This window comes from Sminthopsis crassicaudata, chromosome 1 (genome assembly GCF_048593235.1).
Source record: "Sminthopsis crassicaudata isolate SCR6 chromosome 1, ASM4859323v1, whole genome shotgun sequence".
Classification (NCBI taxonomy): Eukaryota; Metazoa; Chordata; class Mammalia; order Dasyuromorphia; family Dasyuridae; genus Sminthopsis; species Sminthopsis crassicaudata.
Genome location: NC_133617.1, coordinates 57,866,295 through 57,935,997, shown reverse-complemented (window position 1 = coordinate 57,935,997; position 69,703 = coordinate 57,866,295). Strand labels below are relative to the sequence as shown.

The window sequence follows — 69,703 nt, the reverse complement described above, 5'->3', positions numbered from 1 at the left end:
TCGTAGAAGGAGCCATTGAAGGAAGTGGTATTTCTGGCTTGTAGGACGGAAGCCTAGCAAAGCCAGCATGTGAATACTCAAGTATATTGAAGAGTTTTCACCTGGTAGATGACAATGAGACTTATTCTCCTTATCCCCAGAGAGCAACACCAGAAGCATTGAGGAAGATGTAGCAGAGGGGAAGATTTAGGCTTGTAGGGGAACTGAGCACTTCTCTAGTCCAGGACGCACTAAGAAATCCAGGAAGAAGGGCAGCCATGAAGCTGCTGTATGTACTAGTGCAAGGTCCAGGATCATTCATCTCTGAATTCAATTTTAGAACTCAGATTAAGTTCAACAACAGATAGACTACAAAGAAAAATGAAATGGGCAAGGAATTAGATGGAATAATTTTTTCTTTGATATCTTTTTTTAAAATGATAAAGCAGAGCCAGAAATTTCTCAACTCTCTTGCACATTTTTTTCTCTTCATTCACACTATATTCCATTAAATTTAGCCTATTTGCTCTCAGACTTGACCATTCCTCTCCCTCTTCTGGGCCTTTGTCATAGACTGTTAACTCTTACCTAGCATAAATACCTTCTTCCCCTCTGCTTCTTAGAATCCCTAGTTTCCTTTAAGGCTCCACCTCCTAGATCAGATCTTTGCTATATCTCTTGAGTTTTAATTCTGATGAATTCTTTCTCAAATTACTTTCTTCTTTTATATCAAACCTCTCAAGTAAAAAATAAAGTCTGAGAAATTGCTAACTTTTTTTAGTGAATCCCTGGGGTCTTGAATATCACATTATAGGACCTTGATAAATGCTGATAGGTATAAACTGAATTGGAACATAAGGCAGTGATCAAAACATCCACTGCCTCTTGTACTAGCCTTGCCACCAATCAGGTGTGCAATCTTGGAGAAACACAATATGGCAGAAAACATCAGGGCCTTGCATGTTAGCACATTCTACCTCAAGTGCTATGAAGTTATATGACTTTGAACAACTCACCTTACTTCCTTGGGCCTTAGTATCCCCATTTTTAAAGTGTCCTCTGTTCTACAATCCTTCTAAACTCTGGCAATCTAGTTAAATGTTCTAGGACTCTCCTAGCTTCAATATTCTAGATTCTAAGGTTCCCCCTCACCCCCAGCTCTGACATTCTTTCTTCTAAAATCTCAGGGATCTGACATTTGAAAGTCTCTCACAATTTTGACATTCTCTGGTCAAAGGATATAAACAGACAATTTTCAGACAAAGAAATTGTAAGTATTTGTAGTCACATGAAAAGATGCTTCAAATCACTATTGATCAGAGAAATATAAATTAAGACAACTCTGAGACACCACTACACACCTGCCAGATTGGAAAGATAATGTTGAATATTGGAGGGGATGTGGGAAACCTGGGATACTGATACATTGTTGGTAGAGCTGTGAACGGATCCAACCATTCTGGAGAGCAATTTAGAACTATGCTCAAAAAATTATCAAACTTTGCATATCCTTTGATCCAGCAGTGTTACTACTGGGCTTATATCCCAAAAAGATTTTAAAGAAAGGAAAGGGACCTGTATGTGCAAGAATGTTTGTGGCAGCCCTCTTTTTTAAAATGATAAAGCAGAGCCAGAAATTTCTCAACTCTCTTGCACATTTTTTTTTCTTCATTCACACTATATTCCATTTAATTTAGCCTATTTGCTCTCAGACTTGACCATTCCTCTCCCTCTTCCGGGCCTTTATCATAGACTGTTAACCCTTGCCTAGAAGGAAGAAAGAAAGAAAGAAAGAAAGAAAGAAAGAAAGAAAGAAAGAAAGAAAGAAAGAAAGAAAGAAAGAAAGAAAGAAAGAAAGAAAGAAAGAAAGAAAGAAAGAAAGAAAGAAAGAAAGAAAGAAAGAAAGAAAGAAAGAAAGAAAGAAAGAAAGAAAGAAAGAAAGAAAGAAAGAAAGAAAGAAAGAAAGAAACTGGAAACTGGGTGGATGCCCATCAATTGGAGAATGGCTGAATAAATTGTGGTATATGAATATTATGGAATATTATTACTCTTTAAGAAATGACCAGCAGGATGATTTCAGAAAGGCCTGGAGAGACTTACATGAACTGATACTGAGTGAAATGGGCAGAACCAGGAGGTCATTGTACACAGCAACAACAAGACTATACGATGATCAATTCTGATGGACGTGGCTCTCTTCAACAATGAGATGATTGAGGCCAGTTCCACTTGTACAATGATGAAGAAAGCCATCCACACCTAGAGAGAGGACTGTGGGAACTGAGTGTTGTTCACAGCATAGCATTTTCACTCTCTCTGTTGTTATTTGCTTGCATTTTGTTTTTTTTTTCTCAGTTTTTTCTTTTTCTTCCTTCTTGATCTGATTTTTTTGTGCAACAATATAACTTATAAATATGTATACATATACTGGATTTAACATGTATTTCAACATATTTAACTTATATTGGACTACCTACCAGCTAGGGGAGGGAGTGGAAGGAGGGGGAAATTTGGAACAAAAGGTTTTGCAAGGGAAAAAATAAAATAAAATAAATTTTTATGAATCAAAAAAAAAAAAAAAATTCAACTCCATTTCAACTTTAGCAAGTCTTGTTTAACTCTGTTAATTTTCATTCATTGAAATGATGCTTTAAAGTTTTTTTAAGTCAAAAAAAATTTTTTACATTCTCTATTGTAAGGGTCCTCCCAGTCCTGACAGCCTATATTCTAAAGCCCCTCATAACCCTGATATTTTATGTTCTAAGGACCCTTCCAGCCCTGACATCCTGTATTCTAAGGGTCTTTATAGGACTCAGCTCTGATTTTCCTATTCTCTAAGATCTCTTTCAGTTCCAAAAGTGTATAAATGAGTCACTTCTCGTGTCTGGGCCATGGACCCCCTGCCCCTAATCACTTTACTGTCACTATCTGTTTTGCCCACTAGGGGGCATCTCTTCCTCTTCTGTGATGCCCCTCTGTTTCCCAATGGCTCCCTGTCTCAGGGACCCTTAATTATTAGTGGAGGAAGATCAGGGAGATTTTCCTGCCTATGAAGAATTTTTTTGCCATTCATAAAAGCTCCTGTATTTTACCTCATCTAATTTATAATAAATCCTGGTGGGACTTCCCAACCCACAATCTTTCATCATTCTGCCTGATATGGAGACCCCAAATGCCGCTATGTGATCCTTACAGAGAATGAGGCCTCCCTGACTTTAGGAGATTAGTTGTCTGGGACAAAGATCCACAAAGTCACTTCCTCAAGTAATATTTTTCCTGAGAAGCCAATAGCTGCTAAGGGGTTATTCCAGACACTCAAATACCATCAAAGTATTTAGTTCTTTTCCCATAGTTTGTTCTGTCCAGGTTGTCTGAAATGTCTTCTCAAAGTCCAGTCCCAGACATGTATCCCTCTCATGCTCAACTATCTTCAATGACTCCCATAATCAAAGGATAATATCCAAATTTCTCAGCCTGCCATTTAAAACTTTTGAAAAAACCCTAACTTCTCTCTATCACTCTATGCCTACTTCTTTTATTTTTATTAAAACTTTTTATTTTCAAAACATATACATGGATAATATTCAACATTCACCCTTAAAACCCTATACTCTAATTTTTCCCTCCCTTTCCTGATGCCCCAAACAATCACCTTGTTCACAGCATTCTCTATTCCTGGTTTGCTCTCCTTTCCCATTTTTTAATATTTAAATCCTATTTGATCCTACTCAAATAATTCATCTTGATAAACTTTTTACTCTTTTTTGACTTGCCCAAGATCACACAGCTAGTAACTATCTGAGAATTTGATTCAGGTCTTCTTTACTATAAGATGAGTGCTCTATCCACTGTACCAGCTAGCTGCTCCAGAGAATTTTGTGGTTTAGTAGTTTTCTTTTTTTCAGTTGTATCCAACTGTTTGTGACCCTTCTTGGAGTATTCTTGGCAAAGATGCTAGAGTGGTTTGCCATTTCCTTCTACAGCTCATTTTACAGATGAGGAAACTGAGGCAAATGGAGTAAAGTGACTTACCCAGCTCAGACCACTAAGTGTCTGAGATTGGGTAAATTTGGAATAAGGAGATTCTAGACCCAGCATACTATCCACTGTACTATCTAGCTACTCCCAATAAACGTTTCTAACATTTAAGTCCTCTTTCCTTTTTCTAATCAAATTAACTAAAAGTGTATCTATTTTGTTGGTTTTTTCATAAAATCAACTCAGTTTTATTTATTAATTCAAGAGTTTTCTTACTTTCAGTTTTATTAATCTCCCCTTTTATTTTCAGAATCTCAAATTTGGTATTTAATTGAGGGGTTTTAATTTGTTCATTTTTTAGCTTTTTTAGTTGCATGTCCAATTCATTGATCTTCTCTTTCTCTATTTTATACAAGCAAGCATCTAGAGATATAAAATTTCCCCTTATTCCCTCTTTGGCTGCATCCCACACATTATGTTGTCTCATTATTGAAATTATTAATTGTGTCTATAATTTGTTGTTTCAGCCGTAACTTAAGTCTTCAAGACATAGTAAGCAGAGGGCCAACCTTGGCTTCATGTCCTAGGTTGATATTTTGCTGCTGATACATAGTAGCCGATGTGGTGCAAATTTGGGATTGCATATGTGCCCAGGCAAACCTTAGTGTTTCAAAAAACAAACAAACAAACTAATATTTTGCGTATCATTTTAAAAGTAAAATTTAACTGTTAACTTTTTAATTGCTTGTTTTGAAATTATTTAACAAATGAAAACAATATGAGTGTTCATTCAATAAATATTTGCTTTACAAATAAATCAAGTTTCCTGGATGCACACCTAGTAAATGTCACAAGCTTGTGACTAACTCTGTGATCATGGGCAAGTCCCTTAACCTCATAGTGTCCCTGGCAAATCTGAGCACAAATTAAAGATAGATTCACTCTTCTTATTAGTCCACACTGGTTGCTCCTTAGGAGAAATTATAGCTGTGAACCACAAAAGAGAAATACTTCAGGACTGCCAGTCTTTTTTGCATACATCAAAGAATAATGAATTCTTGCACATGTACACACACACCTCCAGCAGATCTTTGCAGAATCTGCATCTGACAACCCCATCCCCCTTCCCTGACACCCAAGTCTCTGCTGGGCACTGGGTTCATTCCAGGGCCTCCTCCTTGCTATTATTTCCTTAAGGAACCAGAACTTATTTTGCTGTATCCAGAGGTCTCCAATTTCAAGAACAGGAGCACCCTTCCTGGTAGTCAAGTTCAATCCTGCAATCTTTGGTGGTGTTTTGTTTGTTTGTTTGTTTGTCTTAACAACTAACTGGCATTTATTTCCTCTCCTTCTCTCCCCAAATTATTTCAAAGAAAAAGAAAACCCTTATTTAAAAATTTGTAGAGTAGGGGTAGCTAGTTGGTGTGGTGGATAGAGCACCAGCCCTGAAGTCATGAGGACTTAAGTTCAAATTCAGTGCAGTTCAGACACTTAACACTTCCTAGCTGTGTGACCCTGGACAACTCACTTAACCCCAATTGCCTCAGCTAAAAAAAAAAAATTGAAGAGCCAAAAAAAAAAAAAAATCCTCAAATGCAAAAAAAATGTGTGTCTCAGTCTTCACTAGGAGTCCAGGAGGTAGGCCTAATGCTTCACCTTGGATTCTCTGGAATCATGTTTAGTCTCGTCATCAATCAGAGTTCTCAAGTTTTTCAAAGCCATTCAACTTTAAAATGCTCTTGAAACAATACTTAAGAATAATTAAGATAATTGAAAATGTAATTTATTTTAAAAAATAAATTATTCTCTGTTTCTGTTCACTCCTCTCTGAATCAGTTCAACAAGTCTCCTTAGGTTTCTCTGAAACCCAGCCCTTCATCATTTCTTATAGCACAATTGCATTTTGCTACATTCACAATCTGTAGTAAGCTCATCCACTCTTCCCAGTGATGAGCACCCCCCTTCAGTGGCAGCTCTTTGCCATCCAAACAGAACTACTATAAATATTTGTGTACATATTTTCTTCTTTATCTGATCTCTTTGGCAACCCTGCAGGAGACAGTTTTCTGATTTACTGTGCTTATGAAAACGAATTCTCTTGGAAGCCAACCTGACCATGAGTCTCTGTGCCCTTAACCATGCAGCTCCTCAGATGCTAGGCACATAGCCTTGGAACTTAATAAAGCCTGCCAAAATTTGTGTTTTGCTATGAAGGGAGGCCTTTGGGCTCCCAGGGTCACCTTCACATATGAGGAGACATCAGAGGACGTGAAGGGAGGAGGAGGGGACATCACTTAATCAAGTATTATTAAGTACCTGATGAAGGGGGGAAAGGGGGAGAGAGGGGGGGGGGAGGGGACGGAAAGGGAGAGACATGAAAGAAAGAAAGGAGGGAGGGAGAAAGGGAGGGAGGGAGGGAGGGAGGGAGGAAAGGAAGGAAGGAAGGAAGGAAGGAAGGAAGGAAGGAAGGAAGGAAGGAAGGAAGGAAGGAAGGAAGGAAGGAAGGAAGGAAGGAAGGAAGGAAGGAAGGAAGGAAGGAAGGAAGGAAGGAAGGAAAAGGGGGAGAAAGGGAAGGAGGAATAGAGAGAGAGAGAAAGGAGAGAGAGTGGAAGGAAGGAAGAAAGAAGAGAGGAAAAAAATAAAGAAACAAGAAACAAAGGAAGATAGGAAGGAAGAAAGAAGGAAAGAGGAAAGGATGAACATTGAGTAATCCCTAAGTTCCAGGATGGGAAAACTTCTGTATTTCCAACCCCTCCTGCTGGCTCTGTATGTGTAGCCTAATCCTGTGTCCCTGTGTCCCTTAAGTCTCTGTGCCCTTGTGTCCCATGTACGCTGTTCACGTGAACTCCCTGTGCGCACATGTATCTCTGTGTCCTGGGCCACATCCCCATGTGGTTGCCCCCCATTTCCTCGCGCCTATGCATTCCCACACGCTAGGTCCGTTTCTCCCCATCTCCCTGTCCCTTTGTCCCCATGCCCTCACGGGTCCTGCATTCCCGGGCTTTCTGTCACCATGGCGCTGTGCCCCACGCCAAGGACCTGCCCTTTGTGTGAGAGTCATGACTCCTGCCTTGCCCTGCCGTCCCTTGAGACTTTGGCTGAGGCTGGGCTCCCAGGAGCGCTTGCCTGCCAGCCCTCCCTCCTCCTTCCTCAGCCCGCCCCTCCTTCCCTGGCTGCCCCGGTCCTTTGCAGCTGCAGGAGGCCTGGATAGGGGTGGGGGTGGGTAATTAGCCTACCCAGGCTGGTTAATGTCTAACCCAGCCCCAGCTCTCGTCCAGGACAGAAGCAGAGCAGGCCTGGATCCCTAGGACTGAGCAGCCCAAAAAGGCCCAGGTATAGCCAGGTAACAGCCCCAGCCCCCCAACCCCAGTCTGTGGAGAAAGGGGCAAGAGTCTGTGCCTGTGGGCCACCCACCTGCCTTGCCCCCTGGGGCCTATAGGAGGAGCAGAAGCCCCAGGTGCTCCCCTAGCTCTCTGTTGTCCGGGGTGGAATCAGTATAGGGTAGTTCCTTCCCCCTGGCACTGGGCTGGAGAGGTGGGGGAAGGAGGGGGGAAGGAAGCCACCAGGCAGGGGGTGCCTCCAGGCCTGAGCCTCTGACAGGGCCTCTTCCAAGCAGCCATCAGGAGGAAGCCCAGGAGGAGGCGGACTCTTGGACTTCCTGCCTGTGGAAGGAGAGCAGTGTGTGCTGGGGGGAGAGCATGGGCAATGACGGCTCTTCCTCCCCCCAAAGCCCTCTTTGTGGTGTGGAGCCTCCCAGCCTGGGCCTGGCTCTAGAGGGGGACTCCTCTGCCACAAAAATAGGGGCTTGTTGCAGCTAACTTGAGCCGCCCCAGCTCAGAGCCCAGAGTCTCTGTTCCAAGCTAGCAGTGGGCCATGCAAAGGAGAGTCAGATATACAAACATACACAAAGCTGCTGCCAGGCCTCCAGAGCCTCTGACTGGGGAATGGTGGGAGGGGCAGAACCACCCACGTGGGGTCTGCTCCCGTGCCTACCGAGCTGTCTCCCAAGTGGCAGGTCCAGCCTACAATGCCCATGCCCCCCGGAGGGATGAAGGCAAGCCTCCAGGGGCCAGGAGGAGTATCCCCAGAGTCAAATGTTCTGGGGCAGAGAAGCTGAGGGGACTCCCACCTGCCCAATCAAGCCAGGGCATCCAGTGCTCAGGCCAAGGACCACGAGGACGGGGCTACTCACCCAGAGTCCCCAGGAGTCTCCAAAGGCCAGCTCAGACCATCCCTCCCAGCCACCACTTTGTCTCACACACTGGGAAGAAGTTTCTCCTACAAGGCAAGAGAGGGGCCCCAAAAGGCTCAAGCTGCCCACCTGTCACCTACCACTTGCCTTCCAGACCCACGAATCCTGAGGTAAGGCTCTTAGAGATGGACCCCAAAGATAAGAACAAAGAATAAGAGGAAGACAAGATCTCAGGGTAGAGGAAGAGCCAGAGAATGTGAGCACAGGGGTGAGATTGGAGGCTGTGGGCATGGGTGAGATAGATATGGGCATAAGGGAGTATGTGGGCAAAAGAGATAGTGAGTTACAGGAGTGTAAAAGACATCTTATGGGGCAGAAAGAGTTGTGCAAGCTTAAATAAAGCAGACGGGAAGGTTGTGAACATAGGCAGGAACTGAAGGTGTGGGGAGGTACAGAATGTCTCTGAGGGCATGGAACAATGGGCTGGGCAAGCACAGGGGAGCTCTCAGGGCCAAGGAGAAATGAAGTATAGGTACAGGGACTGGGAGTGGTCAGGTGAGGCAGTACAGGCACTAGGCAAAAGAGGGGTTGAGGTTTCTGGGCACTGAGGAAATGAGGTTTATGGGCACAGAGGATGTGTTTCTTTGTGGGCACTGGTAGAGAGTATATATGAGCATAGGATCTGGAAATCAGGGGAACAGGTTATGTAGGCACAGCAAGAGATGTGTCTCTGAGCAAAGAAATGGTATGATAGATGTGCCCTTAGATGGAGGGAATCTGGGTCCGGGGATGAAAAAGTATATGGGGGGGAGCAGCTAGGTAGCTCAGTGGAGAAAGCACCAGCCCTGAAGTCAGGAGGACCTGAGTTCAAATGTGATTTCAAACACTTAATACTTCCTAGTTGTGTCCCTGGACAAGTCACTTAGCCCCAATTACCTCAATTTAAAAAAAAATTATATGGGGGACTGGTTCTGTAGGTACAATGATATGGCACTGTGAACCTATAAAGGAATGGGATCTCTGGGCATGGAAGGCTTGTTTGGGGATACAGGGGATAGATATGTGGATGCAGGAAGGCTGGAACAGAAGGGTACCAGTCTGCTCTCCTCCCATCGCTTTCCTTCAGAGAATTTCCTCCCTTCACCTTCAATCTCTCCTTCCTAGATTAGGTTTTTTCCCTGTTGCCTACAAAGATGCCCAAGTCTCCTCCATCTTTTAAAACCCTCATGTGGTGATGGACGTGGCTCTCTGCAATAATGTGCTGATTCAGGCCAATTCCAATAAACTTGTGATGAAGAGAGCCATCCACATCCAGAAAAAAAACCATGGGGACTGAATGTGGATCACAACATAGCATTTTCGCTTTTTTGTTGTTGTTGGGTTTTGCTTGCTTGTTTTTTTCTCATTTATTTTTCTTTCTGATGTGATTTCCACATGATAAATGTGGAAATATGGTTGGGAGAATTGCATGTTTAACTTATATTGGATTACTTGCTGTCTAGGGAAGGGACAGAGGGAAGGAGAAAAATTTAGAACACAAGATTTTGCAAGGGTGAATGTTGAAAATTAGCTTTGCATGTATTTTGAAAAATACAAAGCGATGCATTTATGTTTTCCTTCTCAGGTTTTTTTCTTTCTATCTATATCCAATTTTTCTTGCACAACAAGATAACTGTATAAATACATATACATGTATTGGATTTAATATATACTTTGACATATTTAACATGTATGGAACTACCTGCCAGCTAGGGGAAGGGGTGGGGAGAAGGAGGGGAAAATTTGGAACAGAAGATTTTCCAAGGGTCAATGTTGGAAAAACTACCCATGCATATGTTTTGTAAATAAAAAGCTATAATAAAAAAATACAAAGCTATTATTAAAAAACAAAAACCTTCACTTGGTCCTAAAGTGCCTTCAAGCTATCCTCCCTTTCCCATTAAAAGAATCATCCATCTTCCATGCCTCCATAAACCCAACAGCTTTCTCTCCATCCTCATCCTCTTTAGCTTCTCTATAGCATTTGCTACAGGCCATCGTACCTTCTCTCCTGGACACTCTCCACTGGGTTTTCATGACACTGCCTCTTCCTAGTTCTTCTCCTATATTTCTGGAGGATTCTCCACCTCCTATGCATTAAGGGTGTTCTGGACCCACTTCTCTCTCTACACCATCTCCCTTTGTGATGAGTACAGTGATCATTTCTATAGAGAGATGACTCCCAGATCATTTCTACAGTGGCAATGTCCACTCTGAGCTCCATCTGCCTGCCACATGTCTCAGGAGCTTCTCCAACTCAACATATTCAAAACTGAACTCATTATACCACCACCCCCCTTTCACTCAGGGCAGCGAGGTGGAAAGAACCCAGGCCTGGAGTCAAAAAGACTCAGATTCCCAATGTTAATCTGGCCTCAGACACCTAGTAGCTGTGATCCTAGGCAAGTCACTTTACCCTGTTTACCTCAGTTTCCTCATCTGTAAAACAAGCCTAGGAAGGAAATGACAAACTATTGCAGTATCTTTGTCAAGAAAATTTCAAATGGGGTCACAAAGAATTGGACACAACTTAAAAATGACTAAACAACAGCAGAAACTTTTTCACCCAAATCCAATCCTTCTCCAGCCTTCCATGTCATCATGTTGGAATGAAATGAGCACTGGTTCTAGAGTCAGACCCTTGCTACATGTAACCTTGGGCAAGTCTCTGGACCTCAATTTGCTCATATGTTGTTGTTTACAAGGCAATTATGGTCAGGTGACTTGCCCAGGGTCAAACATTCTCAATTCTCCACAAAACCTTGAGAATTCATTCCCTTCTTTACAATTCCACAATCACTATCCTCCATCACTTCTCACCTGTACTATTGTAATTATCTCTTAATTGGTCTCCCTGATTCTAATCTCTCCCTTCCACATAGATACCAAATTAATATTCCTCAGGTACATGTTTCACTGTTTCATTCCCTTCCCCTCAAACCTTCAATGGCTCCCTATTACTTCTAGGATAAAAATATCAATAATCCAGACCCTCCACACTGTTTTTAGACTATCTGCCCAGATTTATTTCTCGTTAGTCTTTTCATAAGTAACATGTCACAGCCACATGGGACCATTCACTGTTTCCCGAAATCCTTCTGCCACCTCATACAGGTGGAATGCTCCCCCCTCCCTCTCCATGCCTAGAATTAAACTCCTTCTCTGCCTCCCTGAACAGCCCTTCTCTTCTTTCAGGGCTGAGCTTGGGTGCCAGTTTCTCCATTCCGCTTTCCCTGGATCCCACCAATTGAAAACATCTTCCTAGAACACTTGGCTCTCTCCTTTGCTTCCATACTTTGTATTTGACTCTGTACTTTGTAACATATTTATCTGTGTGCATGCTCTATCTCTCCTCCAGGAGAATGTACATGTCAGGAGGGCAGGGAAAGTGTCACAGCTAACTAGCACAAAGACCAGGCTTTGAACAGAGTAACTATTGAAGAAATATTTGTTAAATGAATGAATGAATGAATGAATGAATAACTCATTGAATGAATGGGGTCTTCAGTTCAGAAAAGAATTTGAAGAGGATGGGGAGAGGATATAATCTCTAAGGAGGGAGAGGGGGGAAGAGGACATGGTCTCCTGGCATAGGAGGAGATTGTATGAGCTTGGGAGAGATGTGTTATATAGGCACTAGTAGGTCAGACAGGAGATGTAGGCTTTGATGTGTCCAGAATATGTGGGATTTACAAGGAACATCCATTGTGTTGACATGATAGACTTGTCCGTGCACACGAAAAGGGGGCAGGATCTGTGGGCACTGCGCAGGAGGGGATGTGTTTCATGGGCCCAGCGGAGGACAGTGAATGTGAATATGTGAATGTGAAGACTGTTGTGTGTAGAAGACAAAGTGTGGGTTCTTAGGACAAATGTGTGGGTAGAAGAGGAAACTAGACATGTGGATACAGAGAGCTATGGGTGCAGGAAGGACGAGGTTTATGGGCACATCAGAAGGGACGGACTTTATGGGCCTTAAGGGCACTTTTCTGTAGGCTTGCAGATGGGTAGAATCAATGAACACAGGGGAAGATTGAGGTTTTGGGGTAGAGTGGGAATATGATGTGTGGGGCAAAAGTCGGGGAAAGGACTGTGGGCACAGAAGGGAGAGATCTATAGGAATAAAGGGAAATAGAATCTAAAGACAAGCGACAGAATGGATTCTGTGGGCACAGGAAAAGGCAGAGTTTGTAGGGTTGTGGGTGCATGGACAATGAAGGCTTTGGGCACAGAAGAATGGAGCACAGAAAAACATCCAGCAACAGTCTCTTGATGTGGGAAGAGATGGGAATGGGGAAAAGTGGAAATCCGAGGGAGATCTTAGGCTTAGAGGCTCATGGGATTAGAGTTGGGAGTGTAGAGGACATTGAGGATAATAGTGTGGGCACAGGAGGGAGGAAGGTGGGTACCCTGGAGACATGGGCACGTGGAAAAAGAAGAGATGGGATCTCTTGGCAAGGCTGAGGGTGGTGTTTGTGGGCACAACATGTGTACCTGGGATGGGGAGATAATGATATGGACACAAGAAGGGAGGAGGGTGAGTACCCTGGAGACATGGGCACTTGGAGAAAGGAGGGATGGGGTCTCTGGGCAAAGCTGAGGGCAGTGTTTGTGGACATAGTAGTGTGCCTAGGATAGGATGAGTGGGGTATATAGGAAGTACCAGGGCAAAAGAGGATGAAGTCCCTGCACAAAGCTGAGAATGATGTTTGTGGGCAATGCATCTGTACCGTGGATGGAGAGAGTGGAGTATACGGGCTGTGCTGTGCCAGGATAGGGGGGAATGAAGCTCCTGGGCAAAGGCAAGGATGGTGTTTGTGGGTTCAGATATTCTGTGCCCTCAAGAAGCTTACTATCTAACAGGAAGACAACTCACAAAAAGGCTGAGGGAGACACTAGATGTGGGGACATGAAGTGATATATGAATATTTATCATTGTTGTTATTTCAAGGTGCAAAAGCTCTCTATTCCACTTACTCCTTCAAAGTCCGAGCAGTGACTAATCCCAGATCTGGAGTTGGGGAAAGGGCAGTGAGGGGCCCTGGAGTCCCTGGGGAGGCCCACCACTGGGGTGTCTAGGACTGGCCCCGCCTTGCTCTCACAAGACCCTCCTTCTCCTTCTGCCTCAATAATACCCAGGCTCGGAGGCAGTGCCAACAGAGACCCAGGAAGATTGTGTTTGAAGATGAGCTTCCTGTCAGGACCCCTGAGATGATTCCTGGCCTGCATCCTCAGCCAGGCAAGGGTCCCACAGGGTCCAGTCCAACACTTCACCCTGGACACTCCCCCCAGTCTCAGCTCGTACCTGACTATATTCTGTGAGTCTACCTTTTGGGGGACACCAGGGATGAAAGGGGGGAAACAGTGGGAGAGAGGGGAGGGAAGGGTTTCTAGACAATGGTTCCTGGGGTGGAGGTAGGCACATTGGGAGGGAATAAGGGACAACAAGGATCTCCAGGAGGAGATTCTAAGACTTTTGTGGGGGCATTGAAAAATCCTTCGGCTGGAGCTATTGGAGGAGCATTGGGAGAAAGGGATGACAGGGGTCCCTGGAGAAGGGTTATTTGGGAAAGCATTCAAAGGATCGGAAGTCCCTAAGCAAAGGGTTGTAAGGTAACTGGGTGTGGGACTGAAGGGCACTCCCTCACATGCCCTGCTTCTTTTATGTATTTAAATATTTCCCTTGGTTCCATTTTGGGGTTCATAGTTTTCTGTCTGGGAACAACTTCCAGTTTTGTAAGATGGATGGGTGAGCCTTCCCCCTCTAGCCCTCAACCCCAGCTACTCCATCTCCTCCCCAAGTGCGGAGGCTGAGGACATAGTTACTTGTGGGACAGTATCTTTCTGTCTCTGTGTCTGTGTATATATGAAGGGGAAGGGACCCAGGGTAAAGGTGCCAGTCTCACTGAGCCCTAGCTGGCTCGGCTGTTGACAGTATGACCTGGGACAAGTCATCGCAACTTGTCCCAGCTTTTCTGGCTCAGCACAGGCTTTGGCCCCAGACTGAGCCCCCATGGGTTCCTCCCCTGGCAGGAGATACCCGGCAATCTCCAGCGCCGTGGAGAGGGGCCGCTACAAGGCTGTGTTTCAGGACCAGCACGCCGAGTACCTGGAGCTCCACCAGGATGTGGCCACAGCCATGGCCAAGTTCCAGGAACTGGAGGCTCTGCTGTCTACTTTGCCCCAGGCGGGGCCCAAGGTCAGTGCCCACACGGTCCAGCTCCCCCTAACTCTCTCTTTGCTCCCAAAGACCCGGGGCTCCGAGCACAGCTTTTCCCCATTCTCCTGCCTCCAATCTGCCCCCTCCAAGGAGCCCGCTTGGATTCACCCCATGACTCACTCTTCAGGTAGAAGACAAAAAACAGGCATGTTCAGAGAAGGCACAGCCCCTCCCCAAGAGGCCCTGATCTGGGGCAGAGGGGTACTTCCTGCCTCAGGGAGCCCCGGCCTAAAGGGAAAAGAGGGGGACACTCAGACAAGGAGGTCTGGTCCAGAAAGGGCCTGAAAGGCTACCTATAGGCTGGGCTTGGGCAGCAGTGGGCAGGGAGGAAGGGTACGGGTTGGGGAGGAGGAGAGGGTGGGCTAAAGAACTTGGGCCTCCCCTTTGGTGGGGGAGGTCAAAATGGGGATCTGGCCTGACCAAGAATCCTATCTGAGAGGCTTGTGGGGAAGGGACAGGGCTGGGCCTTCCTGTGTAGTGGGAGGGAAGAGGGCAGGGGAGCAGGTGGGAGATCAAAACAAATCCTACTTCCTTCCCAGAGGAAACATGGCCCAGAACTGAGGAGGAGGAGACTTCAGGAGATGGGGAGAGAAATCTGGGGAACTAGGACTTGGGCTCGAGCCTGAGAGGGGTCCTGGGCACTCGGGGGCCTAAGGCAGAGCTTGAGTCCTTGGGGGCCCCAGTCTTTGGTCTGGGCCTTTGGGGCCAGCCCCTCAGTGGGGGTCCTGAGCGCTCTGGGGCCTATGGCAGAGCTTGAGTCCTTGGGGGCCCCAGTCTTTGGTCTGGGCCTTTGGGGCCAGCCCCTCAGTGGGGGTCCTGGCACTCCCACTGTGTGCTGGGCAGCAGAGGCTTTCATGTAGCCCGGAGGAAGGGCGGGAATGGGGAGCTAGGCAGGGGGCCATCCTCTCAACCCGCCCTGGAAGGGAGGAGGGAGCTGGTGCAGACGTGAGCCAGAAACACATGTGCTTGCCCAGTCACAGCAGGCCCTTCCCCCTCCTCTCTCCTCTCCAGTCCCCCAATACAGCAGAGAAAACAACCTCAGGCTGCTTTCTCTCCAGGCTCAGGGCCTTTGCCCTGGCTGTGCCTCATGCCTGGAATGAGCACCTCCCCCCCCCCCCATTCTAGGCTTTTTTGGCCTGCAAAGGCTGCTTTCTTGGAAGGCCTTTTCCATTTCCTCAGATATAGCTTGTTTGTGCTTAGATATTTGTGTATTGCCTCCCACGTTAGAAGGAGAGCTCCTTGAGGGCAAGTCTTTTCTCTCTTTCTGAATCTCTAGAACTTAACATAGAGCCCAAAGCCTGGCAGGTGCTTAATAAATACCTGCTGGCTTACTGGAGGGAGGGTTAGGCTCCCACCCAGGCCATCCCAGCAGCCCTGGAAGTCTTGCTTTGTCTGCACAGAAAGGCACTCCTACCATCCAATAGCTGGAGACATAGAGGCCCTCATCATCCCTGAGCTGGCCTCTGGGAGGCAGTTAGGGAGAAAGTGCTGCTGTAAGCAGAAAATATTTGATGACTTGAAAGTCAAAGGCAGACCAGTGGGTGAGGATGTCCACTCGACTCAGACTCAGCTCTCCATCTCCCTTCTTCCCCTGCACCAGCAAGAAGCCCGGCTTGCCAGGGTCCGGAAGGAATTTGAGAAGAAGAAAAGGGTGAGTGAATGATTGCTAGAATCTTTACAACACTACAGAACTCTCTACTCTTGATTCTCAACATCCCTCAACATCCCTTCCCAAAGGCCCTACTAGAAGTCATTTCTCTCTCCCCTTGCCATCCTAAGTCCAGGGACCAGAAAAATCCAATAGAACTTCATACTCTCCCATTTTAAAGATGGTAAAACTAAATCATGCTAAGGGCAAGGAAACCGATTTGGCCATTGAGAAAGGATGTGATATTTTCTCAGTCAGAAATCTCTCTCCTGCTGCCCGGAAAACATAAGAACTAAGTCTTAGTAGTAATAGATGCCCCTGGGAGTCTCTGGACACCCCAAATAAGGGAAGGAAGGATAAAGCTCAGTCTATGGAAAGGAAAAGTTTGGAGACAGTACTTTCCCAGGTTGAGCCATTGGCCACAAGGTTTTCTTCTCTCTCTCCTATGGCAGGACCCAGTTTTCCTGGAGAAGCAGGCCCGCTGTGACTACTTGAAGAGAAAACTGAGGCACCTCAAAGCACAGATCCAGAAATATGATGAGAAAGATTCCCAGGATGGCTCCGTTTATTTCTGAACAGATCTTGCCCACGCCCAGGCAGAGACAGCTCCAATGCTGCTTTGAGATGCAAGGGACTCAATCGTCCTTCTTCACTGATGAAGAAGGGAGCTGCCTTAGCTAGGGCTGAGAATAGTATTTGTCACTGAGAACAGGCCTACCTCCAACCCCACCTTAGGGGAATATCAGTATTTTTTGGGCATAAATGTCACTAAGTAGCCTATCCATTGGTGGTGCACCCATGGGCTGAGGGATAAATACCTAGAGAGAAGAAGCTTCTGAGAAGAGGCAGCAAGGGGACAGTTAGGCTGGGAGTCAGGAAACCTGACTTCAAGGCCCTGGGAGGGGGGGGGGGCATTGATTTAGCCCAATCTTGGACAAGTCCTTTCTCCTTCACTTTTTTTCTTCTCTCATTCTGTTTCATTCCTGTTCAAAATGGAGTATCAGGAGAGATAAACAGATCATGTGGTTTCTGAGGCCCAAATCCAGCCCAAATATCTTCTGTATTCTAAGGATTTTCCCTATAGTCTCCAAAATTCTATGCTCTATAGAACTTCCTAATCCAGGCATTCTCTATTCTAAGGTCTCTCCCAGTTCCAGTATTCTATGTTCTGAGGTCTCTCCCAGCCCTGAAATTCTGCATTCAAAAGTTCCTCCCAGCTCTGGCATTCTGTGTTCTAAGGGCCCTACCTGCTCTGTCATTCTGTTAAAGTGTCTCTCAGTGCCAGCGTTCTCTATTCTAAATGTTCTCTTAGCCCTGATATTTTCTGTTCCAAGTGTCCTCCTAGCTCTTACGTTCCATGTTCTAAGGGGTCTCCCAGATCTGACTCTTTGCATTCCATATTCTAAGAAAGGCATTAAGTTACAATGAATACAGTTCTGGACTAGAAATCAGGAATGCCTGGGTCCAAATTGCTTCTCTGACTTTTCCCAGTTGTTTGACCAGAATACATTTGACCAGAATACAATGTCATAAGCCTCAAGTTTCCTCGTCCATAAAATGGTGATAATCATAATAATACATGTGTTACCTACCTCATTGGGCCACTTGAGACTCAAATAAGTTAATGTTTGCAAAATAGTTTTCATGTCTTAAAGTTCTCCAAAAATAAATGTCCATTATTATTATAATTATTAACATCATCATCATTACTATATTTATTACTGCCACAAAAGCCATATTGCTTCCAAATATATCTGATCAATTAAACCCAATACAGCTCAGAACTCCAACTAAACTCCACCAATCCACCTAACTCAGACTGTCATAATGGTGATTACAAACATCCATCACAACTTCTGAACAATATCGCTGAATGCATAAATCACGTACATAGGATTCTAAAGAAAATAAATTATTGAAGTACAATTGTCAAAATATTAAAAATACATTCACACAAATAGCGTCATAGAACTCAAGTTCAGAATGCCTGCCTAAGAAATATCAGATGAAAGATATAGCTAAGTGTAAAGATGGCTCACCACTGCTCCTTGGAGAGGCAAAGAAGGAAACTGGCAGAATTGGGTTTTATCACATATTCAAAGACAACAAGAGACATCATTTCATGGGAACAGGTGGCTGTCTCCTATTTCAGTGCCTATGATAACTGTGTGCAAAAAGATTGCCATTAAAATCATGACAGCTTATGTGCCAGCACCAGTTGTATAGGATAAGAGGAAGAGAAACGCTACTAAAAAATTAATTAAGACAGTCTAAATTAAATAAGCATATGATTTGGTGTTCAATGATTTGAAAACAAAAGTAGGAACAGGTGAGAATGGTGAGAAATAGATTGAAAAGCATAGATGAAGAATAAGAAATTAGAGACCCCAAGGATATGGAGACTTCACAAACACCTCAAACCTTCACATCATGTATCCTTTCCCCCCCCCCCAGGCAATTGGGGTTAAGTGACTTGCCCAGAATCACACAGCCAGAAAGTGTGTCTGAGGTCAAATTTGAACTCAGGGTCTTCTGACTTCAAAGCTGATGCTCTATCTGCTACACCAACTAGCTGTCCTTCTGCATCCTTTTTTTTTTTTTTCCCCAGAAAAGAATTAATAGGTTCTGGTTAATACCACAATGAATATCACGCAAAAAAAAAATGAAATGAACATTATTTTAACAGAGAAGAAATAAACTTGATATGGGAGTCATTCCTAAATCAGCTAGCAATCTGATTTATTAAAGGTCAAAATTAAAAAGAATAATAAGGAGAAAATATTGTAAACAATGGAAAAACTCAATCCTGATCTGTTCAAACATTTTATACAAGAAATTATACTAAAATAAATCAATTTCTATAACAAGGATACCAAAAGAGCCTAAAAAGTAGCTTGATCAGCAAACCTACATTTATTGAAAAGAGATGACAATCAAACTCTACAATGTATTTAGACAATAAACTCATTTGTAAAATCTTTGGAAGAGCAGAGATGGATGACTAGAAGCAACAGTACCTCATAAAGGAGAAAGGTTTAGTTGTTTTTAATAACGTCCAATTCTTCATGACTCTTTTTGAGGTTTTCTTGACAAAAACACTAACATGGTTCGTTATTTCTCTCTGTAGCTCATTTTACAGACAAGGAAACTGAGGCAAATTGGGGTAAGTGACTTGCCCAAGATCACACAGCTAATAAATATCCGAAGCCAAATTTGAACTCAGGTCTTTCTGAGCTCTGGCACACCAGTGGAATGTAAAGCCCAAAAAGACTTATGAGAGAGCAAATTAAGTACAATTGTCCCAAGAGCATTTAATGAAAAATAGATAGAAGACCACAAACAGAAGAAAAATGGAAAAAGATCTGCAAAGATTTTTATAACAACTACTTTCATTGTCAAGGATAATAGTTCCACCAAACTTGGACTCAAACATCATGGTCCTGGATGTGTTCATAGAGAAGGTAGAAATGGCAATAAATAGAACAAAAGCAAAAATAATGGGCTAGAACAAATATAAATAGAGAAGATCCATCCTGGAAGTTATAAAGCTGTGAGTGTTTGGGGGTTCAATTCATAAGATTTCTAAAGGAGGGGAAGATAGCAAAGGCATGAATAAAATTTCAAAAGCTTATTAATCCAAAAAAGGCACAGAAAGAACTACTGACCTTTTTCCATCTAAAGAAAAATTTTATGAGAATCATCTCTACAATGTACCAAGGGCATCCTCAACCAGGATGTGAGGCTTTTGCAATCAATATTCCACAGAGAGCTATATCTTTACCATCACACAACTGACCAGAATAAGTGCAAAACCATAGGATACCCATTGTACTTAATATCTATCGATTATATTCTTATAGGATTTGATTTCATGGAGCAAAACGCCACCTTAAAGGTGTTCTTTCAGCAAGATGCTTCCCTTTTAGACATCAAAATTATTACATATTCCTTGAAAGATTTAACAGAGATTACCTTGTTCAATGATCTTCTAATCATAAACATCAGATGAGGGAGAAGTCTTTGGTAAAGGTTTCTGTCATTGTGATGGAAGAGTGCAGGATTCCACTGAAGAGGAATTTTCCAAAGAAGGGGTCTTCCACATAAGGAAATATGTAAAAAAAATGAATGTACATTTATAACTCCAAAAATATTGTTTTATATGTAACTGGAGAAAATAAAATTTTTAAAAGATAAAGTCTTCCTGAGAATCCTATTTTTAAAAAATTTTAATAAACATTTATTAAGCACCTGGTATGTGCTAAGCACTATGTTGAACTTGAAGCATTTTGGTGACATAGTGGATAAAGTGCCAAGCCTGGCGTCAGGAAGACCTGAATTCAAATCTGGCTTCAGGTACTTCCTAGCTAGGATACCCTGAGAAAATCATTTAACCCTATTTGCCTTAGTTTCCTCATCTGTAAAATGAGATGAAAAAGAAAATGGCAGACCACTCCAGTATCTTTTCCAGGAAAATCCCAAAGAGTCATAAGGAGTCAGATATAATTGAATGGCTGAACAATAACAATGTGCTACACACTGTACTAAGTACTTAGGATACAGAAAGGGGCAGAGGCAGTCTCTGCTCTCAAGAAGCTCACAATCTAATGGAGGAGATAACAAGCAAGCATATATGTACAAACAAGCTATATACTGTATAAACAGGAACTAATAAGCAGAGGGAAACTATTAGCATTAAGAGGAGTTGGAAGATGTCATTCTGACTACGTCAAGATCTGCAACATTTCAGAGCCTCCTGAAAGAGGTTCGTGTACCCTTTAATCCTACAATATCTCTACTGGGTATTCCAAAGAGATTATAACAAAGGGAAAAGGACTCACATGTGCAAACATGTTTGTAATAATCAGGCAGGAAACTGAACAAATGCCCATCAGTTGGGAATGACTGAATAATGATGAATGTGATAGAATATTATTGTTTTATAAGAAATGACCAACAGGATGATTTCAGAAAGGCCTAGAGAGACTTACAGGAACTGATGCTGAGGGAGCCAAGAGAACATTGTACTCAGCAATAACAACATTATGTTATGATCAAACATGATGGACGTGGCTCTTTTCAACAATGAGATGATTCAGACCAGTTCCAATAAATTTGTGATAGAAAACCATCTACACCCAAAGTGAGGACTATGGGGATTAAATATGGATCACAATATAATATTTTCACTTTTTTGTTGTTTACTTGCTTTTTATTTTCTTTCTCATGTTCTCCCTTTTTGAATTGATTTTTCGTGTGCAGAATGATAAATGTAGAAATATGTATAGAAGAATTACACATTTAACACATATTGGACTACTTGCTATCTAGGGAAGAGGGTGGGGGGAGAAAAAATTTGGAACACAAGGTTTCACAGGGGTGAATGTTGAAAACTATCTTTTGCATATATTTTGAAAATAAAAGGCTATTAAAAAAAAAAGTTGGCCTAGCCATCTACCCAGGAAAAATCAAGTGGATGAAAAGTGTCTTATGCCAAAATGATGACATACAGTTGGATGGACAATTTGTGGAGCTTATATATCAGTATATATAATATTATATGTATATAGAATATACATCTAGAGGTATGGATAAATACAGACAGACATATATAGTTATAGGTGTACATGTGTAATATGGGATATGCATGTGTACACTATGGATATATACATATAGATACATGTGTGTTCATGTCAAGTATACATGCATACAATCATTAATGTATGTACACACAGATAGATTAGTGGGTCCAGAATTAAACAAGAGCAGGCTAATGAATTGGATTCCCTTCAGGAAATTGTGAAGCTCTTTTAATGATCCCAAATGTCTCCAGGAAAAAAAAAGGTTTGTCTTTTTAATGTCAATTTTCTAGTGGTTTAACTATATGGCTGTGAGACATGAAACATGGTGTCCAAATAATTGAAAATGGATATTAGTTACATAGAAAACCATGGAAAAGAACATAGTGCCAAAAGAACAGGCTACAGTATCTAATCAGTAAGGAACTTTGAAGAACGAAAGTAAAGATTGTCATTCAAGGAAATGTATGATGGGAGGGGGGGGGGAAGAACATGGACTGGTCACGTAATGAGGGCGAGAGATGATAGGCAGGAAGCCAGCAACTTGATTGGAACACGAGACAAACTCATGGTAACACATAGACAAGAGTCCCATAAGGTGGACTGTATCAGTGGTGGTCTGTATCTCTGGAGGAAACACCCAAATTGATGGATGAGATCACAGGTCTACTTGAATAATTAGGCATAATGACTACTAAAGTATCTTCCAGCTTTGACATACTATCTCCTACGTTCCCAAGACACTTAAAGTCCCAAATGTTCAGCTGGTAAGTGCTGTACATCAAGTGAGTGGAGGAGGTCAATGTGGGTCATGGGAGCCATGGGAAGGTTCCTTGGAGTAATTATTTTTTTAAAGAAATTTAAAGCTCCCTAAAGAAGGCAGGATTATAATTGAGCCCTGAGGGAGAGGCCAAAAGGGGAAGGCCAGGATGGAAGTCATTCTAGGATTGGGGAAAGAGTGCAACAGCTTGGAGATCATTTGATGTAGGTGGAAGTGAATGGGGATGCCATCAGTGCTGTGTGATCTTTGAAGAGTTGTCTGACTCCTCTGATCCCTTATCAAATGGAGAAAAAAAGGGAAGTGATAGGATGGGAGAAATTTGAATAATTTAAACTGATACAATGTATTTTTATCTATGTGCCACATTGTAAGCAAGTTCTATGTTTTTCAAATTTCCTAGCCCAGAGAAGCTGACCCATCTGTGGGTGCTTAACATCTTGCATTTCCTCTCCTTTCTTCACTTGAGGTGGCTCCTCTGTCAACTAGGATGAGAACATCTTTGCATAAAATATCTCTAAAAGGGTGACCATCCAGGCCACAATATATGTGGTCTTGACCTTGGGGAGTCCCAATTAAGATCTGGTTCCTCCATTCAGGGAGCCCCCTAATGTCTGTAATTTGAGGGGCAGACAGAGGCCGAGTGGCAGCTTCCAGTCTGAGATATTTTCTCTGTGATCAGAAACTGGGGAAAAGTACAACTCTCTCACTCTCAGAGAGCCCTGGTTTGGGGGGCAATATGGTCCCTTATAGCCCAAAGGATTATAAAACTGTGCATATTCTTTGTCCCATTTATATGACTACTACATCTATATCATGATGACATCAAAGAAAAAGGAAAAAATTTCATATGTGCAAAAATATTTATATATTTATAATATTTATGTTATATATTTATATAAATATATTATATTTATAATATTTATGTTACATATTTATATAAATATATTTATAATATTTATATTTTGAAGTGAAAAATTAGAAACTGAGAGGACGCCCATCAATTGAGAAAAGGCTGAATAAACTCTGGTATATAATTGGTGTGGATTATTATTGTGCTCTAAGAAGTGACAATCAGAATGGTTCCAGAAAAACCTGGGAAGACTTGACACAAACTGATGCAAACTAAAGGGAGTAAAAAGAACATTGTACATAATAGTAGCAACATTGTATAATGATCTCAGATGCAAAGCTCTTAAGACAATTCTGAAGAACTCATGATGAAAAACACTATCTACCTTATTCAGATGGAGTCTGAATGCAGAGCAAAGTATCCACTTTAAAAATAAGATTTCCTTTTTCTTATGTTGTTGTTTTTTTTCTTTTTGGTCTGTGTTCTCTTCTAAAGTATGGCTAATAATGGAAGTATCTTTTGCATGGCTAAACATGTATACTCTATATCAAAGTGTTTGCCTTATCAATGAGGGAGGCAGAGGAGGGAAAGGGAATTTGGAAACTCAACAATAGTTTTTAAAATGACCGTCTACACCAGCCCTGAAGTCAGGAGGACCTGAGTTCAAATCTGATCTCAGACACTTAACACTTCCTAGCTGTGTGACTCTGGGCAAGTCATTTAACCCTAATTGCCTCAGCAAAAAAAAAAAAAAAAAAAAAAAAAAAAAAAAATCATTTTTACATGTAATTCATAAAAGGGTAAAATAAAAGCATTCTTTGAAAATAAAATATATAAAAAGGAGGAAAGCCTGAATAAGAGGGCCTCTTTGGGGAGTCCCTTCTTATTTGAAGGAAACAGGGGTCCTGCCGGAGGGCCCCAGGTCTAAACTAAAGGAAACCAATTTTGCTGGGTCCCTTTGTGTGGAAAAGACTTGGGGTAGCTGTTGTGAGGAGGGGATGGGGAGGGTAACAGTAAAGGCTTCCTGAAGGTTTTAGCCCATGAAACACTATTTGGTGAAGAGGTTTCCTGTTCCATGAGCCAGGAAGTCTTGAGGAAGCTCTTACTTGCAATCATATTCCAGTCGGGACCCCTGGGAGACCTGGGAGGGGCTCCAGAGGCTGGTCTCAGCTATCCCTCCAGCCCTCTCCCATGCCAGAATGAGGGACCCCTAAGAGATGGGAAGTTCTGCGGGAATTCTCAGCCTAGGCCCTCCCACTGCAACCTTTGTCCAGGGAGTTGCCAGCTCTGTTCTGTGCCCCTGGAACCCTCGGATCAAGTTGCTGTCCCTCCTGAGGGCCGCTCCGGAAGAGAAGGGGTTAAGTTGCTCGGGGTTGGCCAAGTCCCTCAGAGGAACCTGTGGGTCCCCACCAAGAGCTGCTGCCCGCCTCTCCCAGCCAGTCTGTGCTCCCGCCCTGGCTAAAGTTGGGTTAACTCCAGCGAGGGCCAAGCTTGTGGTTTTTCTCCTTTCCTGAGCCTTTGTATATCTACTAATGATTAATCCCTGCAGCCATTTTTCCAGGGACAAAGAGGGAGGGCAGGCTAAAGCTGCCCCGGGAGCCGGGGGACCCCACCCCTTTGGTTTCGGCATCCCTTTCCTCCTCCAAGAGTCCCCACGGTTAACTTTCCAGTGGACAACCAGTGAAGGGGAAGGCAGGGGCTCGACACAATAGGACAACTAGCAGAGCTGGCTGTGGGAGCCTGGAAGTGGATCCCTGGAGAGAGGAGGCAGCCAGGCGGAGCCTGGGCAGGAGGGCACCAAGCTCAGGTAAACGGCTCTGGCCCCACAGGAGACCTCAGGGCAATCCCTGGGATTAGCAAGGGCTAGGAAGGAGCTGGTCCAAGCTGGGCAACAGGGAACAGCAGAGAGTGACTTGGGGACCAGAGGAATGCCTTGATTTGGGGGTAGAGGAGAACGACAGAAGCCCATAGAAAGGAGGGAGGTGGCTTATGGGATAAAAAGAACTTCGGAGCTTGGGACGCCTCTGAATGGCATTCCCCTGTCCCCAGCCACACATAGAGAAGGGGATGAAAGGTAGTAGTTTCCAGTGCCTGAGGCACTTGAACTCAGTCCCTTCAGAAACTCCCAGTAGCTGGAGAGAGCCCATGATCTCCAGATTCTCTCTTAGCCCTCTATCTCTTACTCCTTGTTTAGGGGTATGGAGGTTGAGGAGACCATGATGGAGCTGTTCTCCTAAAAGGCATCAGGTCATAAAAACATCACATATAGAGTATCAATACTGGGAGGGATATGACAATGTCTGAACTTAGAATTTCCTTAGAACATAAAACATAGATCACTGGAGCTGGAAAAAAAAAAAAAAAACAGAATATCAGAATCGCAGAGGTTCTGAGAACAGAAATGTCAGAGCTGGGATATAACCTAGAACATGGAATGTCAGAGATAGAGGAGACCTCAGAATATACAATGTCAGAATTGAAAGGGATCTGAGAACAGGGAGTAGAAGTGATGCCGGAATGGAAAGGGGAGAATGGGATCTGTATGCTCTGTTCCAGGTAGCCCCCTGCCCATGATGTATGAGAAGAGGTCTTATACGGGCTATGGCCATCCCAGTTCCCACTATGACTACCCACCTCCCTCAGGCCCTCCTGGTTCCTTCTATCTGGCAGATGTCCCTCCCCAGCATTTCTACCAGTGGCGGTCCCCACCAGGTATTGTCCGTATCCTTCAGGGATTTGTGGTCTTCCTGTGTTTGGCTATTTTTGCCTGTGTAGCCTCTACCTTAGCCTGGGACTACTATGGTAGTAGCAGCGGTCTCCTCGGTTATGGGGGTGGCCTGGGAAGCTACTACAATGGCTACTATGGTGGCTACTATGGTGGCTATTACGGTGGCCTGACCAACCCACGAGCAGCCAATGGCTTCATGATCGCCATGGCTGTGCTCTGCTTCCTGGTGACTCTGGGACTGGTCATAGCCGGTCTGTCCAAAGCGTCAGGCGCCCGCTCTCGCCGCTTCTACCTGCTGGTCACCGTGCTCAGTGGCCTGCTGGCCTTCGTGATGCTCATCGCCTCCATCGTCTACGTCGTTGGGGTGAACCCGCGAGCGGGGCTGGGGTCCAGCTCTGGGAGTCTCTACTACAACCAGATGTTGATGCTCTGCAATCAGATGATGTCTCCAGTGGCAGGGGGGATTGTGAACCAGTACCTCTACCACTACTGCATGGTGGACCCTCAAGAGGTAAGAGTCACGGGAGATCACACAATCCCCAAATCCTTAAGCACAACTAGAAGGGAACTCAGTGGGGCAGTGGGAAGTGAATAGAGCTCAGAGCTGGGAGGAAGGAAAATCTGAGACACTCAGGAACCAGTGTGATGCTGGGCAATTCACTTAAAGAAGGGATGAAAAAAGTACAAAGTGCCTACCATGTGCTAGCCACCATACTACATACTTTACAAATATTTTCTCTTGGAATCTTTACAACTTGGGGAATTAAGTAACATTATTATCTTCTTTTAATAAAGGAAATTAAGGCAGATGGAGACTAAGTATCTTGTCTAGAGTCACATAGCTAGTAAGTATCTGAGGTTGAATTTGAACTCAGATCACCCTGATTCTAGGTTCAGTACTCTATTCAGTGGTCATCTGGCTGCCTCTACAGCACTTCACTTTTCTGTGCTGCTGTTATTAGGTCATCTATCAATAATCCCTTATCCACATGACAGCTTGTTGGTTATCAAGACAATGGTCATATTTCCACCCTCTTTCCCTCAAAACCTTCTGTTCAGTTTCATCAGTTGGTCCTTCTTTGGTATGGGGCAGAACCTACAAAGTTGGTACCCATAACTTCTAGTATGTGGCTTAATCTCATTTCTGATTTTGAAGGCAATTGGGGTGCCTAAGGTCACACAGCTAGTAAATATCTGAGACTGAATTTGAACTCAATTCCTCTTGGCTTCAAAACTAGTGCTCTTTCCACCATGAAAATCGTGATGTTATTTTGATCCTCTTTGAGACCGGAGACCAGACTATTTGACTTCTGGTCATTAGTGGATTCTCTGTAGATCTTTATTGTCCTATCCATAAGAGACCCATCATTCCCACTTTTTAAATTACAAACACAAGTGACTGTCCGTGATATTCTTTTGGCAAGAGAGATGATGTAGTCTGGAAGGGACTTGGACTTTAGGTCAAATCGTCACTCTGATGCTGGGTGGCCAGGTGACCAGGCAAGTCATCTAACTTTAAACTGTCATTGAAATATGAGTTATTATGATGTAACTGTTATTATATTAATATTGGTAATTATTAGTAGTACTATTATGATGCTACATTAATAATATATAATTATCTATTAATAAATATAATAAATTTAATAATAACAACAATTAATGATAACATTATTCTATTAGGAGGGTTGGTATTGTAATGACAGTTCTTCTGAGAATTTCCTATCTCACTCAATCTGAACTCAACATGCTAAAACACAGACATTAGCCACCGCCATCCTAATTACCCACAAGTGAGATGGGAATCTCCTGATTACATGACAGGTGTACAAAACCAGTCATCACTCTTATTATGCTCCTATTCTGCGTGCACGGTTGAATCTGATTGCAGCATGCTAGAAGAACGTTGTCCCTATCATCCAAGTACATTATAATGATCTGTTGTTGGTACAGAAATGTCTGTCAGCACGACAGCTCTCTTCTGAATTGGGAAAATAAGGATAAATCTTATCTGTGAAACAAAAGGGTGGGCCTAGATGACTGCTGGAAAACCTCTGAATCCGTGATCGGAAAACCACAGTTTAGAAAAAAAAAAAAAATAGTACCATTGATGTGGCAAGAATGGTGCTGGTGATGGTAAAAGTGGCAGAGATAGGATGGTGACAGTGATTGTAATGGTGACCATAAAAATGGCAACATTGGGATGATGGTGGTAGACAGTGATGGAGAGGGAAAAGATGATGGTGATGAGGAAGGAGGAAGATGGTGGGAGTGGTCATGATGGTCTGGATAAAGGTGATGGGAAGAGTGATAATGACAAGGGTGATAACAGTGGGCGTGGCAGCATGGCAGATGGGGAAATACTTGGTTCATAGGATTATAGATTTATTGTATTGTATTTTAGATTAAGTATTATAGATTTAGAGTTAGAAGCTTGGAAGCCACTGAATCATATACAGATGAGAAAACTGAGGCACAAAGAGATTTGTCAGTGGCTTGTTCAAGACCACGTGGCATCTGAAGAAAGTTATCCTGACTTTAAGTCCAGTGTCTGATCCACTATGCCAGGATGATGTTTACCTCTGATACTTAACTAGCTATGTGACCAGAATCATTTTAACCTCTCTGAGCCTCAGTTTCCTCATTTGTAAAATGGGAGTAATAATAGCTATATACTTACCTCCCACAGCTATCAGAAGTGTCCAGTGATCAAAAGTTCATAAGATTCTTTGAAAACCTTGAGGTCACTATATAAGTGTTGCTTATTATTTTTTAAAATATTCTATTTTATTTTGGGATGTAGGATGCATGACTGATATATGACTCACAAACATCTTAACATATTTCATGCATAATGAAAGCTAAGGCCATTATGGGAGTTTTCATATCTTGGTAATTTATATATATATATATATATATATATATATATATATACACACACAATCCTCTTATAAGATCAAGTTGTTAAAAACAAGAACCCCTTCCGAAAACAAAATTTAAAATAATGGCAATGCAGTCATTGACAAATTTGTTTATACATCTTCTCTCCCTGATACAAATTAAAAAATGTCTTGGATTTTAACTGTTACCCAAACATTTTCATAAAATGATGTTTGCCAACAGCAGTAACAAGTATTTAAAGATCACAGTTGGCTATTATTGTTATTGTTATTATAACTATGATATTTATGTTGAAGGTATAGTCTTGTCCTTCAGAACCTTGGGATCCCACCCACAAATCTCCAATCCTATTTGCCTTTCCCATAATGGGGGCTGGAGATAGAGCAGACCAACCAACTGCCTTTTTGTCTTTTTTTTTTTTTAACTGAGGCAATTGGGGTAAGTGATTTGCCCAGGGTCACACAGTGCTCTATGCACTAACTAGCTGCCCCCCATTTTTGTCTTTAGAGTACACAATCAGTACACTAGCCTCTCTCTGCTTCCCCAATCTCCAAAGCCAAAGTCCCATAATGAATAGCTCTCCTTGGACACCCCTCCTACCACACCTCCATGAAATTCTCCTAGTTCCTAAAATATTCCCTCATGAAATTGTCCCATTCCTAAGATAAATTCTCCCATTCTAAGATATTCCCTCATGAAGTTCTTCTATTCCTAAGATATTCCTCCATGAAATTCTCCCATTCCTAAGATATATTTGGACCCTTCAGGGTGACAAACCAGCTCATCTGATTTGCCTCTCTGTATCCATGTTCCATCTCATCACTAGGAAACCTATATATTCTCTAGGAGCCACAGCCCTTCCTTTGTGGGAGAAAGTTCAGGCCAGAGAGAGAAGCCAGAGTTCTATGCCGAGCCTGAATCATTCAATGAACATGTATTAAAGGCCTACTACGTGTCAGGCACTGTGCTAAGCACTGGGGACACTGGGGACAAGAGGGGAGAGAGAGCACAAAAGAAGCTGGGGTCGGGAGGGGTCCCCTGGCAGGTCAGGGAGAAGCGGGGCCTGGTGAACCCAGTCAGCGAGGGTGGGAAGTGCTCTGAGAGCCGAGTTTCCAACTCAGAGAATGCTGTTTTGGCATAAGATTGAGGCCAGGAAAGTAGCCGGGCAGGAGATACTGAGAATTCCCTGGGTGCCATCGAGTTAACGGCAAGAATTTGAAGATGGGGACTTTGAAGGGTATTTGTCTATACCAGCCTCAGAGTGGGCTGCTTCTCCTACGGCAGCTGTCTTTGACCTAGTCCTTCAAGGTCCAGAGGGCGACCCTAGTACTGAGCCCACGTGCCCCCTTCCTCCTCTCCCAGGCCGTGGCCATCGTCTGTGGCTTCCTCGTTGTGGTCCTCCTTTGTGTCATCTGCTACTTTGCCCAGAAGACTCGTCACAAGATCTGGAAGTACGGGAAGCCCAACATCTTCTGGGACAAGCCCCTGGCTACAATGGAGGGCCCTAATGTGGAGGAATGGGTAAGCAAGAGGGGGGCAATGTGAAGGAGTGGGTAAGGGAGGGCAGTGTGGAGGAGAGGGTAGAGGGACAATATGGAGGAGTGGGTAAGGGAGGGCAGTGTGGAGGAATGGATACACTTGAAGTCGTGATTTGCCCAGAGTCACACAGATATTTGAACCATGAATTGAACCCAGATCTATTAGTACTGAGCCCAGTGTTCTTTTCTCTATTCCAGCTGAGTTGAGTCCCTATATCCCCCCATTTATTAGCTGCATGATCTTGAGCATATAACTTTTTTCTATGCCTCAGTTTCCTCATCTGCAAAAATAGCCAAAGACTAGTACTTCTCTGCCTGGGGGGGAGGGGGGAGGAGAGAGACTATGGTGTTAGAAAGTGAACTGGGTTCTGGAAGATTTAAGTTTAAATCTAAAAGTCACATAAGTTCTATCTGCCTCAGTTTCCTCATTTGTAAAATGGGGAAAATCATAGCACTCCCCACCCCCCACCCCAGGGGGAGGGAGGATCAGATGAAATAATATTTGTCATGTGCTTCCATTTATAAATGCTATCGAGATGCTAACAATAGGGACAGGGAATTCCCACATGAGGAGATTCCTTATGCCAACACAGGTTTTAAATTTGAATCTCAGGGAGTTGCCTTGGGTTCTGAGAAATTAAATGATTTACCCAGGGTCACAAAGCCAGTAGATGTCAGAATTGGAATCCAGGTCTTTTGATGGATCCGAGACCGGCTCTGTTTCGGTTCTTGCCACGCTGCTTCCGTAGAGAACAGGTACTTCAGCATTCCTCCCCCGGGGTCACTTTCCTGCCACCCAGCCTCAGTGGAGAGCTCAGTACCAGGGTCCCAGGCCCGTCCACATGGGTCCCGCCCCTCCATTCCCTATTTGCTCAAGATAGTCTGAGTTTCTGTATGGAAAATGATTAACCCAGAGCTTGGTCAGCTGGCGGGGGGTGGAACCTTAGTGGAAACAACAGGCAAAGGTGGAGCATGTTGCAGTAAGGCTGCTTGCCCCCCCTTCTCATCATGGGAATGGGAGTGAGCTGGGAAGGGGATGTGTGCTTGGGGAGCCCCGACTTCCAAGCAAACAGCCTCTCAGAGCCAAATTGTTGTCTCAAGATGCTCTGGACGGCACCGCTGGCAAGTAGCCATTCCAACCTCTTCTGGGAGTCTTTCAGGGAGGGGGAGAACACCCCCCCAAAGTAGCCCACTCCAGCTGGGGACACTCTGATTGTTCAGAAGGTTCTTCTTCTATCAATCTTAGGGATGCTCCCAAGGGATGGGGGGAAAAAAGGACAGAGTCTGCTCCCGCTTTCAAAAACCTGAAGACAGTGAGCTGGTCAAGCCATCCAATCTCCTTGGGGGACCAAAGCAACCCACTAGAGTGGGACAGGAGAGGACAATGGGACTCCCAAATACCACTGGAAGGTCCAGGCTTCCGGGGGAAGGCTGGCCTTGGAAAAATTTGGAGAATAAACTGTAGAGCTGGGAGAAGCAGTAGCAGAACATCTAGTCTCTCAATTTACAATTGAGGTGATTGAAGAGATTGAAGCAATTGCTTAAAATCGTATAGCTAGCCAGTGACAAGAACCAAGATTCTAACCTCATTTCTCTCACTTCAAATACACTATTTGCAGAGTTTTCACGGCAAAAACAAATCAATGAACAAACAAATAAAGAGATCTGTAGAGTCAGAAGACTTCCCTTGGAGTCCCAGCTCCAACACTTCCTCCCTATTCAACTTTGGGCAAGCTCTTTGGCTCATTGAGCCTCAGTTTCCTCAGCTGTAAAATGGGTATAACAATAGCTCTGGTCCCGGCTGCATAAGATTGTTAGATAGGACAAACAAATAAAGCACTTGGCCAACCTTAAAAAACTTCAGGAACTGAAGCTGCCTTTGTTATTCTAAGGAGAAGGGAGGAAATAAATCTGCTGTGATTTGGGAGCAGGGAAGCCATGTGGTTCAGTGGGCAGAGCAGTGTGAATTCTGCTCCTGAATAGCTGTCACTGTGTGACTAACTAACTCATTTAACCTCTCCAAGTGAAGGTAGGGGGCTTGCCCTTCTGTTAAGTGAAGACTAAAAGCAGAGATTGGGGAGCAGGAAACTGGAAGCAGCACTCCTGAAGTGAGGATGCCTAAATTATAAAGGCACAGACTCCCTTCCATCCGGGTCTCTTCCGACAGATTCTTTGTGCTTTGTGTAACCAAAGGGCTTACCCATGCCCGGAAGCAATGTTTCCTCCTGGGAGAATTGTAAAAGTACACATAGGGAGGGGAGTGGAGACAGTCATGTCCTTGATGTGTCTCTGAATTCAAGTAAAGTCTGGTGGTGTTTTTTAAAAGGTGGGGGAAGGGTGATTGAAATCTTAGTTTATGGTTTGAAGTGGGGGGTGGGGAGTGGATATAGTGCAGAGGGAGGAAGAGGAAGATTTGAAGGAGACAGGACCTAAAGAGGTATCTCTGATAGAATCTCCCCTCCCTCCCATTTATAGGACAGTTCATAAATTGTTTCACCCACAATTCCCTTGGTGGATGGAAGCTATATTGTTCTTACACCATTTCACAAATGAAGAAACTGAGACCAAGAGATGACTTCCTCAGGCTTGAATAGGCAACAACTGTTAGAACTGGGACTGGACATCAGTCTTCAAATTCCACATTCTTTTTGCTGAACTATTCTGCCTTCCTGAGTCCCTGTTCCTTTACCATTCCTCCTGTTCTCCAAGGCAGCCATTAACCATCTTTGTGGAGGACCCATGGTCTTAGACCTTTTGGAGAGTCCGGCAGGGAGGTCAAAGCCAGGAGAAAAGGGTCTGGAGGAGTTGGGACTGACTCGGTCTTTTACCAGTTGAGGAGGGAGTCCATTCCTCTCCATCTCACTAACTCCCATGTACATATATGACCAGGTCCAAGGCCTGAAAATTGCCCCCCTCCTACTAGCCACAGCTCTCAGACTCACCCTCTTAGGGCTAGAAGGGACCCCAGAGAGATAACACAATCCAGTCTTCTGCCCCCCAGCATCCAGATCTGATCAGCCTGACTCAGTTATGATTCCTCTGCCAGGGGCCATTTTGCCCACCCAGACAGGAAGCTGTGTCTCACCCCAAAGTACCTTGCCTGGCTGCCCAAGGGGCAGCACTGGATTTGGAGGCAGAAGGTCCAAGTTCTGTCCACAAGGTCCAGTTGATTCGAGCACATTACTTTTTACTATCAGCAAAAAGAGGGAAAACAGTCTCTCAGCCCTGCTATGGAGAATCCTATATGACATTCTATATAACTTCCCAGACAACAGTCTAGATCCTATGTTCTCTGTTTGTGGTAGTAGGTTCTAAGACCCTTTCTAATCATGACATTCTATGATTCTATGGCTTAACTATGGCCTCAATGTCCCCTACAGTGAAATGGGCATAAAACAACTAAAGGGCTATTGAGAGGAAATGGCTTTTTAAATGCTGAAGTGTGATCAAATGGGAGCTCTTGCTGTTGTAATATTTCTAGGTGAAGAACGTATCTGGGGATGCCGGTACTCAGGATGAAACGGCCACACTGGCGTACTCTGAGAAGCCCACCAGCCCACTGACCAGTGCTTTCCCGCCAGCCCAGGAGAATGGCTATGGCCATCCAACCCCTTCCAGCCCCAGGTGGGCATGGGCTCCCGGGGGATGGGCACTTTACAGGTCAGAACCTCCACCCCCTTCCATGATCCACAACTTGGGCGCAAGAACTCAGCATTCTCTGATCCTTCTCCCAGTCCCCCACCTCCTGTAGGGACCAGTTCTCCAGAAGAAAAAGACAAAGGGCCCGTGAGTCGGCCCCCCGCCAAGCGGGGCCCTCGCCAGAGATCGCGTCCAGCAGGCCTGGAGGAAGCACAGTATGAGACAGATTACACCACGGCGGCGGAATCCAGCGAAGAGCGGGACCGGGACGATTGGGCCAGGTGAGGAGACGCATTTCCATAGGCTGCAGGCCCTCAAGAGCCCAGCCACGGTCCCCCAGCACCCAGAGATGCTTCCCTTGAGAGAGGACATGGGGTGGTGGTGGGGGATTGAGAAGGGAGAGTCAGGTTTTAGGGATCCTCCCTCTCCCAGGTTCCATGCCATTGATGGAGAAACCTGCTGCAAGTACCCCTCAGAGCCTGGTAGCCATTAACTCTCTCTTGTTGGCATGTGGGCACCTAGGCCTGCCAGGGTAGCTACATGTATACAAACCCTGGGATCCTGGGAATGGAGAAGGGAGGGAATTAAAGACCGGACTCTAAGCTCCCATCCCATCCGGTACCCACACTCCCTGCCCTGCCTGCAGCCTCTACCCACCCATCACCTCGGACGCCGCCCGCCAGACATACAAGGCAGAGTTCAACCATGACCTTCAGCGATACAAGGCCCTGTGCTCGGAGATGGACGACATCGGGGCTCAACTCAGGCAGCTCAGCCACGAGCTGGACTGCCTCCCAGAAGGCAGCTTACGCTACCAGGTGAAGGCCCAGGGACACAGGAATGGAAAGGGCAGGCAGGGGCTTCGAGTCACCAGCCATCATTTCATTCTCTCTGCAGCAGAATGTAGCTCTTACATAGCCCAGGCTAGAGCTGGCCTGAGAACGCCATAGAAGGTGGAGCTAGAGATTCTCAAGGAAATTTTGAATAAAAAAATCTCACAAATGGAGAGTGTTAGGGCTGGGAGGGCCCCTAGAACATAGAACATCAGAGCTGGGAGGGCCCTTAGAACCCAGGGTGTCAGAGCTGGAAAGGCCCTTAGAACCCTGAATGTCATCTCCTGATCCTAATGGAATCCAGGACGCTTTCCACAGAACATAGAACATGGCATGTCCAAGTTAGGAAGGATCTCAGAAACCATCCAAGGATCAAATGAGATATTTGCAAAATCCTTACCACAGAGGCTGGCACATAGTAGGCTCTTCATAGTTGCCTCTTCCCTTCCTTCAGTCCCTTCCCATATAGTCCAATTCAAGTCCTGAGAGTCCAGGCAACACTGGTGAGAGCAGTAGGCTAGGCCCAGAACCCCGGGAAATTGCCAGCCCCGTCCCTCCCCCAACTGCCCAGAGAACTGGTTTGCCCAGATCTAGCACCACTTCACAAGCTGCCTTTGTTCTCCCACCTGAGCCCCTTTTCTCTCCCTGGGCAGCCAGGCTGCCCCTCACACCTGGGGTTCTCAAAAACCAGGGATGACACTCCCACCCACCTCTACCCCCCTTGTCAGTGTGGAGCTTGGCAAGTGTGGTCAAATCTCGCCTGACCCCTCAGCTTCCTTTTCCAGGCAGGCCTGACACAGAGTGATAATTAGTCCAGGACTACTCCACCTGCAATTGTGCTTCAGTTCCTTTATCTCTCTGAGACTGTCTCCCCATTGTTCAAAATAAGAAAAAAGGGATCTCTTAAAAGCTTACTATGCAGAGTGCTTTCTCTACAAGGAGCCCTCCCTTTTAATGGGGAAAGGTGACCAAGGAAGGCAAGCTCTGGGAGGAGGCAGGGCTGCTCTTGTGCCCACAGGGGCACGCCTTCCAGATAGGAGATAGCCAGGATTATGGGCCTGGGGCCTGTACAGGAGGAAAGTTTATTAGAATCTGGGGTCCCCAAGGTGGAGGTCAGCAGTCCACGCAGAGGAGCCTTGTCTGGCAGGCAAACGTGAGGTAGAAATGGCCAGCAAATAGCTGAATGGGCCCAGCAGGTGATACCGATCAATAATGGGGATAATACCTATATGACTTCCTCTTGGCTTGCCCTAGTCGGGGTGGGAAAGGGGTGAAGGGTTCCTGGCAGAGTCTGAAGAGACCCCTTGTTTCTTTTCCCCAGGGTGTTGCAGAAGAATACAACCGGCTAAAGGACTTGAAGAGGGTAAGGTGTGATCCCTGGCAGCCCCTCACCTCTATTTACCCAGAGAAGAGGACCTGTCCCCTGCCTGGAAGTACCAGGGCATCAAGCCCGGGCTGCTTGGACTCCCCTTTCCCCATGGAAGCTGGGGTTCTGGGATTTGGGGGAGGGAGCGATATGAGCCAGGTAGCCCCCACCAAGGATGGCTGATTAACCATTTTGCCCATTTCCTTCTCCTCCCTCCAGAGTCCAGAATACCAAAGCAAGAAATTGGAGACCCAGAGCCTTCGAGACAAGCTTTGCCATATCAAGCGCATGGTTGGGGCCTATGACCAGGGCCGAAGCTAATGAGGGGGGTCGGGCCCTCTGGGAGCTAAGTTCCCAGACTTTTGGTCTAGGAACTGTCCCTTTACCTGCCCAGGGAAAGATTGGATGCCATGGATCCTTCCCTTCCCTAGCCTGTAGTGGGGAGCCAGCCTCCCCAAACTTTCCCACGAACTGCTCTGCTAGGCAAGAAGCTGGGGTCCCTCAGGGCCCAGGAGAGAGGCAATGGCAACCAGAAAGGGTGGTCCCAGTCCTGTGGAGAGTTAAAGGGGAGAGGGGGAGGCTCAGCAGCCTGAAGCTGATGTATATATCAATAAAGTCTGCTCTGCTCTGAGACAGGGCCCTCCCTGCAGGGGGAAAGGGGAGGGGGCAGGTGGCCTTAGTCCCCAAGGTCTGGCTGCCCTGGTTGTTGGGAACTGGAGAAGGCAGGCCTCCAAGAAATCAGGCAGCGGATGCCACAGATGGCAGGTGTTAGGCCAAAATGGAATCAGACAGCAAGCCTGAAAATGTAGGAGGAAAGTCAGGAAGAAATCCCCAAGAATTGGGAAGAAATCAGAGGGGAGACATGGACTGGCTGATGTACACTGGCTTTTCCTTTGGTGAGGGGAGAGAAACATCAGTAACCAGTCTTTCTCTTATCCTGAATCTGTGGGGCCCCTGGTACTTCTCAGCTCCCAGTATCTGCTCTCCCCCTGAAGAAGCATTGAGTCATCCCCTTCCTCTTCCAGGGGGTCATTCCCTACTTCCAGCTCATTCCTGCAGGATGGGGTGAGAGGAGGCAGGGACACCTGCCCATCCACCGGCCTTCGGATCTGAGCAGCATCCACCACCAAAAGCACTTTTCACAGCTGTATCCCCTCTCTTGGGCCTTACCATCCAGGGATCACATAGACACCCCCCCAATTTAGGGAAAGGGGAAGGGCCTTCACCATAAGAGGTGTCAGATGGGATTTGTGTAGTCTGGGAAGTTTAGAGTCTGGTGTGTAGAACAGTAGTTGGGAAAGTAACAGGGGAGTGGAAGAAAGGAGAGACTGAGACAGAAAGAGACAGAAACGGGGAGGAGAGAAACAGGGGGGAAAGGGGGAGAGAGAAATAGAGAGGGAGGTAGAGAAAGAAATGGGGGGGAGAGAAAGGGGAGAGAGTTGGAAAGAAAGAGAAAGGAAAAGAGAAAAAAGAGATAGAAACAAAGAAACAGAGGGGGAAAGAGAAGGGAAAGAAAAAGCAAAACAGAAACAGAGAGGGAAGAGAGAGATGGGGAGGGGGAGAGAGAAATAGAGGGAAAGAGAAACAGAGGAGGGGGAGAGAGAGACAGAAAGAGAGAAAGGGGATGGGAAAAAGAGATAGAAACAGAGGGAGGGAGGGAGAGAGAGAGAAAGAGGAAAAGAAAGAGAGATGAACACAGATGGGGGAAAGAGAAGGGGAGAGAGGGGGAGAGATAGTAACAGAGGGAAAGAAAGAAATAGAGGAGGGAGGAGGAGAGAGAAATAGAGAGAGGGTAAGAAAAAGACAGAGAGAGAGGAGAGAGAAACAGAGGGAGAGGAAGAGAAAAAGAGACATAAAAAGAGAGGGGAGAAAGAGACAGAAAGAAGAGAGAAACAAGAAAAAAAAAAAAAAAAAAAAAGAACAGGGGGTGGGGACAGAGGGAGAGAGAGAGGAGAGATCCCGGGGCTGAGAGAGAGAAGGGCCCCTCTCACTTCACTGACACAGCCCGGGGAGCTCAGGAAGCTTAGTGACTGAAACATCATATGGCTGATCCTGCCACACCACCACTGCTTCCTGAGAGAAGGTGGGAGAGGTCAGGCTGGAGGGGGCGGTGATAGAGAAGAGATGGAGAGGAGGAGTGGGCAGGGGGGAGGAGGAGAGCGGCTGAGTCAGCCCCGGCCCGCAGCTGTCCCCAGATCTCCTGCCCTGGCCCGGGCGCAGCAGGTGGGCCGGCCTGTGCCTGGGGCTCACTAGAAGGGCAGGGACAGCCATCCACATTTGGCAGAGGTGTGGGCCCAGCCTTGCCCAAGGTCACAAGAAGGCCCTTGGTCGGGGCCCACAGTCCTCTGCTCCCCCCCACAATGAAGGAGTCATCCCTGTGGTAAGAAACATCTTTATTGGCTTTAGGTCATTCATTTTGTAGTGTCCAGCGAGGATTATATTTTTAGAGAATCAATCTAAATTATACATACTCGTGTCCCCCCGGCCAGGGATGGCCCCCCTACCTTTCCTCTCGTTGCTGCCCCCCCTCCCCCAGAGAGCAGGAGGAACTAGGAGGCAAGGCAAGCCCTGCCCCCAGCTGCCAACCTCGCCTCAGCCCCCGGGGTCTGCCAGGAGAAGCCCGCCTCCCTGGGCCGGCCGATTCTCTCCAGCCTCGGTAGCTCTGGGATATGGCCCAGGACATGCATCTGGGGAGACAAGGAAGGTAAGGGAGGAGGCGGGCTGGGGCACCCCGCGCCCGGCAGGCTTCCCTCCCCCCAGGAGGCTTCAAGGGCTAGCTGGCTCCTGGGCACAGACGGATGGAGGGCACCGACGGGAGAAGGAGAGCATCTGTGCCACCAGAGTCCCAGGCCGGGGGGGAGGGGGAGGGAGGGTCTTTTTGGTTTTATGTTGTCATTAAAAAAAAAAAAAAAAAAAAAAAACGAACAAACAAAAAGGGCAAAGTGATTCCATTTGCCTTCTAAAAAATAACCGAGTCCTAAAGGTCCATCCGGCCCCCAGGTCGGGGAGGGAGCCCGGCCTGCTGCGCTGGTCCCAACATGCGAATGGCAGAGGCCACGTGCCCCCCCGACAGATGAGGAGCCTGAGGTAAGGCCTGGCCGGGCCCACCGCCACGCCCCTACTGCCCGGCGGCGTAGGGCCAGTTGAAAGTGCTGCCAGAGAGCAGCATGTCCCGGATGAGCGTCTCGATGGGCGTCTTGCCCACGAGGCGCATGAAGAAGAGCTGGGAGATGAGGGCGGCGGGCACGGCCCTCAGGGCGGGCAGCCGGAGGAGTAGGCGGCCGAAGCGCTGGGGCTGCGAGGGGTACTGGGCGCGCACATACTCCGTCAGGGCCACCTGGGCCTTTTCCTGCAGGCTCTCCACGTGCGCGGGGTCCGAGAGGCCGCAGGCATCTGCCAGGGACATGGGGCCTGTCAGCGACCAGGCCTGGAATCCCCCTGCCCCTCACCCCAAGATGGATCCTGACAGCCCCCAACCACAGAAGTGCTGTCCGCCCCCATCCCCAGGAAAAAGGGATCTGGAGTCCCCAGGCTGGCCCCCCAGGATATGGAGGCTACAAGGGCCCCCCGGGTTAGGGAGGAGTCAGGGCGAGGGAGAGAGGGCAGAGGGCGGCCCACCCACCTGGCGTGAAGAGGGCGATGGCCTTGAGACAGCTGTACTCCGCAGAGTCCACCTGCAGCCGGTTGAGCTTGTCCACTTGCTCCTGAAAGACCCGGATCTGGTCCATGAAGGAGACCACGCGGTCGGCGGCCATGGGCGCTGCGTGGAAGCCGGCGGCGGCCAGCAGGGGGGCCATGTGCAGGGGCAGGGCAGACTGGGCGGCATTGAGGACGAAGAGCTCGCTCCAGCTGAGCCTCAGCAGGGCTACCTGGTCGGCCACAGGCAGCTCAGGGAAGAAGGGGATGTTCCGGGCCCACTCCACCGTACTGAAGAGGAGGCGGGCGGCCAGCTCGCAGATGTTGTCGATGCCCATGACGCTGCCCTGCTGCTGGGCATACTGGGAGCCGTAGCGGGCGGCTGGGTACGGCTCGGCCCGAAGCAGCTGCGAGATCAGCTCCGACACCGGCTGCCCGTTGAAGTACTCCCCACCCCCTCCTCCAGCCAGGGTTGTGGGGCTGCCCCCCGAGTGCGTGTGGGGGATCCGGCCCCGCTGTACCGCTGTGGGGAGAGAGGAGCAAAGGGGGAAGAGGGGAACAGCATCAGGAGGAAAAGATGGAGGGAGAGGAAAGAAAAGCCAAATGGTGAGAATAGATGGGGAGGGGAAGGGAGAGAAAGAGGGAGGGAAGGAGGGAGAGAGAGAGATAAAGGAGAAAGAAAAAGTGGAATGATAAAATTGAAAGAAATTAAGAAGATGGGGGATAAAGAGGAGTGGATGGGGATAAAGGGAGCAGGAGAGAAAGAGAAGCCAGATAAGGGTAGACAGGGAGAAGGAAAAACAACTGCATCAGAACAAGTGTTGCACATTTCAGTGCCCCCCATCCCTACCCACATTTAAGCTTAATGGTGAGGCCCTGGAACTGCACAACATTGGGAGAGCAGGCTGGCCCGCCAGGGGGCCACGGGAGGAAGGAAGGAAGGGTCTGGGGAGAAGTCAGAAGGCTGGGGCCCCCAGCAGCCACACACAGCCGCCCGTTGTTGCAGCACATCCACACACATGGAAGCGGGGGGATCTGCTCCCCATACCTCTTCCAGCCAGCCAGATAAACACTCGCACATGCGTTAGCCTTAGCCGAACAAAAGAGAAACAGGCCGGGCCAGCCCACACAGCTGCAGCCCAGAGACACCGGGAGGCTCGCTCCTCCCCTCGGAGCCCTGGGGGGGACCAGGGCAATTATCTGTCCCTGGCCTGGGACCCAGGGAAGGGCTCTGAAGGACAGAGAAGCACAGAAAGAGTCCCAGGCAGGCCCCGGGAACAGAGCAGGAGGCTGGAAGGGCAGGGAAGGCAGGACTGAGGGACAAAGCAGAGCAGGGGCGAGGAAGGGGAGGAGCGCTTGTCCCAATTTCCCTCCCTGGTCCTGGGGGGCCCTAGAATGATTTATCACCGTAGCGGCTGGGCCCGGAGAGATAGCAATCACCTCATCCCAATCCCTTCATCTTAGAGAAGGAAACTGGCCCAGCCAGAGATAAAGGAGGATCGCGTCACTTAGAGGCAGACTGAGACCAGAAAGAGAAGGGGTCTCTTTCCCCTCCACTGGGCTCCCAACCCCCCTCGATGGCAGGCCACTGGGCTCACCCCCTCTTCCCGCATCCCTTCAGAGACACAGGCAGCCCAGCCCACACCCATGGACTAGAATGGCTGCTGAGGAGGGGGAGGGGGAGAGAGCCTGTTATAATTTGCAGGCTGCCCAGCCCAGCCCACCCCCTCCTAGAGAGCTCAAGGGACAGAAGCTTCCAGGCTTCAGCAGGAAGGCCCTGGAGATCTGAGCAGGAACCAGGCGAGACACACCCCGCTGGGCCCTGCCCCAGGGACTCAGGGACCCACAGGAAACAGAACTAGGGAGCCGGCTTTTCTCCGGGTGGGAGCTCCATGGGGTTTCTGGGGTTTGGACTCGGAGGAAGCCTCGGAGATCTGGAGAGCTCACATCGCCAATTAGGGCCTTGCTCTCCCTTCAGAGAGAGGGAAACAGGAGAGGAGAGGAGGAAATGACCTGGCCCAGCGTCACAGACACTGCCTCAGCTGCTCCCAGGGGCCAGGGTCAAGGCTGACCTCCCCCAGCCCAGAAGCCTGCAGGCCCGGCTCTGGGCGCCCTCCCCTCCCCAGGACTTGGGGCCACAGCTGGCCACTGAAGGGGCAGGACAAGCCCCGTCTCTGGGGCTGCTCAAAGGGAAAGGCTCCCTTAAAGACAGGACTTCCGTGGGTCAGTGGGGCCTAGACAGGCCGGGAGGGACACTGGATCACGAACAGTCCACCCAGAGGCCTTTACCTCCAGTCCGGGGGAGCTTGGAGAGCCCGGGGGTCCTGAGCTCAAATACCCAGCTCAAGGGCAGCGGGAGGGGGGGAAACACACTGCTCCCTGTAAGCCTCTGGCCTTTCCCCTGCTCTCAACAAATCTGGGCCCAGAACAGAGCCACAGAACTTCAACAACAGAAGGAGACTAGAAAACCTGGGCTGCAGCATTCAGACCTCCCAGCACCAGCACTGCACAAATAAGGAAACCAAGGCACGGAAAAGTTAAGTGACAGGGCAGATCACACACCAACGAAGGGGGGGGAGGCAGAACCGAACCCACTTTTCCCGGGCTGGGTCTGGCTCCCAATCTCCAGGCTGCAGGAGTGGGCGCCCGCCTGGCCCGGGGTGCCAAGGTTCTATTCTAGAATCCTCTCCAGAGCCCGAGTCAGCATGGCATGACTAGGAGCCCAGCACTCCTCCAGCCAGGAGGCAGCTAGGCTAGCAAGCCAGGAGGGCACCGTGCCCCTGGGCATGCTTCCTGCCCTGGGCAAACACTGGGGTGGAAGAAGAGGGAGGAAAATAAAGGGCCCTTGTAAGAAAAAAAACAAACAGCAAAGGAACTAACTGCCCTTTCTTGAGGTGGGAAGGTCAGAGCGACCTGGGCAGGGTGACCAGGGGAGGAGGAAGGGAGGGAGCCCCAAAGCCCCGGGGGGGCCCTGGCCTTCCTGCACTGATGAAGGGGGGGATGGGAAAGCCTGAGGATGGGGGGGGGGGCCATCAGCCAGGAAAGGACCACGCTCCTGCTGCGGAGGGGCTGGGATCACCCAGGAAGTCAGACTCCTGGCCTGCAGGCCCAGGCTAGGGCTCCAGGGAGTGGCCAGGATTCCAGACTAGATTCCCCAGCCCCTTCCTGCTCCCCCCAAACCCCAAACTAACCCCCCCTCAAGATGACACAATGGGCAGGAACTGGATCCCAAGGCCCAGATGTGGATTCAGGCCACTGGGCGATTTTTGGCCAAGTCCCTCCAACCTCCTCTGGACTCCAGACAGGTAACAAAGCCCAGGCTTAAGGCGGTCCAGGCCGCTCCCTGTGGAAGGGCTGAGAGTGGGGCTCCTGCCCTGCCTTACCTTCCTTTCTCATGCCGACCCGGAAGCACTTTTTTAACCGACAGTACTGGCACTGGTTCCGGTGGTGCTGATCGATCTGGCAGTCTCGGTTGGACCTGGAGGGGTGGAGTACGTGCCAAGGTCAACATCCAAACCAAAGACTAGAAATATGGGAAGAACCCCAGAAATTACCTGACTTCCTTTCTGAGCCTCAGCTGCTGCTGTCCCCATCTGTAAAATGGGGATAATACAATTACATAACCCAGCCCCCTGCCAAATTAATATGAGTGGACACCACGCTAGTCTAATTAACTCCTTTACTGGTTCTGGCTCCTGCTGAACAGTGGGGAGGGGGACACTTAGCCTGGACCCTCATCTGAGCACTGAGATTAACTCAATGTCTGCATGTGGTCGGGTCCCCCCCTCTAGGGCAGGGGCAGATCCACCTGGGGCTCAGAGGCACGGGTACAAATCCCAGCTCTGTCACCGCCCGCGTAGGTCTCATTTCCCTTAACTGCCATTCTAAAAAGTCCTCATCCTCCCCTTTCTGGGCTCCAGTTTTCCTTTCTGCAAGGTGTATGTGGGAGGGGGTGGGAGCAGAGGCGGCCGGACCCCTTGCCCTCCAAAGCCCCCAGAGCGAGCCGGCGTCATCCTCTGAGCTGCCTGGCAGCCGTTGTCCTTCACTGTCATCCCGAGAGAGCCACAAGTAAGCCCAGATCTGGAGGCCAAGAAGCGGTCCCTGAGAAAGGCCCCGAGGAGCTTAATTTGTACGGACGGGCTTCTCAGAGCCGAACTCTGTTTCAGAATGTCCTGGCTGCGGCCTCCCTGCGTTAGTGCAAGCCGGGAAGCTGCTTCCCCATCTGCTGGGCCCTGAAAGGACACAGAGCTGCTGCCTCAGGGCAGACAGGCCCTCCAGCCCCACACAAGGCCCAGGTCTTAGTGGGGTGGGATCCAAAGGCTGGAGGCTCCCCCACTTCGCTTGGAACAGCCTGCCTCCCCTGTAGCCTGAATCCTGGGCCCAAGGGACCTGCTGGCAAAAGTAATTACTGCTGGGAGAGGAAAATCTCCTTGGAGGTGTCAAGGAGCCCTTCCACAGGTCCAGGGTCCAAACATTTCCAAGGCCTGAGCCACGGATGGAACACCTCTGATCAGTCAGAGAACATCAGCTCAAACAGGGGTGGGGGAGAGGAGGAGGGAAGGACACTGCTCTTTGAACTCAGAAAAACCCGAGTTCAAGGCCTTCTCCAGACCTTCCTAGTAACCCGACCTCAGTCACTTAACCTCTGGACCTGATCCTTCACCTGTGAGAAAGGCACTGAGCCTGCTCCTGTCTCTTAGGCTCCTCCCGAGGCAGGTGGGCCGACAGAGCTTAGAACGATCGGTCGAGCCCAGAATTCTAGACTCTGACTCGGGGGCACCCCTCAGTTCTGACATCCTGGGAGCAGCCCCCACACTACACTGCATGCGGAGAGCATTAAGGGCTACCTCTGCCTGCCCTCAAAGCACCTGCACTCTCAATGAGACAAACTCTGTCTTCCTTCCTGGCATTCTGGGCGGCACACAGTAGGTGTTTCATACGTGTTTGCTGGTCAGTTGACCGACCTCTGAACCCCAAATATTGGAGCATGGAGGAGAGGACAGGACTCCGGGTGGTTCTCTGGCAGAAGGGCCAGGTGAGGGTCTCAGATATTTTTATCTTACCTCTTCCTCTCTACTTTGCCTGGAGCTGAAAAGGCAGAGGAAGAAAGAAGCGAGGGCTGGGTCCCACTCTTAAGGATAAAAGAGGGAGTTTTAGGACAAACAGAAGCCTGTCCTACTTCCCACAGAGGGAAAAAAGAAATGGAGCTCATTCCCCTGAGCAGTGACCCAGGATAGAGATATAAATAGGGTCGATGGAGAATTCAGTGGCTGACAGATCCCCAGCAGGGTGTAGAGGAAAGTAGAGGGGCACTGGAGGACACCCCCCATTGGAGGACATCTCCTCCTTCTCTGTCCAGGCTCTGAAACATGGTCTCTGCCCCTCTGCTCTGTCCCAAGGTCACAGACAACCTCCAGTTCCCCAAACCTCTGGGCTCACCTTCCTCAACCTCCAAATTCAGAGCCCCCTTTTCCTCCTCGTCCCATCCCAGTTGAATCCACTTCCTCTCTTGCCCTATTCCACATCTTCCTAAGGAGCTGCCCCAAGGTTCTGCCCGGGACCTCATCGTTCCTCTCTTTACCCCCTCTCCCTTGGCATTCATCCTTTTCCATGTGTTCAGCTTCCCCCCCCCAGGCAGATGGCACTCCCTTACCTATACCTTTTATTCTGGCCAGGTGATACACTTGGCATCACATCAGACTTGAGTTAATTTAATTTAATTTATTTTTTGCTGGAGCAATGAGGGTTAAGTGACTTGCCCAGGGTCATACAGCTAGGAACCTCCTGCCTTCAGGGCTGGTGCTCTATCCACTGGGCCACCCAACGGCCCCCAGACTGGGATTCGTGAGTTCAAATCTGACCCAGACACTGGCTGTCACCCCCGACAAGTCCCTTCACCCGTCTGCCTCAGTTTCCTCATCTGTAACATGGGGAGGTAACAAGACTCTTTCCTAGGGCTGTGGTGAGGATCAAATGAGATCATATTTGTGAATCGCTTAGCAGAGTCAACATGCCATGGAAACGCTGGTTGTCATGGTAAGCTTCGGACTTGAATTTCTTATCTCCCATAGGCAATCTCAGCCCTTGACCGACTAGCTCTCTGGAGTCCGACCTGTCCCAGAGCAGACTCTTATTTAGGAGAAGAAAGCACAGTGGGCCCGGCTCCAGGAGAGCAGGACCCAAGGCTTGTGATGTCACATTCTAGTTGCAGTACTACAACTCCTGGCCCGCTACTCAATGAGCCACTTTCTTTCTCTGTAAAACGAGAAGATTGGCCCAGTTTCTTAGATCTTTCTAGGTCTGATATTCTAGGTTCTAAACATGAGATATTGCCAGCTACGATGGAACCTTAAGGGACCTGGGCCCCTGCCTTCGCCGCCTTTCAATGGCTCTAAATTTGCAAGCAGAGGTCCAAGATTCAAATCCTACTTCAGCCTCTTCCATGTGACATTCACATTTTAAACCGGTTCACAGGCTTGGGCCTCAGTATGTGCATCTGCAAAATGTGGGGGTTGGATTCAATCAAGGACTGGGTTTTTTGTGCCCTGGATCCCCGTGGCTCTATGGTGAGAGTGGTGGGAATCCTTCTCAGAATAATGTGTTTAAAGGCACAAATTAAAATACATAGCATTACCAAGGAAACCAATTACACCGAAATAGAGTTATCATATTTTTTTTTCAGCTTTAGGACCTGAAGCTGAGAACCATTAGATATGCGTTTCTAAGGAGCCTATCAGTTCTACCCCACAGTTCTAGAATCTACAGTTCCAACCCTCTCTCCCCCCTCCCATCACTTCCAGATCCTGACATACCTAAGGCAAGTCATAAGTGGGTGGGACTAAGACTAGAATGTGGGGAACCCCCTTAACTTGTCCCTTAGGTGACCCCATTCCTAATGGACTCTGTTCCGACCCCTTACTCCCTCTCCTCAATCCCCCCAAAATAAAAACAAAAATGAAATTTCCTGGTGCCTGGAAAAGGCCAAGAAACATCACTCACACTGCCATGCCAAAGCCAAGGGCCTTGGGCTCTGGTTGGGGTAGGATTTGAGGAGCTTTACCCTCGGGCCTATCACTCCCTAATCTCTGGAGTCAGGGATCTGCCACCAATAGGGCTGTTTGCAGTGGCCCACCGCCAACACTGGGAGTGTGGGGGGAAGGAGCAAGAATCAAAGAACCCCTTGTCAAGGAGAAAGGCCTTGTGACAAACATGGCACAGGGAGAGCCAGACCTGGCTTCTCCAAGCCTCAGTAGCCCCATCTGGAAAGTAGGGATTTTTTTTTACTGCCCTACATCTCACGGAATGAGTGAAGAAAGGACCTTGAAAGCCTCTCAGTGTGACAGAAATGGGAATGACCCATGGAGAATGCCAAGGACCCTACAAGAATAAAGGGCACGTCAATAAACTTGGGAGAGGCCTGGCAGAGCTGGGCTCTGGCCCTCAAAGTTCAAGGTCACAAAGAGAGTCAGTGGGCCAAAACAAAGGAAGCAGTGAGGGGGGGGGAGGGGGGGAGGAGGCTTGGCAAAGGAGCCGAGCTGGGTCCTCCCAAATCTCAGCTGGGAGAAGGAAGCCAGAGCAGCCTACTCCAGACTGGGAGACCGCACAGGCACAAGCTGGAGGGAAGGGACCACGGCCCATCCCAAGGATCTGAAAGGGACTGAGGAGCCCAGGCTTACAGGATCTCCAGGACCCCAAGGCCTGCCAGGGTCCTGGTGGGGGGAGACCCTCCTCCCATCATTCTCCCTCTCCTGAAGGGAGAGAAATATTGCTCTCAGAAAGATCTTTCACTGATTTGGTGATTCCTTGTCTAGGTTGGGAACCATTAGTATAAGCCCCACACTAACAAATAATAGTAACAATAATTTAACCATTGATAACTTCAGTCCCAGGAATAAGTTACTATGATTTTTGGCCAAGAAGGACTTTGTTGTTAAGAAAACCAGAAAACTGAATGTGAGAACTGGGAGGGCCCTTAGAACCCAGGATGTCAGAGCTGGGAGGGCCCTTAGAACATGGAATGTCAGGGCTGGGAGGATCTTTCGAACCCAGCAGGTCAGAGCTGGGAGGGCCCTTAGAACCCAGGAGGTCAGGGCTGGGAGGGCCCTTAGAACAAGAATGTCAGAGCTGGGATGGCCCTTAGAACCCAGGATGTCAAAGCTGGGAGGGCTCCCAGAGTATGGAATGCCAGGTCTAGGAGAGCCCATCAGAAATCATCTACCTGAAGGCCTCATCTTGGGGAAACTGAGACCTAGAAGAGCTGCCCCTCAGTTCCACAATGACAAGGTCAGGAACTGAGTGGGAAAAATGTCATACTATCTGGGAGTCCAGGCCAGTGGCCCCCTGCCCACAGATCCCCTTTCCCCCACTTTAAGCCCACCCTGAGGGCCTACAAACTCGTCCAAGGTCACCGAGCAGGGACATTGGCCGATTCCTCCAAAGACGAGGTCAGAGGCATGGAAAGGTTCCAGCTGAGAAGATGCCCTGGTCCGGCCTGAACCAGGCAGGGAAAATCCCAGCCTTTTGTCTGGAAGGAAGGGGCCAAGGGCACTCTCGGGGACAAGGGCTGCCAGGCCCCCAGCTGGGCAGGCTGGGGGGAGGGGGAAAGGGAGGATCATTAATGTCACTGGAACACCTGGGCTCCTGACCAATGGTTAGAGCTTCCAGATAATGAGGCCAAGGTCACTGCTTTCAGGCCTGCACTGGCCCAATTATCATGCTGCTGCAGGAATTAAATGTCCTCTCTGGTCTCTGCATCCAGAAGCTGCCCAGGCCCCGCCAGGGCCCGGGTCCTGCCCTCCCAGAAGGGGACTGGGCTGGCTCAGCACCCCCCACCCCCAGCGCAGCGCATTAGTCTCAGGCAGCCAGAGGCGACCCTTTCCGAGTCAGGTCCGGCCCCAAGCCTAGGCTGCCCGGGGCGGTGGCCCAGGCAAGCCTGAGGCCGGTGTTGGGGGAGCCCTGCTCACCTCCTAATTAGCAGGTCTACATGAAGCTGAGCCTGCCCGCCCCTCCTTGCCAACAACTGTGGGTTGGTTGGAGGCGGCTGCCAGAAAACAGGTGGTAAGGACAATTAAGTGAGCTAGAAATGGTTTATTTCCCCTTTTGGGGAGGGGAGGGCAGGGCAGGCACTGGAGGAGAATTAGCCAGCTCTGAGCACAGCAGACCTCTCCCCGCCTTCCCCCAATAACGTGCCTCTGTGGGGGGGGGGGGGGGGCAGAGGAAGCCTTGCCTACATGAGGGTTGGGCCGGGGGCCTCCAAGCTCTGGATGGGCTCCACTGGATGCAGGCCTTGGGGAGAGAAGGTGGGCTGGGTGGGGGTGGGGCCAGAGAGTCTGCCCCTCGAACCATTTCTGCCTGGCTGGGAGGGCAGAGTCTAGGCTCCTTCTTCAGGTGGCTGGGAGCACTCGACATCAGTCTTAGCTCCTTCTCTCCCTTTCAACTTGCCCTCCCAACCCCTGGCCAGAAAGCACAAAAAAGCACCTCCAGCTTCTCCCGGTGCGGGTGGAGAACTTAAAACAACTTAAACCTCCAAAACAAAAACAACAAAACAAAACAAAACAGCTCCGACTCCCTCAAAAAAAACAGGACAATCCAACCCCTCCAGCAGAAGGAGCCGGTAAGCAGGCAGCCAGCCAAGTTGGAGCACCGGTCCTGGAGCCCACAAAAGAAAGGGGTTTCCTATGATTTCCTGCCCCTAGGCCAAGACATCAGCCTAGATCCCGGGCAGGTACAGCAGCTCATGGGCAGCAGCCTAGCAGCGTGGGGGAGGGGAGAAGGGGAAGAGTGGCTCTCCAGAGAGCAGGAATCTGGCACACACACCCCCCCCTCCCCTGCTCAGACACCTCGAGGGCCCCCTGTGGATCCTAGGATCTCTTAAGGGCAGAAACTATGTCTTATTTCACCTCTCCAGCAGGGAATTTGGAGAACTGGCCTAGAATTCAAGAAGGCCTGGTTGCAGGACCCTGGGAATATCACCAAAGCTCTCCAAGCCCCCAGACCCTTCAAAGCCAAAAGCGACAGCTCCCCAATAGTAGAAGGCATTTCTTCTGGATAGTTCTGGATTCTCCTCCCCCCCCCAAAAAAGGGGGTAATCTCCCCTACTAAAGAAGCAGTATTAATACCTTTGATTAGAGATTTATGGTCATTGTGGTTCAATACTTTTTGGATTGAATTAAGACCCAGTTTGAATTTTTTTTTTTTTTTTGTGGGAGGGGCTGGGGGGAGGGGAAGGAAAACATTAGGCTGGAATACCCAACAAAGGGCAGGTCCCAACCTCTGCTCCCCAACTAGCCCAGCTCTCCCACTTCCAGGACCCCAACCAACTCAGGGCACCCTACTCCCCGTGAAGAGGCTGCAGACTTGGGGGAAAATAAGAGATTTGCTCTGGAAACCGGCCCAAGCGAAGACAATGGCCAGAAGGTTCTGTGTTCTAAGGGATTCTAAGTTCTAAATGCCACGTGGGGCCACTAGAAATACTGGGCTTTATAAAAATAAGAAAAAGGGTTGGGGGTGGGGAAGGGAGCAGAGATGAGAAAGAAGAGGCAGGAGGTCCCTAACTCAGTGTCTGGAGAGGGAGACCAGAGGGCTTGTGGCCTCTCAGGCCAGTCAGTCTTCAATCACTGCCTCCAGCCACCGCCTCCCCCAGATGGCTCCTCCAGCACGATGGCCCTGGGAAGGGAAGGCCTGCTTCCCCAGCCCAGGCCAGAGGTCACTGCCTCAAAGACTCCATTTCCCCCCTCCCCCCCACCATGCCAGGTTTCAGAGGCCCTGGAGGGCAGAAGAAGAAGGTGAAATGAGGGCAGAGAAAACAGCAATAGAAGGGGAGGGTAAGAGGGTCAAAGATGAAAGGTCAGGGGGAAGAAAGGGGATAAATGGGAAGCCAATGTAGAGTTCGAGATAATGCCCAACATTTAGATAGCATTTTATGTTTATGAAAGTGCCCTCTTGTCTATCGATTTTTTCTATCATTTCTATCACGACAGCAAGTTTATGAGACAGGTAGGGGACTATCTCCAAACTAAGAATGGGGGAAACTGAGGCTCAGGGAGAAGTGACTTGTCCAAGAACATCCGGCTCCTAAGGCCAACCCCAGGCCACCCAGCTGCCAGTCCAGTGGTCTTCACAAGGTGACAGACTGCAGCCTCGGGGTCGGCGGGGCCTGGGCGAGCCCAAGGAGGAGGAAGCCTCGGAGCTCTCGAGCTTTCATGTGATAAGGGCTAGAGATCTAATCCAAATACTTGGTTTTACTGAGAGGGAACCGATAGGCCCCGAGAGCGTGGGGCGCGTGAGCTGGAATTGGAACCCAGGGCTCTGGGCACGATCCACACGCCGCCCTGCCTCGGCTCCGGGGCTGCGGCTGCGCCTCCGGCTTCGGCTCGCTCCCCTCCCCACCCTCCCATACCTGCAGGTGTAGCTGAGGTTCCGCCGGATGCTCCGCTTGAAAAAACTCTTACAACCCTCGCAGGTGAAGACGCCGTAATGTTTGCCGCTGGACTTGTCCCCGCAGACCACGCAGTCCACCTGGAGCCCGGGCTTGTCTTCGTCGCCCGGCTCCGGGTCGCTGCCGCCGCCCTGGGGCGAGGCCGAGTCCTCTTCCGACGTGCGGGGGTAGCCGCCCTTCTCCACTCCGTTCGTGTCCCCGTTGGGGCCGCCCCAGCCTCCGGTCACCATAGCCATTCTCCCCTCCAGGGAGGGGAGAGGAGGGTCCCGGGCTGGGGGTGCGGGAGAAGGGGAAGCGGGGAGCTAGCAGGCGGCGCGGGCCCGGCGCTGGGGGGCGCCCCCGAAGAGCATCAGGCTGCGCCCCCGAAACAGCCGCCGCTCCCGGGGCGCGGAGCGGGGCGGGGCCGGCCGGGGCGCTGGGGGCCCTGCGGCGGGCCCGGAGACAGGCAAAGTTTGGCAACAACTTTCCGCGGGTCCCGGCCGAAGGCAGAACTGGTCGGGCCGGTTCCCGAGCCGGCAAGGGCTCCCGGAGAAAAAAGGGGGGGCGAGCAGCGGCGGCACCACCTTCCCGAGCGGCGGGGTCGGAGCCGGGGCCGGGGCTAGCAGTGCGTGCGGCCCGTCCCCCGGCCCAGCGGCCCCGCTACGGCAGCCAGAGCAGGCCGGCCCCGGGACATCACGCCAGCGGCAGAAGCAGCAGGGCCAGCTCCAGAGGCACCTCCCCGGCCCGCAGTCCCAAGCGCCTGCACCTTCCTCTCAGCTCCTCCTCCTCCTCCTCCTCCTCTCAGCGCCGGGAAACTTCGGGGCTCAGCCCCCACTCGTGCCACTCCGGAGGCTCGGGCTGCTCGCTTCTGGCCCACGCAGGCCTCTCCGCCTTCCTCCGAGCTCCTCCTCCTCCTCCTCCTCCCCGCGCCGGGGAAACTTCGGGGCCTGGCCTCCGGGCGGGCCGTCCGTCTCCTCCCTCCTCTTCCTCCACCTCCTCCTCCCTCTCCTGCTGCTGCTGCTGCTGCAGCCGCCGCCGCTCCCGCCGCGGAGAGCTTCGGCCCCGGGCGCTCTCCGCTCCTCTCCGCGCCGGGGGCAAACTTAGCGGGGCCGGGCCTCCGCGGCGCCTCCGCCTCCTCCGGTGCCCGAGCTCGGCGACAAGGAAAGTTTGGCTGCAACTTGAGGCGCTGCAAGTTCCCGAGCCCCGGCAGGCGAGCAGGCGGGCGCCCCTCCCTCCTCCTCCTCCTCTTCCTCCGCCTCCGCCTCCTCCTCCTGCCTCCGCCTCCGCCGGGCTCCGGCTCCGCTAAGGGAGGGGCAGTCGAGAGTGGCGCTCAGCGGCCTGGGTCCGGCCTCGGCCCCCGCCCTCCGCAGGGCCGGCCCTCACCGCGGCAGCCCGAGCTGCCCCAGCCGCAGTCCTCGGCCCGAGGGTCTGCACCGGGCTGCAGCCGGCGCGGCTCAGCTCCTGGAGCGGCCACCGCCGCCCGGGCTGTTAAGCCTGCTGCCGCCGCCGCCGCCGCCGCCGCTGCTGCTCCTCGGAGCTCTCGCGCTGCGGCCGGTTTGACACACAACGTTCCATTCGGAAGAGGAGGGGGGACTGGGGGGGGGGGGAGAAAGAGAGAGAGAGAGAGAGAGACAGAAAGAGGGAGAGAGAAGGACGGTTGCCCGGGCGACGGCCGCCCTTATAAGGACATGGGTGTCAGAGAGCGCGCGCCCGGCCCGGGCACGAGTGGGGGGGGGGGGGAGAGAAGGAGGAAGAAGAGAGGAGGAGGAGGAGGAGGAGGGAGGGAGGGAGGAGGAATGTGCCTGCTCAGGCCTGACCCTCCCCCCAGGGCGCGAGAGGCTGCAAAACCTTAACCCCTTCGCCACTGCACTGCAGCCCCTGCTGTTGCCCCCCCCCCCCCCGCCCCCGCCCTCAGTCTCCAGATCCCCAGGTCGTCCTTCTCTCCAGTGCCCAGTGCTGCAGCCGCCACTTAGCCTCTTAGCCCCAGGGATGGAGGGGGGAGATAGGCGGATGCTTCTTTATTAACTGGGGCTACATGGCACAAATGGGGGCTCGGGGCATCGATCCCCCCCTTCGTTAGCTTCCGCTCGTCGGGGGGAAAACGCACGTCCAGAAGCTGCGCCCACAGCCCCGGTATTTCCCTCGTTACGTTCCACAGCACCTCCCTCACCCCACCTCCTCCCCGCCTAGAGGTGGGGGAGTTGAGAAGGGGAGAGGACCTGGCCGGAGCACGCAGGCGCTGCACCGAGCTGCAAAACGTCCGCTCCCCCTCCGGGGCCCCCCCGCACAGTCGAGGGACTCAACCCCACTTACGGCCTACGGAGCACGCCCACACCTCCACCTCCCCACCATGTGCAGTGACCCGAGTGCCCCCTTCCCATCATGGCCCCCGCAGAACCCTGGGTTCTGTAGGGCAAGAGGCCAGACCAAAGAGCAAACGGTTCCCTCCCATCCGTCCTGCTCTGGCCTCCCCGGGGCCTGCCCGGACAAGGAAGGGGGCCAAAGTTGAGATCTGCCTTTTACCCCCCACCCCCCCCTTCCCGGTCCCCACCTCTTTATTTTCTTTGCTGAAGCACGGAAGGCAGGCCGGCCTTGGTCAATAGAAAAAGGGAATTACAAATTCCCCGGGCCCACCTTGGAAGTCTGACCCTCAGCAGTTTTCCATTTGTCTGAATTATTCGAGAATCATCCCTAATTCTCCTAGGAATCAAATGCACGTCCTAAATTGTGGAAGAGGAGAGGAAAGAAGGGGACGGAGATGTGCATTAATTAAAGGGGGAGACTGGGGATTCGAAGGGATGTCGCCCTTCATCTTTCCCTATGATTCCAAGCTAAGAACACCAGTTCTCAACAGCTCTGGAAGGTCTGCATCAGGTTTGTCCTGCCTTCCTTCACCTTAACCCTATTCTTACCGGACACCCCCACTCTCTAATGTCATCCTTATAATACCTATCCAAAGGCAACAGGGGCAACTGAATTCATGACATGAAACTTGCTTTAAGTTTGTTTTGTTTTGTTTGTTTTGTTTTGTTTTTGTTTTTGTTTTTCCCCCTAGTCCTGTGTCTTTTACCAATGACTGACTACTTTTATCATTTTGGGCATCTCATTTCCCATCCATGGATCTCAAGTTTTCTCATCATGAGGGGGATCAGACTAGATTAGGTATTTTTAATCTGGAGTCCATAGATTTTGTTTTTCCAAATATTTTGTAATTGTATTTCAATGTAAGAAGGGATTTTTGTCATTGTATATATTTTACACATTTAAAAACATTATTCTGAGAAGGGTTCATAGGCTTCACCAGATTGCCAAAAAGGGACCCAATGATACCAAAAAAAAAAAAAAAAAAAAAAAAAAAAAAAAAAAAAAAATGTATCTTAGAGCTCCCTCCCTGCTCGGCACATCCTAGGTTCTAAAGCCCCTCCCTGCCCTACACATCTTTGGTTCTAAGGTTCCTTTCAGTTCTTTCATTCTCTGATCTACAAGCACGCCCATATGATCATTCCTAAGGACCTTCTCTGCACTGACATTCTGTGTTCCAATATCTCTTCACCCCAAAGCTCTGATATTCTATATTGCAATATACTTCCCAGTATTGTCATTCTGTGACCCTCCCAGCTCTGACATTTTATATCCAGCCCCATTATTCTATATTCTAAGGCCTATCCCAGCTCTATCCTAAGATCCCTTCAAGATTAGACATTCTGCTTTGACTCCAAAGCTATGGTATCTCCCAGAGAAAAACTCTTTAAGTTAAAATGGAAGTTAAAATGGATGCATTGAACCCAAGAGCAGTGGGACTGGGCCAAAGAGGAAAGAGAAGGAGGGGGGGGGAGGAGCAGCTCCAATCAGAGGGAGGTCTGGATGAAAGGTTTCCTTGGGTTAATAAGTATTGAAACTCCTTTTGGGATTCAGATGGGTGAGCCTGGCCATTAGGCCTGCCAGCCTACTGGGCTCTGTCTGTCTGGCAGTCTTGCCCTGCTGGCCTGGGCTAGAGTACTGACATTAAAGATTAACTAGGGAATCAAACTCAAATGGACCAGAGCTGGAGATGGGGAAAGGAGGAAAGGAGGGCCTCTTCGGTATTAATAAATTGATCTTTCCCATACATCCCCACTTACCACAAGTCTGCCTGGAAATGGCTTTGCCTTTATCAGAGATAGAGGAAAGAGAGTAGGATCATAACAATCTTTAGAACAGGAAGGAAGTTGAGAGGCTATCTAATTCAACCTCCACCCCACCCAGTTTGCAAATGTAGAAACTGAGGCCCAAGGTTCACACAGGCAATTAGAGACAGGGAAGATTCAAATCTCAGTCCTCTGGCACTAAATCCTATGTGTGTGTGTGTGTGTGTGTGCCCTTTCCCCTGTACCAGGATACCTCTCATTGGTCACTGACAGGAAGAGGTTCTTAGCAAAATGATTGATTTCACAAACCTGCCTTCGTCCACTTCCAGCCTTTTGTGTCCTCCTTGATTTCCTCTCCCTTCAAATCACATTAGCAAAGCACTTCTTTTCCAAACTTCCTGCCAGAGAAATTCCTTTCAACTGGCAACATCTTTCTTTCTTTTCTTCCTTCCTTCCTTCCTTCCTTCCTTCCTTCCTTCCTTCCTTCCTTCCTTCCTTCCTTCCTTCCTTCCTTCCTTCCTTCCTTCCTTCCTTCCTTCCTTCCTTTCTTTCTTTTTCTCTCTCTTTCTTTTTTTTTATCTCTCTCTTTCTTTTTGTATGTGTGAGGCAGTTGGGGTTAAGTGACTTGCCTAGGGTCACACAGCTAGTACGTTAAGTATCTGAGGTAGGATTTGGTCTCAGCTCCTCTGGACTTCATGGCTGATACTCTCTTCACTGTACCATCTAGCTATCCCTTGATATTTCTTTATAGTGATGTTTATTTCTATAGCTCCAAAAGGTTTGCAAAGTGCTTTTCTGAATACAACCCTATGGCTAGACAGAGAGTACAAGTTTCATTACACCCAGGAAAAAAGAGGTTTAAGTAAGGTAATTTATAACTGGAAGTCTTAGTCCTTAGCCTCCTAATACACAACCTCCTTGGATTAGCCAGGGGATGGTCTGACCTTCCTTTCTGACCTATCCAAGAATTAGGGTTTACTACACAAGTCATTGAGCCTGAGCAAAAGGGACTTAGGTGAGCTACTAAGCAAAGACTTTCTCTCCAAAAAGTGCTCCTCAGCGGGGGAAAGGGATTTGAAGAATATTCCAGCATGACCTCAAATCTTGTGATGTTCAGGAAATTTCTAACCTACCAAGGGAGAGAGAAGGCAAAAACATCCCCCTTTCCAATTCCTTAACTATCCTTTCCCATCTCTTGGGTTGGGGTTGAAGGAAGTGGGTAAGGGAGGAATATGAAGTCAAAATTCTGGCTTTAGCTCCCAGGAAAGGATCCTAGCCCCTGCTTGGCTAAATCGGGGGCAGGAAGAGAATCAAAAGAGGACAGGATTCACCAAACAGTAAGCATTTGTTATTATCAGGCACTGTGTTAAGCAAAGTGAATGCAAAAAAAAAAAAAAAAAAAAAAAAAAAAGGAAGAGGAAACAATCACTTTCCAGAGGAAAAAGGGATATTGAACCAGAAAGAGATTTGGGTGCTGATCCCAAGGCTACATTACTATGGACCCATTGGGCAAGTCACCTCTCTGAACCTGTTTCCCATCTGTAAAATGGGGATGGCAACATTTTGAACTCAGGATTATGGTGAAGAAAGTCTTCTGCCATCCTTGAAGCACACAATAAGTCTTCAGGGAACCTGGGGAGTGAATAGAACCACATCTGGTTAAAGCTAGGTACAGCTGTAGCAAGGCTGTGCTGAAAGAAATGCAGGGTGGGAGGAGGACCCAGGCACTTTCTGGGAGAATATAAGCTCTCTGAGGGCAGGATTGTTTTTCCTTTGCAGTGCCAGGCCCCGGTCCAGTGCCGTTTCTTGGGCTCTTAATGTGTTTGTTGAATTGAAAAAACTGAGACTTGGAGCCAGGAAGGCCCCTAAAGGAGAGGGGGAGAAATAGGAGGATCTATGTAAAGCCTTGGGCCTCCATTGAAGGGACACTCTGTACCTCATTAGGTGATTCTGGGAGTTCTGGTAGACTGCTCACTGCTTTAAATGTGCCCCACTCCATGTAGCCTGAGGCACTTAGGGTCAGTGCCTCTCTAATTCTCCCTCATTGCCCTCCCCACCCCCCAAGCACATTCAACACATCCTGTCCCTCTCTTCCTCCCAAAGACTGCCCAGGGATGGGAGGATTCCATTTCAGCCTGAGCAACGCTGAAGAATGGAGAATGTCTCTGATCTGTGTGCCCATTCTCCAACAGTGTTCGGGGAAGGAAGGGAGGAGCCCCATCTCCTCTCTTCATCCTAGGCCTGGTTCTGGCTCACCTATTCAGACAAAGGTTGAAATAGGATGGCCTCTAAGGTCCCTGCCAAGTCAGTGAATGTTGAATCATCCCTCATCCCCAAATGCCTGCTAAGAATTCCCTCAGAATCACCCCCACCCCCACAAAATCCTCCTTTTAGAATATCCCCCTCAAATTATACTCCCCCATTCTTTCTCCCAGAGCCCCCTCCCAACACACACCTCCCCAAGTCCTTCAAAGGAAGCAGGAGCTTGAGGGGATGGTTCAGGGCCATCGGGGTTGTTTGGCACTTTTTGCTTAGGCCAGATCTCACATCTCCGCAAAAGGCCTTCCCACTCAACCACCTTCAATATTCTCCTGTTAAGTAACCTCCCCCTCCCCAGCCCACCCCTGCCGGCTCTGCTCTGTTCTCTGCTCCTTGATTCTCCACCTCCTGGGACAAACCTAACTCCTAAAGACAAGAGGGAAAGGAAGGAGGTAAGGGGTGATGGGAAATGTGGCTCCAGAGGGAGCTGTAACTTGGAATGGGGGCTCGGTGAGGAGCTGGGGGCTCGGTGAGGAGTTGAAGAACTGGGAATAGGATAAGATGGTTCGGGAACTTCAGTGAAGGATGGGAGCTAGTCCTCCATCACAGGCTATCCTTACCCTGACCTAGCATAAGGAAAGGCCCTGAGGAAGAAATGGAGTGGGGGGGGAGGGAGAGGGAAGGAGAGAAACCCAGGTCTCAGAAGGGGCCTGTTTAACCAGAATCTGTGGCTGAGGGCCAGATTCTGGTCATTCTTCAAGCGGGAGGGGACTTCACCCCCCCTTCACCCCCCACCTCACCACATTCCTGCTGCTCTGGGGGAGGGGAAGAGGGCAAGGAGTGTCTCAGGGCCTCCCTCCCCATCCTGGGCCTCTTCCCAGCCTGACCAATGGCCCTGCCTGACCAATGGCCCCGCCCGCCCTTCAGGCTCCCCACTAAGCACCCTCGACTTTTGGGCCCCAGGAAGAAGAAGGGGGGGGACTTGAGTTAACATTTGACCTTGTGGGCTAGGCAGTGCGGCCTGGGGGCTGGGGGTGGGGAGGAGGCTGGGACAAAGGCGCCTGCCAGGCCCATCTGGCTGTTTTTAGGGCCCAGGCCTGTGAGAACTGCCAGCCAGATCTTTCTCATTCCCTCAGCCCATGCGGGGGAAGTGACCCACACTCTAGCCCCGCCCCCAAGGGACTCCTGAGCCCACAGACTCAGTATTAAAGCTGAGAGAGATCCTTTTGAAATTTGTCAGGGCCGGGAGAGATCTTAGAACACAGGGTATCAGAACAGAGAATGACTTGTGAAAATAGTGTTAGGACTAGGAGGGCCCTTAGAGCCCAGGATATCAGAACCAGGAGGGTCCTTAGAACCCAGGATGTCAGGGCTAGGAAGACCCTCAGAACATAGAATACCAGAGCTACAAAGAGACCATTTAACTTTAGTTGGCCAAATTAAGACTCACAATAAGAAAATGACATACCTAAGATCATAAAACTAGCTAGTCAGTGTCAGAGCTGGAATTAGAATGTCAGCTCAGATGTCCAATCCAAGATTCCCTTTCCAAAGACCTATTCAGTCCTTATAGAGCCCCCTCCCCCAGTTACTCATCCACACCCTAGAAGCGGTAAGAGTGGCTCTGGAGGACCAAGGGATTCCACCAGGTGACAGGATGAAGAACCCAACCAGAACCCTCAGGCCCTGAAAACTCAAGTCACCCAGCTGACTAGACACCCCGGGGAGTTGTAGATGGGACAGAAATTCAGGAAAATTTCAGATACCACCCTCTCCCTCTTTTCTCCTTCCATTCCCAAAGCTGAGAAAGGCTCAGCTGGCGTGGCTTGTATTAAAAAGGAAGATCCATCGTGGGAAAATGGTCCCTTCTCCCATTCATTGGCTCTAATTAGTGAGAAGGCAGTTCCCCTCCGGGACCTTCTTGCTTCCCTACTGTACTTGACCTTGGTACAAATACCCTACCTGGACTTCTGCCTTAGCATCTAAACTCTTTTTCAGGTCCCAGAGCCCTCCAATCCACACCTTTCTGTCCCCTCCAGGGAACAGCTTAACAGAGTATTGACCTCTCCAACCCCTGGAGACCTTAGGCTGAGGTTAGATGTCCACTTGACAAAAATGCTTGTAAATACTTACTCAGATACAAGGCGAGACTAGATACTCTCTGAATTCTTCAGCGATTCAACAATCACTGTAACTTTGTATAAGGTAATGTATCCAGTGGATAAAAAGACAAAAAAAGAAAAAAAAATAGTCCCTCCCCTCAAGGAGTTTACATTTTACAGAGGAATAAGGTGAGTAAGCACATAAGTTAATAAAAGATAATTTAAATAGGATAGAAGTACTGGAAATATTTCCCCTTAAATAGTACACCTTAGCCTTAAAGGAAGTTAGAGATTCTAAGAAGTTGGAAAGGGTGTGCTCTCCAGGTGAGAGGCACAAAGGTAGATAGATGAGAGGTGAAAGGTCAGGTTTGGGAAACTGCAAGTAGACCAGTTTTTCAAGGTATATGAAGGAATTACCGTGAAATAAATCAAAAAGAGTTACATGGTAAAGAACTTTTCTTCGGGTTTTTTTTTTTTCCCCCCAGAGGCAATTAGTGTTGCACAGTTAGTAAATATCCAAGGCTAGATTTGAATGCAAGTCTTTACTCCAAGCTCCATCCATTGAACCATCTAGCTGGCTCCCAAAGGACTTTACTCAATGGACTGAGGACTTTGTCTTTTATTCTAATAGAGAACCATGGAGAATTTTTGAGGAAAGTGACATAGGATATAGATTTAGAGTTTTAAGGGACTTTATAGATCCCTCAAAGGATTCCAAGGGATTCCAAGAGAGGAAACAGCATTCCGGAAATCAGGAACTACCTAAACAACACATCCAATTTTGCAAATGATTAAACTAAGGCCAAGGGAGGATAAATAGCTTTCCACAGTCATTGTGTTTGTTTAGTCATTTCTGGCTCTGTGGCCCTGTTTGGTGTTTTCTTGGCAAAGACATTGGAGTGATTGCTATTTCCTTGTCCAGTAGGTTACTGAGGAAACTGAGGCAAATAAGATTAAGTGACTGCCCAGGGTCACACAGCTAATGGTTTGCCATGTCATCCTTCTCTAGCTTATTTGACAGATGGGGAAACTGAGATAAATAGGAGTAAGTGACTTGCCTATATAGCTAATAAGTATTTGAGGCCAAATTTGAACCCACAAAGATGAGACTTTCTGATTTCAAATACAATATTCTATCTACTTTACCACAGTGTGAAAAGTGATAAAAGAGAGGTTGGTAACCCTATAAAAGGAGAAAAAGAAGTGAAAAAGTATAGAGGAAAAATCTACAAGATTGTGGAGGGTAAGGAGGAGAGAAGAGTTGGAATAATTCAGTTTGTGAACCTTCATAAACAGAAGGATGAAGGATGGTGTGGATTTTTGGGAAACAGGGAAATTTGGAGGAAGGATAGGGTTGCTGGCTGGAGTCTTCTGGGGAGGGAAAGAGAGGGAGAATATAATGATTTCCATTTTGGGTCTGCTGAGTAGGCAATGCCTATATTGGAGATATTCACAGACAGTCAGTAATGGAGGACCGTTGGAGTTGGTTATTAATTTTGGGGAGGCAAAGGGGGATGGGGAAGTCATCTGGGTAGAGATGCTTATGGAATTCATTGGAACCGATTCAATTACAAGAAAGATTAGAAAAAAAAGAAAAGGAAGCAAGTGACAAAGCTTGGAAGATGGAAAAAAAAAAAAAAACTTTAATGGGAGGGAGAAGAAGAAGCCTGAGAAGGAGCATTCCCAAAGCAGAGAAAGCAGAGGCTCTGGGAGGAGGGGAGAGAGGAGTGGTCTCCAGTGTCAAAAGCTGCCTGGAGGTTAAGAAGGAGGAGGACTGAGAAAAGGGCATCGGGTTTAGTTGTTAAGTGATCCCTGGTAACCTTGGAGAGGGCAGTGTCAGTAGCATGGTGTGGAACGGAAGCCTGATGGCTGCTGTGTGCTTGAGCATCACTGAGCTGACTCTGGAAGGCGAGTTAATGATCACCAGATCAGGGACTCTTCACCTTGTTTGTGTCCAGGACCCCTTTGATAATCAGTCTGAGAAGACTTCCTTCTCAGAGTCTGTTTAGGAGTGCATAAAGTAAAATACATTGAATTATAAAGGAAGCCTATTATATTAAATTGAGTTCCAGAAAATACTGTGGCTCTGATAGCTTTAACTGACTTCAGTTTCATTAAATAAACATTCTCTGAGTATCTACTATGTGCAAGGAATAATAGGTACAGGCATAAAAGACAAATACAAAATATTCTTGACTTAAAGCTTTCTCCGCACTGGAGACAGGTAGGTAAATGATTCAAGTAATTTCAAGAGCAAATGGCAGTGTGCTCTAATGGTTAGAGAAGAGGGCTCTGAGTCCGTATTTTCTAAATTATATACCATGTTAAATATATTTATCATAACCACATTGTAAAGAAAATCTTTGTAAAAAAAAAACAACCAAAAAAGAATAATGCAAATTAAAACAGTTCTAAGGTACCACCTCATACCTCTCAGATTGGCTAAGATGACAGGAAAAGATAATGACAAATGTTGGAGGGGATGTGGGAAAAGTGGGAAACTACTACATTATTGGTGGAGTTGTGAAATGATCCAACCATTCTGGAGAGCAATCTGGAACTACGCTCAAAGACTGTGCATTCCTTTTGATCCAGCAGTGTCATTATTGGGTCTGTATCCTGGAGAAAAAAGGACCCACATGTGCAAAGATGTTTGTAGCAGCTTTTTTTGTGGTAGCAAAGAATTGGAAAAGGAGTGGATGCCTATCAATTGGGCAATAGCTGAACAATGAACATTAATGTTGCATTTAAAAAAAAGATCAACAAGGTGATTATAGAAAGATCTAGAAATATTTACATAAACTGATGCTGAGCAAAACAAGCAGAACCAGGAATACATTGTATATAATAATAGCAAGAATGTGAGATGATCATCTATGAAAGGCTTGGTACTTCCCAGTGGTTCAGTGATCCAAAGGAATTTCAATAGACTTTGGACAGAAAATGCCATCTGCATCCAGAAAAAGAACTAAGGAGACTGAATGTAAATCACACATGCAATGTCTACTTCTTTTTTTCTGCTTTTTTTTATCTCTCCCATGATTTTTCCCTTTTGCTCTGATTTTTCTCTCCCAGGGATATGTCATAAAGCAATGTGTATTAGAAATAAACTTATTACAATAAGAAAAAGAAAAAGAAAAACTTAAGAAGTCTGAGTAATGCAGTGATCCAAAATTGATTCCAGATGACCCACTCCTAACAGAGAGCTGATGGACCCAGGGTGCAGAATGAGAAATACAGTTTTACACAGGCTGATGGAGGGGTTTGCTTTAATTGATGATACATCTCTCTTCAAAGGCTCAGATTTTCTTTTTTTCAATTGTGGAGCAGGGAAATGGGAAGAAAAATTATACTGGTTAATTGAAAAAGAAAAAAATAGATATTTTAAAATCATGTGCATGAGATGGAAAATCCATTCTCTCCTCCCCAAATTCTTGATTTGGGGAGCGAGAGTGTGGGCTTGAGAGAGGAGAGGGATCCCAGCATGAATGTGCCACCCCTAGCAGGCCCTTCTTCTGGCCATTCACACCTGTACAGGTGAAGCGCACCTGGGCTCTTCCCATCAGGGAAACAAAGACTGGAGCTTGGATTACTGAGCTGGGGTTTAAGGGCCTCTCATTGCTCCCCCCCAACCCCATTATAAGGACACCTGTGGTCACTAATCCCTAGTCCCTGCTGGGCCTGGTGGGCCTCCACCCTTCTCCAGGGACCCCTTTTCATCGTGGGAAAGTGGCCTGTTGCTAGCTCAGATCCCTGGTTGAATAGATCAAGAAAAAGGGAAGGCCTCCTCATGGAGCTGCAAGGGGCCTCTCCAGGTTGGAGAGGCAGGGCGTCATCCAGGGAGTAGAGGCCTTGGACAGGGCAAATGTGTGATGTGAACATTGACTCCAGAGTCTGGAAATCTGGGCAGTAGTCTTACTTTTGCCCCTTGACTCCCACTGTGACCCGGCCAAAGGTTCTTTCTTTTCTCACTCAGGGCTTCTGTAAAAAGTTGAATAAGGATCTGAGTTTCCCCTCAAGGTTTGCTTTTTCTAAGATTCCAGGAATTCAGTGAGGAGAGCTGTGGTAACTGGCACATAGTCCAGGAATGGGCTGGCAACTCAAACAGTCCAAGGGAAGGATAGATACAGTCCCAAAATAATCTACCAAGCAGCACTGCTAGTTTCTGGGCCTCAGTTTTTGCTTCTGTAGAAAGGAGCAATGAGATTCCCTCTTACTCATAGGATGCTCCAATTCTATCCAATCCTCTCTTCTAAAAAAATGGCCGAAGATTGTTTTTAGAATCAGGGGATTTGAGTTTGCATCTTTGCCTTCTCGATTCAGATCATTATTAAAGTCATTTAATCTCTCTGGGCCTTAGTTTCCCCATCTGTAAAATGACAGGTTTGGACTAGATCAAAGGTTTCTGACCCACAACATCCAACACCAGAATAAATGTGATTGTGAAACATTTAATTAACAAAAGAAATAAAAATACCATAAAACACATAGTTAATGTTAATATGTGATTTTTCTAAGTCAACATGAGATAGATAGGGATTTTTATATATAGTCCAGTGACCCTGTTTTCTATTTGAGGGTGACACTCCTAGACTAAGAGACCTCAGATCTCTAAATCCTTCAGTCTCCTGGGCTCTAATGGTAGTCTGTCTTGCTCTGTGGATTGGCCTGGAGTTTCCCAGACTCTCCATGTTCCTATATCTTTCCCTTCCTCCAATAGTCACCAGGTCTTCATCTCAGATCGAGATCTCTCCCCAATCTCAGTCTCAGTCCCCATCTCTATCTCTTTCCTATCTCTCATTTGTCCCCCAGCTCCGCAGTCTCTCCCGTGCTGGCTCTAGGCCACAGCCTCCCCTGGGAGGGACCTGATTTGAATGAGAAAAGGGCAGGGAGATGACCTTCAACCTGGGCCGCCCCAGGGCTGTGGAGGCCAGAGCCTCTCCTCAGAAAGGCTGGGCTCTGGGAGGGGGAGGGGGAAAGAGGGGCGATTGTTCTCTGGCAACCAACTGGGAGGGGGAGGGGCAGGGGGAATTGGGAAAGCGTGGCCCAGGAAGACCGATCTCTGTCACCTCTTCCCAGCCCCACTTCCTTCTCCTCCTCAGGGACCAGGGGAGAACAGCTGTGACTGGGAGATGTAGAGCATTACCCTGCGCCCTTTCTGCAGGCCGATGCTACAGGCTGGTAGAGACCCAACACCAGGAGAGAAACAGCGATAATCAGAACAATAATCATATCTAATGTTTGCAAGATACTTTACAGATATATTTCATTTAATCTTCACCATAACCCTGGAAAATCGGTGATAATATCCCCATTTCACAGATGAAGAAACAAGCAGAGAGAGGTGGAATTTGAGCCTATATTTTTCCAACTCCATGTCCAGGATGTCTCAAAGTGGGATGAGGAGCAGGGAATCATGGGGGAGAGTGTGTCATCAATTGGACAGTGGAAAGAAGTGTTGAATCTCACCGAAGTGAGAATCAACTCTCTCCCCCCCCCCCAAAAAAAAAAAAAAAAACCGGTCTTACTCTGGATAAAAATCAGTCCCTCCACATCTCATGTATTAGGACCCAATCCTTTCCTGTTCCAACTTGAGAGAGAGAGACAGAGAGAGAGAGGAAGGAAAGGAGGGAGGGAGGGAAAGGGAAGAGAGGGAGGGAGAAAGGGGGGAAGGGAAGGAGGGAGGCAGGAAGACTAAGAGAGAGGGAGGGAAGAAAAGAGGAGGGGGAGAGAGGGAGGAAGACAGAGAGAGAAAAGGAAGGAGGGAGAAAGGGAGATAGTTGGTTCATAGTTGTTTATGTATTGTCTCCTCCATTAGACTATAAACTCCATGAAAGCAGGAACTCCTTTTCTTTTCTCTTTTGAGTCCCCAGCAATTTAAGCACTTAATATATCTGGTTTAGTGACTGTTCCCAACTTCCTTCCCCATCCTGGTGCTATATAAGCCCCTGAGGATAGCTATAAGCTAACCCCTTCCATCAAAGCCATAGTAGCAATAGGAGTACCTAGGCCCCTGGGAAAATCCCCACCCCTTTCCCCAGATCCTGTCAGGCCTGCAGCAGGCACCCACTTGAAGGGCAGGTTTTGCTTTCCCCAGCAGTAACTGGTGACTAAGAGCCGCCCTGCCTCCCTCCTTTTCTTTTGAGGTGGGACAGATTGTTTCCAAGGAGAAGAGCGAGCCGGTGCAAGGGTTTGGATAACTGGAAGATTTCACCGCATTCCACTTCCTAGAATGTTCAACCCTCTTCCAAATCTCCCTGTTACTGTCCCGATGCACCCAGTCACCAATGCCTGCAACTTTGTCATCCTTGGCTTCTCGTTCTCTCCTATCCCACATCCAGGCAGTTGCCAAATATTGTCTTTTCTTTCTCCCTAATGACTCTCTCCTTTAGTCTCATCTGCCTCCTTATACAAATCACCACCCTGATCACCTCTCACCTACACTATTGCAACAACCCACTAAAACCAGGGATTCTTAACCTGCTGTTGTTGAACTAGTTTTTTAAAATATTTTGACAATTTCATTTTGGGGAGAATCCATCCGGGTCACAAAGCTAGCAAGTACCAGGGTCTACATTTGAACTCAGACCTAGCCTGACGGCAGAACTGGTATTCCACCCACTGTACCATCTAGCTGTCCCAACAATTTCATTTCAATGCAATTGCTTTCCTTGGCAATTCTCTGTATTTTATTTAAGGTATTTAAAAACAAGACCCAAAGAATTTCTTAGGAGATCCATGACACACACAAAAAGAATCCTTATGTTAAATGTTCTTCCTGGCCTTTTTATCCCCACAACTCAGTGAGGTGCCAGGCACATAATAAATGCTAAATAAATCCTTCTTGATGTAAGTCTTGTCTCAATTCAATCCTCAATTGAGCTACCAAGTTGATTTTTTTGGTAGGCAACTGAGGTTAATTAACTTGTCCAGGATCACACCACCAATATGTGTCTGAAACTAGACTTGAACTTTTTGATTTAAAGATCTGTGCTCTATTTCCTGCCCCTCCTAGCTGCCTCCAAGATGATTTTCTAAAGCATTTGCTTGACCATTTTATTCCCTTCTTCTGGTTTCCGATGCATTTTAGGATCAAGTATTATCTTTAACCCATCCTTTTGAAATTTCTATTTTTGTGCAAGTTCTATACCATATATTATGAGAATAGTGATATGATATAAAACATGAAGCAGGCAAAATCTAGATATATCAGGGATGCATGCTCAAAACCTTTTTACTGATAGGGATGTGATTCAAAAAGTTTGGAAACTGCTAGACTAATTAGTTTCTCTCTAGATCCTAGAATCTCAAGAGTTGGAGGGAAGGAAGAAAAGGAAACATGCATTTATTAAGTTATGACTATATACCAGATACTTTGTCAAGTGCTTTATAAAGATTATTTCATTTGGTCTTCGGAAAAAACCTTGAGAGGCAGATTCTATAATTAGCCTCATTTTACAGTTGAGGAACCTGAGGCAGGCAGAGGTGAAGTAACTTAGATAAAGTCTATCTAGTGGGTTTGACCCCAGGTGGTACACTAGGTAGTATAGGGGGCCTGAGTCAGAAAAAAACTGAGTTCAAATCTAGCTTTGGATATTTCTTAACTGTGTGACCCTCACTTAAAAACAACAAAACCCCCTCTATTTCCTTGCCTTTAAAATGGGGATAACACTCAACTCTCAGAGCTGTTGTGAAGATCAAATTAAATTATTTTTGTAGTGCAAACCTTAAAATGCTATATAAGTGCTATTGTTGTTGCTTAAGCAACAACTGAGACTGAAAAGCACTTCAGAGGGCATTTGCTCCAAATTCTATCCCCCAGACACCTAACAAGTCATCATGTAATCTCTCTTTGCTTGAAGACTTCACAAAGGGAGAAGCAACTACCTGCCCAGGTAAATAGTCTTAGTTTATCAGGCAGATTTTTCCTAAATCGGCCTCTCTGAAATTCATAGCTGCTACATCTGCCTTCTGGACCTAAATAGAACAAATCTTATATTTCTTCTCCATACCAATCCTTTAGATACTGAAAGCTCACTGTCACATACCTATCCCCTAACTCCCAAGTCTTTTCTTCCTCTGAATAAACAAACTTAATTTCTTTACCTTATCCCTTTATCATCCTGATTGACTTCCACTGGGACCTTTCCATCTCCTTCCTTGTTCTTATAAAATAGAGGGTCTATACTGGATCTAATAATCCAGGTGTACAACCATCAATAGCTATTGTCTGTGTCTGACACATATTTAATTAATTAAATAATATCTATATCTTTTTCATTCCTGAATGTCCACCATTTTCCCCTTAATGCAGTTGAAAATTATATTAGATTCTTGCTATGATATCACACTGCTGATTTTTATTGAGCCACCAATTCTTTAAAGTCTCCAGGGAGTTAGAAGTAGTGGTTGTTTGTCCTTTGTTCTCAGAAAGGACTATGACATCAAAGAGATGATACCATGACATATAGGTGAACTGGATTTAAGTGAAGAGAGCTGTGCAGTCACTTGCCTCACTTTCTCCTCCATCGTCACCTGGATCCAGTGTCAGATAGAGATCAGGACAATAGGAGATGGCCCTGGATGCAGTAGGAGACTTTGGCCTTTTTAAGCTGAGGTCTTTAACAGGTTTCAGCTAGACTGAGGCTGTATTCATCCAGTGAGTAAGATTAGGTAAGATAGAGTGGATATTTGAGGTTGATATTTTGAATCCAAACGTAAGATTGCTTTTGTTTCAATTTACCTATCTCCTTCAATTTAGCCCAACATTTCATCTAGTTGAAATCCTTCTGGATCCTCCTTCCTCCAAAAAATATATACTTTTATTAGTTTAAGCCTTCTGTTGTTCAAAGTGTTAATTCTGCCTCCTAGATACGTGTCATCTACAAATAGTATGAACAGGCTATTTGTGCCTTTATTCAAGTCACCAGTGGAAATGTTAAACAGTGAAGGGAAAAGCACAAATCCCTGGGACATTCCACTAGAGACCTCCTTTCAGGTTGAAACAGAAACATTAATAATTGTTCTGAGGGGCTGGCTCTTTGAAGGAGTTTGGAATCCTTTGTCTTATTGTCTAGCTCACATCTCCATTTTGTTCAGCAAGAAAGATTTTGTCAAGTGCTTTCCTAAAATCTAGGTAAATCACATCCTTGTTATTTTGGCTGTATCTATATCTGTATGCATGTATATATGTAGAAAGGCAAGTAGATGGATAAATGGATGGCTGATCCACCAGCCTAGCAATGCTGTCAGAAGAGAGTCTGTCATGACCTATTCTTTATGAAACCCTGCTGGCTCTTTGTGATTGCTGTTCTTTTTTTTCCTATATATTTACTAACCCATTTCTTTAATAATACATTCTAGTATTTCACCAGGAATCAAAGACAAACTCACAGGCCTCTAGTTTACAGACTCTATTCTCTTCCCTTTTTGGAAAATTGGGACATTTACCCTTCTTTATTTTAATCCTTCAGCACTTTTCCCCACAATCCCCCCAAAATCCTGACAATAATGTAGTTGTTCCTCTCAGTCAATTATTTCACATCATTTATTAAGCACCTACAGTGTTTATTAAGTGAAGTTAGCTAGGTGGCTTAGTGAATAGAGTGCTGGACTTGGCTTCAGAAAGACCTGTGTTCAAATTTGGCCTCAGATAAGAGCTATGTGATGTTGGGCAAATTATTTAACTGCTTTTTTTTTTTTTTTTAATCTCAATCCCCTGGAGAAAGAAATGGCAAATCTCTCCAGTTTCTTTGCCAAGAAGGACCCATGGAAAGCATTATTGTACGGTGGTGCACAGGTAATGAAGAGTTGAATAAGACTGAACATCTGAAATTGCCCAGTTGACAAATGATCAAAGGATGTGAACAGGAAATTTTCAGATTAAAAAATTAAA

At 47.7% G+C, this 69,703-nt stretch overlaps 3 protein-coding genes across 6 annotated transcripts; 2 read left to right on the top strand and 1 right to left on the bottom strand.

The window, feature by feature from the left end:
- Positions 1–7,151: 7,151 nt before the first annotated feature.
- OCEL1 (occludin/ELL domain containing 1) lies at positions 7,152–17,744 on the top strand. Its single transcript, XM_074305578.1, has 5 exons — positions 7,152–8,319; positions 13,328–13,506; positions 14,222–14,387; positions 16,009–16,059; positions 16,509–17,744. The coding sequence occupies exons 1-5, from the start codon at positions 7,831–7,833 to the stop codon at positions 16,629–16,631; spliced, it is 1,008 nt and encodes a 335-aa protein (XP_074161679.1). The 5' UTR covers positions 7,152–7,830; the 3' UTR covers positions 16,632–17,744.
- Positions 17,745–24,729: 6,985 nt separating this feature from the next.
- LOC141563847 (occludin) lies at positions 24,730–36,899 on the top strand. Of its 4 annotated transcripts, none has more exons than XM_074305529.1 (9): positions 24,730–25,070; positions 25,824–26,502; positions 30,255–30,413; positions 31,085–31,186; positions 33,912–34,054; positions 34,165–34,350; positions 34,716–34,887; positions 36,224–36,265; positions 36,488–36,899. In XM_074305529.1, exons 2-9 carry the CDS (start codon positions 25,834–25,836, stop codon positions 36,587–36,589), a joined length of 1,575 nt encoding a protein of 524 aa, XP_074161630.1. In that variant the 5' UTR covers positions 24,730–25,070; positions 25,824–25,833; the 3' UTR covers positions 36,590–36,899. The 4 variants fall into 4 exon arrangements, with proteins under 4 accessions (XP_074161630.1, XP_074161622.1, XP_074161639.1 ...); XM_074305521.1 differs by having other exon boundaries at positions 24,784–25,070; positions 25,820–26,502; XM_074305538.1 differs by lacking the exon at positions 31,085–31,186 and having other exon boundaries at positions 24,784–25,070; positions 25,820–26,502.
- A 1,745-nt stretch (positions 36,900–38,644) lies between these two features.
- NR2F6 (nuclear receptor subfamily 2 group F member 6) lies at positions 38,645–51,904 on the bottom strand. The gene is made up of 4 exons (XM_074305562.1): positions 51,303–51,904; positions 43,288–43,382; positions 39,891–40,427; positions 38,645–39,661 (listed from the first exon to the last, which is right to left on the bottom strand). Exons 1-4 carry the CDS (start codon positions 51,575–51,577, stop codon positions 39,387–39,389), a joined length of 1,182 nt encoding a protein of 393 aa, XP_074161663.1. The 5' UTR covers positions 51,578–51,904; the 3' UTR covers positions 38,645–39,386.
- Positions 51,905–69,703: the final 17,799 nt, after the last annotated feature.

What these genes read in the sequence shown, in the direction of transcription:
- OCEL1 (XM_074305578.1), top strand. Translation starts at nt 7,831, where the DNA reads ATGCAAAGGAGAGTCAGATATACAAACATACACAAAGCTGCTGCCAGG. An exon ending in CTCGTACCTGACTATATTCT is followed by an intron (nt 13,507 to 14,221) that starts GTGAGTCTACCT and finishes CTCCCCTGGCAG; the next exon opens with GAGATACCCGGCAATCTCCA. An exon ending in TGCCCCAGGCGGGGCCCAAG is followed by an intron (nt 14,388 to 16,008) that starts GTCAGTGCCCAC and finishes CCCCTGCACCAG; the next exon opens with CAAGAAGCCCGGCTTGCCAG.
- LOC141563847 (XM_074305529.1), top strand. Translation starts at nt 25,834, where the DNA reads ATGATGTATGAGAAGAGGTCTTATACGGGCTATGGCCATCCCAGTTCC. An exon ending in CCAACCCCTTCCAGCCCCAG is followed by an intron (nt 34,055 to 34,164) that starts GTGGGCATGGGC and finishes TCCTTCTCCCAG; the next exon opens with TCCCCCACCTCCTGTAGGGA. An exon ending in AAGGCAGCTTACGCTACCAG is followed by an intron (nt 34,888 to 36,223) that starts GTGAAGGCCCAG and finishes TCTTTTCCCCAG; the next exon opens with GGTGTTGCAGAAGAATACAA.
- NR2F6 (XM_074305562.1), bottom strand. Translation starts at nt 51,577, where the DNA reads ATGGCTATGGTGACCGGAGGCTGGGGCGGCCCCAACGGGGACACGAAC. An exon ending in AACCTCAGCTACACCTGCAG is followed by an intron (nt 43,383 to 51,302) that starts GTATGGGAGGGT and finishes CCACCCCTCCAG; the next exon opens with GTCCAACCGAGACTGCCAGA. An exon ending in CATCGCCCTCTTCACGCCAG is followed by an intron (nt 39,662 to 39,890) that starts GTGGGTGGGCCG and finishes TGTCCCTGGCAG; the next exon opens with ATGCCTGCGGCCTCTCGGAC.